Source organism: Pelophylax lessonae, assembly GCF_965119305.1.
Source record: "Pelophylax lessonae genome assembly, chromosome: 11".
NCBI classification, from domain to species: Eukaryota; Metazoa; Chordata; class Amphibia; order Anura; family Ranidae; genus Pelophylax; species Pelophylax lessonae.
In genome coordinates this window covers 7,778,421-7,842,963 of record NC_138778.1, presented here as the reverse complement: position 1 = coordinate 7,842,963, position 64,543 = coordinate 7,778,421, and the positions used below count along the sequence as shown (strand labels likewise).

The following is a 64,543-nucleotide window of genomic DNA, read 5'->3' as shown; positions in this document are numbered from 1 at the left end:
TCAGAAAGGAGTTTCTCAGAGAAAAAATGCAAAGAGTTTGGAGTTCATCATCTACAGTGCATAATATCATCCAAAGATTCAGAGAATCTGGAACAATCTCTGTGTGTAAGGGTCAAGGCTGGAAAACCATACTGGATGGCGGTGATCTTCGGCCCTTAGACGGCACTGCATCACATACAGGAATGCTACTGTAATGGAAATCACAACATGGGCTCAGGAATACTTCCAGAAAACATTGTCGGTGAACACAATCCACCGTGCCATTCGCTGTTGCCGACTAAAACTCTATAGGCCAAAAAAGAAGCCAAATCTAAACATGATCCAGAAGCGCAGGCGTTTTCTCTGGGCCAAGGCTCCTTTATAATGGTCTGTGGCAAAGTGGAGAACTGCTCTGTGGTCAGACGAATCAAAATTTTAAGTTCTTTTTGGAAAACTGGGACACCATGTCATCCGGACTAAAGAGGTCAAGGACAACCCAAGTTTTTTCTCAGCGCTCAGTTCAGAAGCCTGCATCTCTGATGGTATGGGGGTTGCATGAGTGCGTGTGGCATGGGCAGCTTACACATCTGGAAAGGCACCATCAATGCTGAAAGGTATATCCAAGTTCTAGAACAACATATGACCCAATCCAGACGTCGTCTCTTTCAGGGAAGACCTTGCATTTTCCAACATGACAATGCCAGACCACATACTGCATCAATTACAACATCATGGCTGTGTAGAAGAAGGATCCGGGGACTGAAATGGCCAGCCTGCAGTCCAGACCTTTCACCCATAGAAAACATTTGGCGCATCATAAAGAGGAAGATGTGACAAAGAAGACCTAAGAGAGTTGAGCAACTAGAAGCCTGTATTAGACAAGAATGGGACAACATTCCTATTCCTAAACTTCAGCAACTTCTCCTCAGTCCCCAGACGTTTGCAGACTGTTATAAAAAGAAGAGGGGAGGCCACACAGTGGTAAACATGGCCTTGTCTCAACTTTTTGGAGATGTGTTGATGTCATGAAATTAAAAATCAATTTATTTTTCCCTTAAAGTGATACATTTTCTCAGTTTAAACATTTGATTTGTCATCTATGTTGTATTCTGAATAAAATATTGAAATTTGAAACTTCCACATCTTTGTGTTCTGTTTTTATTCACAATTTGTCCCAACTTTTTTGGAATCGGTTTGTACATCCAGGTTCTGGTAAGAGGCTTATTGATTTATCTCACATGGTGGCACTGCGTTTGTGGGGGTGAAGATCGGCCCTTAGACCCTCCTTCCATCAGTTGGAGTTTATATGCTGCTAGATGGGGGAAGGCGGGTAAGGAGCCATCTTACACGGTTGTGGTTTCACGGTTTCTTTACCATCTGGAATCATCAGAATTCCTGGACTTGTGTGAACGGGGACAGTCTCTAAAATTCGGAGTATTAAAGAAATAATTTAAGGTCACAATACACAAAGTTTTTTTGGACTTATTTATTGCACATTTATTGAGTCTAAGTTGTCACTTTTCACTTGGTGGGGATTGGCACTTTATTCACAGCTTATACATCTCTTCTGATGGTTCTTATTGGAGTTTATTGATTTGGGAGCATGAATGCTTATATATGGTATTTGGAAACCCATGAGACTGTTTTGATGTTTAATTTTTAAAGCCTGCAGTTAGAAGGTGGCGACGGCCATCTTGGTACACCCCTCACTGCTCAGCGCCAAACTTATAGGCTTTCAAAATTATACATCAAAACAGTCTCATGGGTTTCCAAATTCTGTATATAAGCATACATGAGCACTTTATTGCTATAATGAGTCTGAAATGCAAGACTTGGCTGGGTGTAGCAAGATGTCCGCTGCCGCCTTCTGACTGCAGGTGTTCTATCAGATTAGCAAACCTGCAAGCGGTGGAATGCATGCGCAGTAAGAATGTTTGGTAAATCAGCTGACAGAAGGTCACTTATGTTAGCTGATCTGACAGGTTTGCTAATCTGACAGAACAACCACAACAAACATGGCCACCGTAGCAACTATTCCACCAATGGCTAGAACACTCTGCCCATAACAAACATGGCTGCTGCAGCACACATTACAACTTTAGTAATGCACATTGCCCATAACAAACATGGCCACTGCAGCACACATCACAACTTTAGTAATGCGCATTGCCCATGACAAACATGGCCACCGTAGCAACTATTCCACCAATGGCTAGAACACTCTGCCCATAACAAACATGGCCACTGCAGCACACATCACAACTTTAGTAATGCACATTGCCCATAACAAACATGGCCACTGCAGCACACATCACAACTTTAGTAATGCGCATTGCCCATGACAAACATGGCCACTGTAGCACCTGTTACATCAATGGCTATAGAACACACTGCCCATAACAAACATGGCTGCTGCAGCACCTAATACACCAGTAGCCAGGTACCATGCACATTGTCCATAACAAACATGGCCACTGCAGCACACATTACAACTTTAGTAATACACATTGCCCATAACAAACATGGCCACTGTAGCACCTGTTACACCAATGGCTATAGAACACTCTGCCCAAACCGCACACCGCCGCTGTTAGGTTGTTACGACCACTCCGCCCTTAACCAACATGGACTCTGCAAATTCTGCTACGCTATTAGTCATACACATGCAACCCACACCAAAAATAGCCGCCTGATACCCCAGTAGCCTACGCAACCCGCCCATAACAAATATGGCCGCCGCAGCGTCTGCTATACAGCTCATACCGTCGCTGCCCTAAATACGTTCTCCTCAGTGGTCGCACGGCGCGTCCTCGGACCAACTACACCCAGTCAGACGGAAGCAGCCGAGTGCTGAGCGCCACCGAGAAGCTGTGTGAGGGGGAGGTAATGGCTGTGTTGTCAGGGTTGGAAAGGGGGGGGCTGTGTTGTCAGGGTTGGAAAGGGGGGGGGGGGTGGCTGTGTTGTCAGGGTTGGAAAGGAGGGGGGGGGTGGCTGTGTTGTCAGGGTTGGAAAGGGGGGGGGGTGGCTGGCTGTGTTGGAAGGGTTAGAAAGGGGGGGGGGGTGTCTGGCTGTGTTGTCAGGGTTGGAAAGGGGGGGGGGGGGTGGCTGTGTTGTCAGGGTTGGAAAGGGGGGGGGGGTGGCTGTGTTGTCAGGGTTGGAAAGGGGGGGGGTGGCTGGCTGTGTTGGAAGGGTTAGAAAGGGGGGGGGGGGTGTCTGGCTGTGTTGTCAGGGTTGGAAAGGGGGGGGGGGTGGCTGTGTTGTCAGGTTTGGAAGGGGGGGGGGGGTGGCTGTGTTGTCAGGTTTGGAAAGGGGGGGGTGGCTGTGTTGGAAAGGGGGGGGGGTGGCTGTGTTGGAAAGGGGGGGGGGTGGCTGTGTTGTCAGGGTTGGAAAGGAGGGGGGGGTGGCTGTGTTGTCAGGGTTGGAAAGGAGGGGGGGGGTGGCTGTGTTGTCAGGGTTGGAAAGGGGGGGGGGGTGGCTGTGTTGTCAGGGTTGGAAGGGGGGGGGGTGGCTGTGTTGTCAGGTTTGGAAGGGGGGGGGGTGGCTGTGTTGTCAGGGTTGGAAAGGGGGGGGGGGTGGCTGTGTTGTCAGGGTTGGAAAGGGGGGGGGGGTGGCTGTGTTGTCAGGGTTGGAAAGGGGGGGGGGGGTGGCTGTGTTGTCAGGGTTGGAAAGGGGGGGCTGGCTGTGTTGTCAGGGTTGGAAAGGGGGGGGGGGTGGCTGTGTTGTCAGGGTTGGAAAGGGGGGGGGTGGCTGTGTTGTCAGGGTTGGAAAGGGAGGGGGGGTGGCTGTGTTGTCAGGGTTGGAAAGGGAGGGGGGGTGGCTGTGTTGTCAGGGTTGGAAGGGGGGGGGTGGCTGTGTTGTCAGGGTTGGAAGGGGGGGGGGTGGCTGTGTTGGAAGGGGGGGGGGGGGTGGCTGTGTTGTCAGGGTTGGAAAGGGGGGGGTGGCTGGCTGTGTTGTCAGGTTTGGAAAGGGGGGGGGTGGCTGTGTTGTCAGGTTTGGAAAGGGGGGGGGGGGGGTGGCTGTGTTGTCAGGGTTGGAAAGGAGGGGGGGTGGCTGTGTTGTCAGGGTTGGAAAGGAGGGGGGGTGGCTGTGTTGTCAGGGTTGGAAAGGGGGGGGTGGCTGTGTTGTCAGGGTTGGAAAGGGGGGGGGTGGCTGTGTTGTCCGGGTGGGGGGGGGGGAGTTTGGACGGCTGTGTTGTAGGGGTTGGAGGGGGGGGGGGTGGCTATGTTGTCAGGGGGGAGGGGGATATGAGCTGTCGGGGGGGGGAGGGGGATATGAGCTGTCGGGGGGGGAGGGGGATATGAGCTGTCGGTGTGATTATAGTGAATGTCTCTCATTCTCTTCCAGCAGAGGAGTAATGAAGGTTCATATAAAGTCGTGGAATGGGGTGGCCTCCTGGCTCTGGGTGGCCAATGATGACAACTGCGGCATCTGCCGGATGGCCTTCAATGGCTGCTGTCCAGACTGTGAGTATTGGGGGGGGGGGGGGGGGACAGTACCACATGTGGGTCGGATTTACTATTCTGTCCGATGTTTTATTCCCGGGGCGTTTTCTTCCCCCATCTTCCTTCCGGGTCCCGTGCCTTCAGCCACTTGATAGGCGAGGCCACGTAGACGCCACTCCCACGCATGCTCATAGGAGTCACATCACTGCGGCACGGATCGGGGGTGTAATTGTTCTCTGAGCTGCGCATGCGTGGCTCATTATACATGACCGGTGACCGGTAGAAGGATGTATTTATAGCAGAAGAGACCAAAAGGGTCTCCTCAGTCGGAAATCTTCTACCTATTTGATTACACATCAACTTTACTTCCATATTAAATAATCCCCGCCCCCCCTGTGTAAGGTCGGTGTCAGAGCTTACACAAGGTTCATGATGTCTGCCCCTTCCCCCACAGTACAGTGTCTAGGGCCTGTGATTGGCTGCTCATGCCAAATCACTGCATCCTGGGAGGAGGTCACATTCTGCTCTGTACCCAGGAGCACCCTGTGATTCCCGAGGACTTGCGGGCGGAGCCGGTGACTACCAACAGGAAGGGGGTCATTCTGACCAGAGTGTCTCTTCACCCTGAAAGGGCGGCTGAGTCAGAAAACTTTATTAATCCTAAAAGGAAATCATTTGCAGGTTCTCTTTTATCCTAGTTGCCTTATCCACTTGCCGACCGCGCACTAGAGATTTACTGCTATAGTGTGGGCCGGCCGTGCAGAATCGCGTGTGTGTATATATGTATATATAGTGTATGTATGTATGTATAGCCTTCTGTGTGAAGCAGCTCCCCCAGCAACCCTGAATACTTACTTGAGCCCCATCTCTATCCAGCAATATCCACGAGTCCCTTGGCCATTGCTCCTGAATGGCTGAGACACAGCAGTGACGCCATTGGCTCCCGCTGCTGTCAAAGTCAGCTAGCTAATCAGGGGAGCGAGGGGACGTGGCCGAACAGCAGCTCCATGTCTGAATGGATACACAGAGCTGCAGTTTGGCTCAGGTGCCCCCATAGCAATCTGCAAGGGACTAAGGATAATTTTAGGGCACACAAATGCAATATATTGTGCAGTGTTCAGGAAAGTTATAAAAGAAGTCGTTGCGTCGAGTAAATTGATACCCAACTAGACATATGCCGGTTTTCGGTAATTCGATATATCGCGGTATTGCATAGCCACGGTATTGTTATTGTGGCATTTTTAAAATACCGAGTTTCTCTGCTCCTGGGTCTGACTTGTGAATTGATACATTTTAGTGAGCTGGATGACTCATTCACTCACACAGCTAAGCCTTTCAGCATTAAGTCTCCTAACTATAAACAAAAATGATTACATTGTATCTTTTCCTTCCCTCTGCCAGGGAGAAAGGAAGTTTAACCTCTTAAAGACTGGACCTTTTTCTGACACTTGTTGCTTGCTAGAAAAGTACTTAGAACCCCCAAACATTTTATATATTTTTTTAGCAGAGACCCTACAGAAAAAAATGGCGATTGTTGTAATATTTTATGTCACACTGTATTTGCGCAGCAGTCTTTCAAACGCAATTAATAGACTTTAATGAATAAAAAAAAAAACGTAACAGTAAAGTTATCCCAATTTTTTTTTTTGTTACACAGAGAATCGTGATCTTTATTCCAAGCTAAAAAATCGTGATTCTCATTTTGGCCAGAATCGTGCAGCTCATATACATACACACACACACACACACATAGCAGCCCACATTACATTATTATATAGCCATCAAGCAGTGTCTGGCCTACCTGGTGATGACTGGTCCTGGCGCTCTGATCCGATGGCCTGGTCTTTAAAGGGGCAAATCCTTGCGATCCATAAGTGGTTAAACCTGCAGGAGGAGCGGTGTTTTTATCTATTAATGACTTTACTATTGCTTTAGGCCTGGTTCACATGTATGCAGGTTGGTGGTTCACATGTATGCGGGTTGGCGGTTCACATGTATGCGGGTTGGGGCACCACATTTGCACAGGCATAGCAGCCCATTGATGTGAATGGGCTTGAGCTGCTATGCCTGCGTTTTCAGCTGAAAAAAGGTGCATGCAGAATTTAAAAAAATGCAGTGGCCATGAAATCCATCCTTCTTTTGCACCATGCGACTTACCTGCCGTTGCTGCACACGCAAACTGTTTTTAAATGCCGTGCCCACGTATACAAAAAATGCAGAAAGCTTGCCAGAGCAGGAACTGCAGGTTAGTCGCATGGTGCAAAAGCAGGATGGATTTCAAGGCCACTGAATTTTAAAAAAATGCTGCATGCACCTTTTTTCTGCGGAAAATGAAGGCATAGCAGCCCGTTCAAATCAATGGGCTGCTATGCCTGTGCAAATGTGGGCCGCCAACCCGCATACATGTGAACCGCCAACCCGCATACATGTGAACCGCCAACCCGCATACATGTGAACCGCCAACCCGCATACATGTGAACCACCAACCCGCATACATGTGAACCACCAACCCGCATACATGTGAACCACCAACCCGCATACATGTGAACCACCAACCCGCATACATGTGAACCAGGCCTAAAGCAATAGTAAAGTAATTTATAAACAACACCTCCTTCAGGTTTAACCACTTCTTGACCACAAGGATTTGCCCTCTTAATGACCAGGCCATCGGATCAGAGCCGAGCGCCAGGACCAGTTATCACCAGTTAGGCCAGACACTGCTTGATGACCTATTTTAGGCCTGGTTCACAGAGTCTGTACTGACTGACTATATAATAATGTGCATAAGTGAACCAAAGCCCCTAAATTCAGCAATGAAATTGAAGTGAGGTGGAAATTTAATAATTTAAATTTAATAATAGAATACCGTGATAATACCGTATACCGTGGCAAAACCTTAATCAATTAATCGCAGCATGAAAATCTGATACCGTCACAAGCCTATACCCAACATGTCAAGACGTGAAATGATAACAAACTTCAGTACCTAAAATGTTTTATAGGTGACGCTTTAAAGGCCCTGCAGATCATCAGTTAACTGTGAATAATGGCCCTAGAACAGGTGCCAAACACAAGGCCCACAAGCCGAATCCTGCCCACCCGGCCATTTCATGTGAGCCCTTGCCCCTCTCCTGCAGCTGCAGTACCACCCTCATTTCTGCCCCCACTCTGTCTCAACAATCGGCAGCAGAGAGGAGGACAGACCTCCTCCTACAGATTCTTCACCTCTCTGTGCAGCTGCAGCATCTCCTCGTCTCCGTCTCCTCTGGTCTCAGCATTCAGTCTCCGGCCCCTGAGTCAATCCCTCCTCTGGTCCTCCTCCAGACCCTGTTTTTTCTGCTCCCCAGCTCCACCCCCAACTTCTTCCCGTCAGCAGCACAAGATAGGGGGGTGCACTGTAATGTAGGGAGGGTGGGGGACTCGACTTCTGATGCTGGGGGGACTCTTGATCTGATGTAAGGGGGGGTTGGGGTGCTCTGGTCCTTTGAGGGCAACGATGATGCTGATGCGGCCCACAATGACATTGAGTTTGACACCCCTGCACTAGAATGTTTGCTCCCACTCAGGCCTGCGCAGCAATATGTAACTTAGTAGTGCAATCCTCATATGAAGCCGCCACAACACGTGTGTGTGTGTATGATTCCCTGTGTGTGTGAATACCTCTAATGCTTCACCTGCCTTCCACTGGATCATCACAATAGATCCACTGGGCTTTATAGTATATCATTACAGTATAAGGACAATACCAAAGGTAAGTGGCAAATATAAGACCATTAAATTGAAAGGATGACATTTTTTGTTAACCCCCCCCCCCCCCCCCCCTAGCGGTATTCCCGAGTGTGGCTCGGGGTTAATTTTCAGTACCAAAAGTGGTAATCCTGAGCCACACTCGGGATTACCCCAGAATCACACTCACCTTCCCTGCGATTCCCCGGCGTCCTCACACTCTCTCCCCGTTCTGTGCTCGGCCGATGCCGGCACCTGTCTTCCAGTTCCCTTCCCTGCGAGCGTTGCGACGCAGGGGGGGGGGGGGGGGAACCGGCAGCAATTTCAAAAATGTAAATAAACCAAATGAGATGATACAAAGCTGTGATCGGTAACGGATTACATTGTATCATCCCATCTCACCACAGGATTTCCCCTGGTGACTTTTCCAGTGCCCTGCCTGTGCTTTTCCAGTTCTTTGTGCCTGGAAAATAGAGAACAACCATGGCGTCCAAAAAGCGTTCTTTTTGCGCAAAAGCGCTTTTAGACGAACTGGAAAACAGCGACAGCGAAATGGAGTTACTTGAAGAACTGAGCGATAGCGATTGGTGGGAAAATTGGTCATCAGGTACGGAAAATGACGACAGCGACGATTCTGAGGTCTCTTTCTGGCACATCGCTTGTGGAATTTGGGAAATTTATCAAATGATTCTTCAGAATTTCCAACGGAACGATGTGCCAGAAAGAGACATCAGAATCATCGCTGTCCTCACTTTCCGTACCTGATGACCAATTTTCCCACCAATCGCTATCGCTCAGTTCTTCAAGTAACTCAGTTTCGCTGTCGCTGTTTTCCAGTTCGTCTAAAATTGCTTTTGCGCAAAAAGAACGCTTTTTGGACGCCATGGTCGTTCTCTATTTTCCAGGCACAAAGAACTGGAGAAGTCACCAGGTGAAATCCTGTGGTGAGATGGGATGATACAGTGTAATCCGTTAGGATCACAGCTTTCTATCATCTCATTTGGTGTATTTACATTTTTGAAATTGCCGCCGGTTCCTCCCCCCCTGCGTCGCAACGCTCGCAGGGAAGGGAACCGTAAGACAGGTGCCGGCATCGGCCGAGCACACAGCGAGAGGATAGCGGGGATGGCAGGGGAAGAGGAGTTTTAAAATATAAAAACAAATTTCCATGCAAAATAATGTACCGCTTTTAGCACAGAAATCCGGACATAATCCGACCACCAGGGAGGTTAATACATGTAAGATGTAGTGCATGCGTTGTTTTTGTAGCACACTTTAAGCGTTGTGTTGTGCTGTCTTGGGTTGTGGAGGGGCGTTGAGTTGTCATTCAACACACGCATTGCCATGCTTTGCAGTGATGTGCGTCTTACCACTACCCGCTGGTGTGAAGAGGCCCTCAGTCTCTTACTTGCCCAGCGACTGCTTCACATTTCACTGATTGCCACAGGTGATCAAAGTGCCTCTGTGTACAGAGCACTGAATTCAGCCTAATCACATGTAAAGACATTTCTTACTACAGAATGCTGATAAATGGATAAGGCCACGGGGAATTCCATGCATGCCACCGCTGCCATTGATGCAGATTTACATCCCATGGCCTCCGCACACAGCTGTTCCACACTTCTATAATACCGCCACATGGTAATATGCGTTAAATAATTAGTTTTATATTCTCTGTCCCCCCTGACTTATAATCTCTCGGCTTCTGCATCCATAAAGGGAATTTCTCCTCCCACACCTAATAAGATTTCATACGTTCTGTCGGGTTGTAGTTATGCCAGGAGGAACAACAACAAATTGTAACAAAATGGATGTAGTGTATTAGCATATTTTTATTGAACATGTATTTTAGTTATTGCATGGTTTGCCTTAAATTAATCATGTGTCTTTAAGATTATTACATGCTTCATCTTCCATATTTGATATTGTACAACATATCTATGTAGAGATGTGTAGATTAGCTACTAGAGATAGGGTAAGGGCAGAGTAGGGATAAAGGTGTGGGGTAGACAGATTAGAGGAGGATTAAAGGTGGGGTTGGGGGTAAATGTTGGTGAGTGTAGTGGTAGACATCGGGTAAAGGGGTAGAAGTAGGGGTAGAAGAGAGATAGAGGTGCAGAGGGTTGGGTAGGAGGGATGGAGTTGGGGTAGGGGTGGAGGAAGGAAGGAAGGAGGTGGAGGTGGGGGGTAGGGGTGGAGGAAGGAAGGAGGTGGGGGGTAGGGATGGAGGAAGGAAGGAGGTGGAGGTGGGGGGGGTAGGGATGGAGGAAGGAAGGAGGTGGAGGTGGGGGGGGTAGGGATGGAGGAAGGAAGGAGGTGGAGGTGGGGGGGGGTAGGGATGGAGGAAGGAAGGAGGTGGAGGTGGGGGGTAGGGGTGGAGGAAGGAAGGAGGTGGAGGTGGGGGGGTAGGGGTGGAGGAAGGAAGGAGGTGGGGGGGGGGGGTAGGGATGGAGGAAGGAAAGAGGTGGGGGGGTAGGGATGGAGGAAGGAAGGAGGTGGAGGTGGGGGGGTAGGGATGGAGGAAGGAAGGAGGTGGGGGGGTAGGGATGGAGGAAGGGTGGAGGTGGGGGGGGTAGGGATGGAGGAAGGGTGGAGGTGGAGGTGGGGGGTAGGGTTGGAGGAAGGAAGGAGGTGGAGGTGGGGGGTAGGGTTGGAGGAAGGAAGGAGGTGGAGGTGGGGGGTAGGGTTGGAGGAAGGAAGGAGGTGGAGGTGGGGGTAGGGGTGGAGGAAGGAAGGAGGTGGAGGTGGGGGGTAGGGGTGGAGGAAGGAGGTGGGGGGTAGGGATGGAGGAAGGAAGGAGGTGGAGGTGGGGGGTAGGGGTGGAGGAAGGAGGGAGGTGGGGGGTAGGGATGGATGGAGGAAGGAAGGAGGTGGAGGTGGGGGGTAGGGGTGGAGGAAGGAAGGAAGGAGGTGGAGGTGGGGGGTAGGGGTGGAGGAAGGAAGGAGGTGGGGGGTAGGGATGGATGGAGGAAGGAAGGAGGTGGAGGTGGGGGGGGTAGGGATGGAGGAAGGAAGAAGGTGGGGGGGTAGGGATGGAGGAAGGAAAGAGGTGGGGGGGTAGGGATGGAGGAAGGAAGGAGGTGGAGGTGGGGGGGTAGGGATGGAGGAAGGAAGGCGGTGGAGGTGGGGGGGGTAGGGATGAAGGAAGGAGGTGGAGGTGGGGGGGTAGGGATGGAGGAAGGAAGGAGGTGGAGGTGGGGGGGTAGGGATGGAGGAAGGAAGGAGGTGGGGGGGTAGGGATGGAGGAAGGAAGGAGGTGGAGGTGGGGGGGTAGGGATGGAGGAAGGAAGGAGGTGGAGGTGGGGGGTAGGGTTGGAGGAAGGAAGGAGGTGGAGGTGGGGGGTAGGGGGTGGAGGAAGGAAGGATGGAGGTGGGGGGTAGGGGTGGAGGATGGAAGGAGGTGGAGGTGGAGGTGGGGGGTAGGGGTGGAGGAAGGGTGGAGGTGGAGGTGGGGGGGTAGGGTTGGAGGAAGGAGGTGGAGGTGGGGGGTAGGGGTGGAGGAAGGGTGGAGGTGGAGGTGGGGGGTAGGGTTGGAGGAAGGAAGGAGGTGGAGGTGGGGGGGTAGGGGTGGAGGAAGGAAGGTGGTGGAGGTGGGGGGTAGGGTTGGAGGAAGGAAGGAGGTGGAGGTGGGGGGTAGGGTTGGAGGAAGGAAGGAGGTGGAGGTGGGGGGGTAGGGGTGGGGAAGGAAGGAGGTGGAGGTGGGGGGTAGGGGTGGAGGAAGGAAGGAGGTGGGGGGTAGGGGGTGGAGGATGGAAGGAGGTGGAGGTGGGGGGTAGGGATGGAGGAGGAAGGAGGTGGAGGTGGGGGTAGGGTTGGAGGAAGGAAGGAGGTGGGAGGTGGGGGGTAGGGGTGGAGGAAGGAAGGGGGTGGGGGGGGTAGGGGTGGAGGAAGGAAGGAGGTGGAGGTGGGGGGTAGGGATGGAGGAAGGAAGGAGGTGGAGGTGGGGGGTAGGGTTGGAGGAAGGAAGGAGGTGGAGGTAGGGGTGGAGGAAGGAAGGAGGTGGAGGTGGGGGGTAGGGGTGGAGGAAGGAAGGAGGTGGAGGTGGGGGGTAGGGGTGGAGGAAGGAAGGAGGTGGAGGTGGGGGTAGGGTTGGAGGAAGGAAGGAGGTGGAGGTGGGGGGTAGGGGTGGAGGAAGGAAGGGGGTGGGGGGGGTAGGGGTGGAGGAAGGAGGTGGAGGTGGGGGGTAGGGATGAAGGAAGGAAGGAGGTGGAGGTGGGGGGTAGGGTTGGAGGAAGGAAGGAGGTGGAGGTGGGGGTAGGGGTGGAGGAAGGAAGGAGGTGGGGGTAGGGGTGGAGGAAGGAAGGAGGTGGTGGTGGAGGAGGGATGGTAGGGCTGTAGGTGGCATAGGGGTGGAGGAGGGTTTGAGGTGGGATAGGAGTAGAGGATGCATGGAGGTGGGGTAGTGGTGGGGTAAGGGTGCAGGAGGGATGGAGGTGGGTAGGAGTGGAAGAAGAATGGCAGGATGGTAGGGGTGGAGGAGGAATGGAGGTGGGGTAGGGGTGGAGGAGGGATAAAGGTGGGGTATAGAAGTAGGGGTGGAGGAAGGATAGAGGTAGGTTAGGGGTGGAGGAGAGATAGAGGTAGTGTAGAGGTGGGGTAAGGGGGGTGGAGGGATTGAGGTAGGGAAAGGGGGAGGAGGGATAGAAGTAGTGTAAGGTGGTGGAGGAGGGATGGAGGTGGGGTAAGGGGGTGGAGGAGCTGTAGAGGTGGTATATAGGTGGGGTAGAGGTGGAGGAGCGGTAGAGGTGGGATGGAGGAGGGATGGAGGTGGAGGAGCTGTAGAGGTGGGGTGAAGGAGGGATGGAGGTGGAGGAGCTGTAGAGGTGGGGTGAAGGAGGGATGGAGGTGGTATATAGGTGGGGTAGAGGTGGAGGTGGTGTAGAGGTGGGGTGGGAGGAGGGATAGAGTTTGAGATGGGGAAGGGGTTGAACCATGTGTGTGTGTTGATGCAGTGGTCTGTCTCTATATCAGCAGTACAGAAGCATGTAAGAATTGTCATTTACTAAACATCCATGTGGTGAATATTTCAGACCTGGAAAGGATTTTTTATGTTTATTGCACTTTTTTTATTTAACCCTTTCCAGGTAAGGTTCCAGGAGACGACTGCCCGTTGGTGTGGGGTCACTGCTCACACTGCTTCCACATGCACTGCATCCTCAAGTGGCTGAACTCCCAGCAAGTACAGCAGCACTGCCCTATGTGCCGCCAGGAGTGGAAGTTCAAGGAGTAATTCCCGCTTTCCCTTCCTTGCCTGTGTAGACGATGTCAGAGGACTCTTCTTGGCTTGTCTTGGATTTTGGGACGGGACGGGTAATCTGTGAACCTATAAGATCCTGAACACTTTCACAGCATTACAATGTCGGTGTTTTTAGGATCCACGTTGACCAATTTGCAATTCATTTCCAGTATAAACCTGGACTAACTGGGACTGTAAAGTGTGGTTTCTGCAGTGCCACCTGCAGGTGAGCGTTTGTATTGTCATGTGACCACCTATATAACACACATGTGGTCCTCTCTATGTAATTGGACAGATCTGAGCATGTTTGTGACAATAAAGCCACATGGAAGTTTTTTTAAAGCGTAAGTTTTACCTTTACAGAAAATTTGTATTGTGACCTTATACGGGACCGCCTCCCCCTCCCCCGGTCTCGCTGTAAAGGAGTCCCACAATCCTCCGCTGTCAGACGCCGGCATGCCGCTTCACCGATCCGGAGATTAGAAATGACCATGGTTTTATCTCCTATCCATACTGCTTAGCCAGTACTGATTCTGATTGGTCAGCACTGTCACATGGATGGCGTGACCAATCAGAATCCGTCTAGCCCCTCCTTTTAGCACAGAGAGGAGAGAAAGCCGCAGAGATTTCTGCTACCCCAGACAGGTGAAGCTGCATGGCGGCGTCTGACAGCGGAGGGTGGTGGGACTTCAGTACATCGGGACCGGGGGGATGGGGGAGGCGGTCCCGTGTACGGTCATCTTCAACTTTACAGAAAATCTGGAACTTTACACTTTAAGGTTTTCGAAGTATTCGTTTCCAATATAAATTAAAAAACTTTAACTAAAACTTTTTTTTTTTTTCATTTTATTTAGAGTATAAAGTTTCATAATTTCTGTCATTTTCGCCATCTGTGTCCCATTGGGAGATTTCCCTGTCTCATGGCAACCACAGGGATTTGTCTCCTAAGTGAGGGGAATCCCCTGGTAGACCGTTGTCCCCAGAACTAGTGTCCCCCATTGAAAGATTTACTCACTATTCCTGTTCTGGTGACAACTCTAATGCTGTGTGGTTTATTTTATTTATTTTTTTACCTTTTGGATAGTCAGGATGGGGAAAAACCTTGCCAAGTTTTTGCTGTTTTGTTTCCATTCCAGAGACACAACAGGAAGTGAGAGGAACAAAGTGAGGGGAATTGGTTGAGTGGCAGTTAAAACGTGAGGTTGAGGCGTGTTTTTACTGCTCCCCCTAGAGCTGCAAAGGCGGGGGGGGGGGGGGGTGTGTACAAATTTCACGGCCATTATGCAATGTGGTGTAGAAAAAACTATCCCTAGTATTGTGTTCTGGTGACAGTACCGCCTGCTGAGCATGGCCTGTTCACCTTAAAGGGGGGGGGGGGGGGGCTGCAAATGTGTACAGGGCTAAAACAGGCGATAACACCCCTTTATCAAATGCCTTCTGAAGAGTGATCCGAATGAAGATCTCAGTGGGCATCACATGTGTAAATGAGGCCTTAGATCAGGGGTCTCCAAACTATGGCCCTCCAGTTGTTCAGGAACTACAATTCCCATCATGCCTAGTCATGTCTGTGAATGTCAGAGTTTTACAATGCCTCATGGGATGTGTAGTTCTGCAACAGCTGGAGGGCCGTAGTTTGAGGATCCCAGCCATAGATCCTCTATGGAAAATTTACCCTCGCCTCTTGCTCTTAGGATGACTCGGATCTCTCATCGCTTTCTGTTTCCGGTGACACATTAGGTGGGCGGATCTTCCTTTGGCACAAAAGCCTGACGGGTTCTAACTCCTCCCCCCCACTCTATCCAAAGCAAACAAAAGTTTGGCTTCACTTGTCATTGGTTTGAATAAATGCAAAAATGTATCCATTAAAGAATCATAAAAATGTTTTAAATCCTACAAGTGTGTGTACTTTTATCTTCTGTACAGCAGCACTCAGACTGGGAGAGGCAGTCCTAGGGGCCAATCAGGGCTGCTGCCTGTAGGAAACCTGCTGAGAGGAGGAGGGAGCAGAGTGATGATTCATTGGTGTGCTGCTTTTTTATTTTCTACTATACAATCTAGGGCTGGGCGATTTTTGCCTAAAAAAAAAATTCTACCCTCAGAAAATCTATACCAAGTATTTGTAATGTGTGTGAAAAAGTCCCCCCGGACAGCAAGTGGTTAAACAGTGAGGGAGGCGGGCTGGTAGGTAGGTTTAGCTCTCTCTACCCATAGGGGGCGGAGCTTTTTATGTAAGGCTGAGCTTACACTTTATATAAATCTGGACACCGGGGTTTATTTTTGACAACCGCTCATCCATTGCTCATTGCCGGCCTATGCTTGTGCATTGCTCATCATTGATTATTGCCGGCTAATGCTCGTGCATTGCTCATCATTGATTATTGCCGGCTAATGCTCGTGCATTGCTCATCATTGATTATTGCCGGCCTATGCTTGTGCATTGCTCATCATTGATTATTTCCAGCCTATGCTCGTGCATTGCTCATCATTGATTATTGCCGGCCTATGCTCGTGTTTTGCTCATCATTGATTATTGCCGGCCTATGCTTGTGCATTGCTCATCATTGATTATTGCCGGCTAATGCTCGTGCATTGCTCATCATTGATTATTGCCGGCTAATGCTCGTGCATTGCTCATCATTGATTATTGCCGGCCTATGCTTGTGCATTGCTCATCATTGATTATTTCCAGCCTATGCTCGTGCATTGCTCATCATTGATTATTGCCGGCCTATGCTCGTGTTTTGCTCATCATTGATTATTGCCGGCCTATGCTCGTGCATTGCTCATTTCCGGCCGTTTCTCAGCCATTCCTTATCAGTGCTCACCCATTGATCATTTCCAACCATTGCTTATCATTTGATCATTGCTGGCTTTTGCTCATCCATTAATCATTGCCAGCCATTGATCATTGCTGGCCAATGCTTATCCATTGCTTATCATTGATCATCCATTGATCCATTGCTGGCCAATGCTCCTCATTGATTATTGCTAGCCAATGCTCATCCATTCATCATTACCGGCCGTTGATCATTGCTCATCCATTGCTGATCATTGCTGGCCATTGCTCATTATTGATCATTGCTGGCCATTGCTCATTATTGATCATTGCTGGCCAATGCTCATACATTGCTCATTTCAGGCCGTTGCTCATCATTGTTCATTTATCATCCATTGACCATTGCTGACTGTTGCTTATCATTTGATCATTGTTGGCTAGGGCTCATCCATTAATCATTGCGGGCCAATGCTCATCCATTGCTTATCATTCATCATCCATTGATTATTGTCGGCCAGTGTTCATCCATTGGTCATCCATTGCTGGCCAGTGCTCATCATTGATTATTGCCGGCCAGTGCTCATCCATTGGTCATCTATTGCTGGCCAGTGCTGGGCGATTTTTGCCTAAAAAAAAAAAAATCTTCGATTTTTTTTTTTTTAAAGAAAAATTTGAGTTTCGATTCGATTTTTTTTTTTTTTTTTTTTTTTTTTTTTTTCAATGCACTTAAAAAATGACTGCAGACATCAGATATAGTGTCAAAAGTGCAACTTTATTGCTATGCTTGTCCTCAAGAGTTAAAATGCGTAGAATCCCAAAACAAAAAGTAAATGAGGCTCTGGTTATGCGGGGCGGGGGCTGGCTCATATCGCGCTATGGTAACGCACAAGGACTGTGTGGAATGAGGGGTGCTGAGCGGGGAGGGAAGGCTCACAGGAGGAGAGCTCACACCTGTGTGGAGGACTGAGGAGAAGCGCTGTACAGGTGTGGCTAGTCTCTGTACCTATCACAGCCCCTGTACAGGTATAAGCCCCGCCTCCCCTCAGACGCACCGCCCGCTTCCTCTCCCGGCAGCTGACGTCACATCCAGGCCTGGTGGTGGCCGCTGATTGGCTCGTTCCTCGTAGACTCTGAGCAGAGATGGCAGTGGCAGCAGCGGTGGTCCGGTTACTGGGGAGTTCTCGGTGTGTTGTGACCGGTTCCCGGGCCTGGCTGTGCGGTGTGCAGCAGACTAGGAGCTGGCTGGAGCCCAGGGTGGCCCGCCTATACAGGTAAGTGTCCCGCATGGGGGCCCCTGAGTGACCTCTAGTGTGTGTGTACTGTCGGTTACGCAGGACGGGGGCTGGCTCATATCGCGCTATGGTAACACACAAGGACGAAACGTGGAAAAGTCCGAAAAAACTATTGTGGCAAAAAAATCGAGTTTGCAAAATAAAAATCGTTTTACACTACAAAATCGATAAATCGATTTTTTGCCCAGCCCTAATACAATCACATGAAGAAGGCAGGCATGGTGTTGATAAGTGAGTTTCTTCAGCATGTGGCCAGCAAAGGAACTAATTCTATGAGAGAAAGTGGCACTGATGGCACGGTATGGAATGTCGCTTTTACTAAAACTAGCACAAGGCCCACACTGCTGTTTGTGTTTCGGCTGTCCCAGGGGGGAGGGGGGGGGTGATACTACTCCTTTATTTGGCCAGACCCCCTTCATTTTTACTTCCTTATATATATGACCATTTGATTTACACCTTTTAGTAATTGGAGTCAATTGAAGAAACCTGGAGAATGATGAGGTCTGAGAATGCTAGTTGCCTGGCTGCCATGCTGATCTATCCTGGCTCCAGCACTTTGAAGTCACTGCCCCCTCGAAACAACAAGTATGCAGGCAAGAAATTGTGATTTTTCTGATCCGTGTGCGTCTTCTGAATCTACAACTCAATAGTATTGAAGCCAGGTGCAGCCAGGAAATCAGCATTTTCATGAAAACATCAGCCCCAGAATATTAATCTTGAGATACAAATTTTAGCCAATCAGTGGGTAGTTAAAATGCAGTTTTCTATAGATGATCATTGCTGGCCGTTGCTCGCCCATTTATTATTTATTTCAGGTTCTATTATAGCGCTGTCCATTTACTCAGCGCTTTACATATACATTCCCATCAGTCCCTGCCCTCATACAGCTTACAATCGAACGTCCCCAACTCACATCCATACATACACATAGTGGAGCCAATTAACCTCCCAGCATGTCTTTGTGTGTCATCCATCCATTGCTGGCCAGTGCTCATCCATTGGTCATCCATTGCTGGCCAGTGCTCATCATTGATTATTTCCGGCCAGTGCTCATCCATTGGTCATCCATTGCTGGCCAGTGCTCATCCATTGGTCATCTATTGCTGGCCAGTGCTCATCCATTGGTTATCCATTGCTGGCTAGTGCTAATCCATTGGTCATCCATTGCTGGGCAATGCTTATCCATTGATCATCCATTGCCGGCCAATGCTCATCCATCCATTGATCATGGCCGGGCATTTCAAAAATGCAACTGTAGCCATTTTATTATACTAGGCTTCTGCTTTCAGAAAATGTATACTGTAATGTACTGAAAATCTATACTAAATAATTGTAATGTGTGTGAAAAAGGTGCCCTGGACAGCAAGTGGTTAAACAGTGAGGGAGCCGGGCTGGTAGGTAGGTTTAGCTCTCTCTACCCATATGGGGGCGGAGCTTTTTATGAAAGGCTGAGCTTACACTTTAAATAAATCTGGACACCGGGGTTTATTTTTGACAACCGCTCATCCATTGCTCATTGCCGGCCTATGCTTGTGCATTGCTCATCATTGATTATTGCCGGCCTATGCTCGTGCATTGCTCATCATTGATTATTGTGTGGGAGGAAACCGGAGTGCCTGGAGGAAACCCACGCAGGCACAGGGAGAACATGCAAACTCCAGGCAGGTAGTGTCAGGGTTGGGATTCAAATCAACGACCCTAGTGCGGCTAGGCGGAAGTGCTGACCACTTAACCCACTGTGCTCACCCATTGATCATCACCCGCTGTTTAAAAAAAATGCACCCATCACCATTTTATTCTACTGGGCCTCTGCTTTCAGAAAATCTATACGGTGATCTTCTGAAAATCTATACCAAGTATTTGTAATGTGTGTGAAAAAGTCCCCCCGGACAGCAAGTGGTTAAAAAAGTGAGGGAGCCGGGCTGGTAGGTAGGTTTAGCTCTCTCTACCCATATGGGGGCGGAGCTTTTTATGTAAGGCTGAGCTTACACTTTATATAAATCTGGACACCGGGGTTTATTTTTGACAACCGCTCATCCATTGCTCATTGCCGGCCTATGCTCGTGCATTGCTCATCATTGATTATTGCCGGCCTATGCTCGTGCATTGCTCATCATTGATTATTGCCGGCCTATGCTCGTGCATTGCTCATTTCCGGCCGTTTCTCAGCCATTCCTTATCAGTGCTCACCCATTGATCATTTCCAACCATTGCTTATCATTTGATCATTGCTGGCTTTTGCTCATCCATTAATCATTGCCAGCCATTGATCATTGCTGGCCAATGCTTATCCATTGCTTATCATTGATCATCCATTGATCCATTGCTGGCCAATGCTCCTCATTGATTATTGCTAGCCAATGCTCATCCATTCATCATTACCGGCCGTTGATCATTGCTCATCCATTGCTGATCATTGCTGGCCATTGCTCATTATTGATCATTGCTGGCCATTGCTCATTATTGATCATTGCTGGCCAATGCTCATACATTGCTCATTTCAGGCCGTTGCTCATCATTGTTCATTTATCATCCATTGACCATTGCTGACTGTTGCTTATCATTTGATCATTGTTGGCTAGGGCTCATCCATTAATCATTGCCGGCCAATGCTCATCCATTGCTTATCATTCATCATTCATCATCCATTGATTATTGCCGGCCAGTGCTCATCCATTGGTCATCCATTGCTGGCCAGTGCTCATCATTGATTATTGCCGGCCAGTGCTCATCCATTGGTTATCCATTGCTGGCCAGTGCTCATCCATTGGTCATCCATTGCTGGCCAGTGCTCATCCATTGGTCATCCATTGCTGGCCAGTGCTCATCCATTGGTCATCCATTTCTGGCTAATGCTCATCCATTGGTCATCCATTGCTGGCCAGTGCTCATCCATTGGTCATCCATTGCTGGCCAGTGCTCATCATTGATTATTGCCGGCCAGTGCTCATCCATTGGTCATCTATTGCTGGCCAGTGCTCATCCATTGGTCATCCATTGCTGGCCAGTGCTAATCCATTGGTCATCCATTGCTGGCCAGTGCTTATCCATTGGTCATCCATTGCTGGGCAATGCTTATCCATTGATCATCCATTGCCGGTCAATGCTCATCCATCCATTGATCATGGCCGGGCATTTCAAAAATGCAACTGTAGCCATTTTATTATACTAGGCTTCTGCTTTCAGAAAATGTATACTGTAATGTACTGAAAATCTATACTAAATAATTGTAATGTGTGTGAAAAAGGTGCCCTGGACAGCAAGTGGTTAAACAGTGAGGGAGCCGGGCTGGTAGGTAGGTTTAGCTCTCTCTACCCATATGGGGGCGGAGCTTTTTATGAAAGGCTGAGCTTACACTTTAAATAAATCTGAACACCGGGGTTTATTTGTGACCACTACAGAAAAGTAGGGTTCCAGCCTTCCAGGCCAGGTTCCAGATGAACGCGTTTCTCTTGCGATGGACAATATCCATACGTATCCCAAAGCTCCGATTTCTAGAAATAATCCCTCCAGTTCCTCTCATTTCATTTTCCTGAGGCTTCTCCAATCTATTCTCCTTGTATCCCCTCTTCCCATCTCTGTATCAGATTTGTTTTTAAATTACAATTATTTTCTTGCAGAACAGAAGAACAATTCTCAGCTGTAAATTCAATAAATCACGCCGGCATATTCCGCTTACATGGACGGGGAGACAAAATGTGTCAGGATTACATTGTTTTCATTGATCCGCAAAGAGCTGTTCATAAAGTAAACCGCTTAATTGAACCCATAGTCTATTAACCCCTTACTGACCATGTATGGGCCTCGTTCACCTGGGTGTACTACAGGATACGCCCATGTGAGGGCTGTGTTTACCCACATGGGAGCGCACCGGTGTTCAATGCATCCCCCTGCAGACAGTCCCATTCATTTCAATTGGGACTCAGTTGCTGATCCTAATTTGACTTCAGAGTGCATGCACAGCCCCAATCGCAGACAGTGTGCATTTGGGGCCGTGCACCTGCACAGTTGTAGAACGCGTGTGTCCCCATGTAGGTAAACATGGCCTTGCACAGGTATACCCCGTTGTATGTTCCAGAAAAAGATTAGTGCTGCTCAGCACCCTACTCCTGCGCTCAGAACCTGGTCCTCAGCCTACCTCGAACTTGGAACTTGTACTCCTACTTGGCATCCACTATGGCTGGGCTTTGCTGCCCCCTACGACCGGGGCGGTCGACCAAACGCTGTAGATACAAAACAAGGAAAGGGCGCACCAGCCTAGCGCATTATCCTCAGCGAGTTTATTAATAATAAAAGGATAAAAATCAGCTACTCACAAACATGTGTGAAAGTCAAGCATTTCAATTCCATAAAGCAGCATCTTTACAGGAGTCCAATATCTCCTAAAAGCAGAGGGCTGACGTGTTTCGAGGCCATGCCTCTTCCTCAGAGTATGCTCGTGAACAAGCCTAAGGGATATATGCATTATCCATGGGGCTCCAAGTTTGAGTTCTGAGCGCTTCCTCAGAATACTGACCAAGCTGTCGCTGACATCTCCCAGCTGCTTTTTGCGATCTGACAGGTTTCTGAACCACCTGACAGGCAAGTGTGATCTGGAAGCCGCCTATCGGCAATTTTTTTCAACCGACTTACAGTGGCTGTAAATCTCAGACATGAAATATGAACAAAGCATATCCCTTTTATAATGTGTACGTGTCTCAATCCTGAGCATTAAGTCATTTCTGTCTTCTGCTTTGTTCCTTTGCTATCAGCTTGAATAATTTTTCCAGAAACCAAGAGAAAAAATGTGACGGCACAGACCTCCAGCACCTGTGATTGACAGCCTCAGCGCTGTTCCTGTGTGTGAAAAGGGAGTGAGTCCCTTCCCTCCAATCAGTTCTCTGAGCTCTACGGAGTCTCAGTTCAGCTCTCCGTCCCCTTTTTTGTGACAGTTTAGACAAGCTTTATAAATTCTGGGCTTTAAATGGCTGTAGAGAAGAGAAGACTGCAGAGAGACCGGTACAACTTATGTAGGAGGAATGGTTTAAACTTTGTATCACCTGAGGCCAGTCCCTTCACTGAGTATATGTAAGGGTTTACAACCACCTGAACACTGAAGCTTAGGTATGGCAATTTTTACATAGTTACTTGGCCCAATGTAAGCATGTACAGTATGTGCCATACCTGTGGGATATCTTCTAGATCAGCCTTTCTCAACCTTTTCCATTCAGAGGAACCCTTAAAATCCATTTCTGGTCTTGGGAAACCCCTGCTAAAAATTAACCACTTAAGCCCCGGAAGATTTTACCCCCTTCCTGACCAGGGGGTATTTTGCGATTCGGCACTGCGCGACTTTAACGGACAATTGCGCGGTCGTGCGACGCTGTACCTAAACAAATTTGACGTCTTTTTTTTCCCACAAACAGAGCTTTCTTTTGGTGGTATTTGATCACCTGTGCGATTTTTACTTTTTGCGCTATAAACAAAAAAAGAGCGACAATTTTGCAAAAATAACAATATTTTTCACATTTTTTTTTTTTTATATGAAATTCCCCAAAAAAAAAAAAAATGTAAAAATCAAAATTTAACATTTTAGGCCAATTTGTTTTCTGCTACATATGTTTGGTGAAAAAAATTGCAAAAAGCGTATTTTGATTGGTTTGCGCAAAAGTTATCGCGTTTACTAACCAAGGGAAAGATTTTTGTCATTTTTGGTGGTTTTTTTTTTTTTTTAACGCGTAATGGCGATCTGCGGTTTTTTTTTTTTTTGCGGTACTGCGACATTGCGGCGGACAGATCGGACCCTTGACTGACATTTTTGACACTTTTGGGGGTACCAGTGACATTTCTACAGTAATCAGTGCTATATATATATATATATATATATATATATATATATATATATATATATATATATATATACATACACTGTTACTGCAAAATGACACTGGCAGGGAAGGGGTTAACTTTATTGGGGAAGGAGGGGTTAAGTGTGTCCCTAGGGGTGTGTTTCTAACTGTGATTGGACATGGCTACTTAGTAGAACCGCATGATCACTATTCCTACACAGTGGAGAATGACAGGCGGCTTGTTTACGTTAGCCGCCTGCCTTTCTCCCTCTCCACCGACGATCGCCGAGTGAGCAGCGGACATCGTGTCCGCCAGTCACATGCGCGGATTTCCTAGGTAACGAGCCGGGGCGCGCGCGTGCCCGCTATTGGCTCACAAACTAGTGACAGGCAAGTGACGTACCGGTACGTCACTTTGCCTGGCCGCGGCTAACCGCCGCAGTATATGTACTTGCGGTGGTCGGCAACCAGTTAAAAATCTATGACTCATGGTACATTAGTGTGGCAGTCAGTGGGAAGAATGATCCTTACTCTTGTCATCATTGGGAAGAATTACCCCCCTTACAGATAGCTAAAAGGAACAATGGTGTCATGAACTTATCTGAGAGGCAGAAATTGCTCATTGCTCAGGGAACCCCTAGCAACCTCAGGAGGAACCCTCGTTGAGAAACCCTGGACTAGATGCTGGGTATCCTGCATTGTGAAGACAGAAGGTCGCTCTCTTGGCACAGGCGCAATTTGCAGAACCATTTGCATCTGCATCTTCTCAATGAATGCAAAGCATTCTCTGATTGGATAAGGTGGAGAAGCAGGGTGCAGACGACATGATCTCCACCTTGTCCAATCAGAGAATGGCTTATATTTAAACTGAGGACTAAGATAAGTCCTACCACATAGTGGTTGGTTAGAGCAGTGGTCCTCAAGTCCGGGCCTCGGGGCCCACTAACAGGCCAGATTTTAGGTATTACCTTGGGGAGATGCGACTAGAATACTGCAATCACTGAGCAGCAAATGATATCACCTGTAATGTAATTTCGTTATCTTGCAAACCTGGCCTGTTAGTGTGACCTGAGGACCGGAGTTGAAGACCACTGGATTAGAGGGCTTGTTTTGGGGGGGGGGGGGGGACATATTAACCAATAAAACAACAAATACTTAAAAAGTTATAAACTTTATTACAATGCTTAACATACACACAAGTGGAAAAATAAAATTACAAGATATACAGACTACACGTAAAAACACAAACATGACATATGAAAACTTTGTCTGGAAAACACAGTGCTCATATACTAGTATTACTCCTTGCCAAAAATGGCTGTATTGGTCAACAATAGCCCGACATGTTTCGCTGTGGCTTCCTCAGGGGCATATAAAGGAATTGTAGTAATAACTAGAACGCTATATAAGTAGACAAATGCATAAGATCATTAAAGAGGAAGTAAACCCTCCTCAGGAAGTTGTACCTATAGGTGATCCTATGATAAGTCTTACCTATAGGTACTGTAAATATCTCCTAAACATGTACCGTTTAGGAGATATTTACCTTGCATGCAGCCAGTGACGTCACTGGCGCATGCGCTCTGAAGGAACGGCCCCTGGTGCCGTTCCTTCAGAGCCCCGTGCCATGATCGTCGGCTCCCGCGCGCAGGCGCGGGAGTGACCTAATCGCGGGTCCTGCCAATCAGATGGCCGGATGCCGCGATCCTGGAAGACGGGCGACTGAACATGTTGCCCGTCATACAGGTAAGCGGGCGGCACGGCGGGGGCTCGTTCTAAGGTATTTCATAATGAGCTACTATGCGATGCCCTAGTTCCCTCTGTGCTGTTGTGACTCCCCCCCCCCCCCCTTAGGGTTCTTTCACACGGGCGGTCCGATCAGATCCGCCTGTCAGTTTTTTAGGCGGATCTGATCGGATGCCCCATTCAGCCCTATGGAGCAGCGGATGTCAGCAGTGACATGTCCGCTGCCATCCGCATCCGATCCTGTCCGTGAAATCCGGACGGATGGAAACCCTATTTTCCATCTGTCCTGGGGATCAGATGAGAGCGGACAGGCGGTCATCCGATTCCCCATAGAGAGCAGCGGGAGCTGTGACAACTCCCTCTCCGCACTGCAAGCGGAGACGGAGCTGTCATCCGCCGGCTCAGCGGGGATCGCGGATCGATCCCCACTGAGCAGCACGGATCCGCCTACGGAGGCGGACCGTGTGAAAGAGCCCTTACTGATATGATTCAGAGAGAACTGCATCCGTCAATGAACTTAAGAGAAAAGGATTTTACGGTAAGTCAAAAATCCAGTTTTCCCATGATGCTCATGTACTCTACAGTGTAGTTGGAAATCATCGTCATGCAATACAGCATCATGGGAAATGTAGTTCCAAAACATCTGGGGTGCCAAGGTTCACCATCACTGATCTAGTCTCACATTTAACCCTTTGATCGCCCCTGGTGTTAACCCCTTCCCTGCCAAAGTCGTTATTACAGTGACAGTGCATATTTTTAGCACTGATTACTGTAGTAATGTCACTGGTCCCCCCAAAAGTGTCAAAAATATCAGTTAGGGGTCCAATCTGTCCGCCTCAATGTCGCAGTCCTGCTAAAAATCGCAGATCGCCGCCATTACTAGTAAAAAAATAAATAAAAATGACATCTTTTCCCTAGTTTGGTTTGCGCAAAAGTTATCGCATCTACAATCAATATACGATTATTGGAATTTTTTTTACCAAAAATATGTAGCATATTTCATATAAAAAAAAATTTGAAAAATATTATTTTTTCAAAATTGGCGCTCTTTTTTTTTGTTTATAGTGCAAAAAATAAAAAATCGCACAGGTGATCAAATACCACCAAAAGAAAGCTCTGTTTGTGGGGGAAAAAAGGATGTCCATTTCATTTGGATGCAGCATCACACGACCGCGCAATTGTCCGTTAAAGTCACACAGTGCCGAATCGCAAAATAGGGCCTTGTCTTTGAGCAGCCAAATCCTCCGGGGCTTAAGTGGTTAAATACCACCAAAAGAAAGCTCTATCTGTCTAAAAAAAAAAAAAAAAAAAAAGATAAAAACGTCATGTGTACAGTGTTGCATTACCGCGCAATTGTCATTCAAAGTGCGACAGTGCTGAAAGCTAAAAATTGTCCTGGGCAAGAAGGGGGGTATAAGTGCCTGGTAGGCAAGAGGTTAATACTGCTGTGAAAGCACAAGCATCTTTTTAAAGACTACTACTCCCATCAACCCACCATGTACTGGAGATGAACAAAGGCAGAGATGGTTGAAGTCCAGTCTTTGGGGGATTTTTAGACACATTTCCATAGTTCAGTATATTATGATGTCATAGCGCACAGGAACTTTATCAGCCTTTTAGCGCCTCTCTTGGAACGTAGGGCGGCTGCGAGCGTTCCCATCACGCCAATCGGTGATCAAACCTCTGCTCACCGTCTTTGTGTGTCCCTCGGTATGAGACAAGACAGTTCTGTGCTCGTCCTCTGATCGTTATGTGTAAGGATGGATTATAAACACATGCTGATCGAAGCGTTCCTGGCGGTGTCATAAAGCGGCGCGTTTTCCGAGCAGCGCAGATGAGATCAACGCTGCTCATTACTTGAAATGTTCATGAGACACAGCTGTGGTCCCAGCTTACCCCAAGGAGGGAGGGGGGCACAGCGCCATCTGTATAAACCTCTGTGTGCCAGGAACTCATTAATATTTTAGGTGTAGATGTGCAGTTATTTGGCGCTGTGATGGAACTGCTGGGTTTAGTGGTGAATACCAGGCTGTGGGTACAAATCTTCGGCATATTGGTTACATGATTACTGGGGATGATAGCTGTGGTTCGGCAGATCTCCAGAAATAAGGGGTACCCGTAGAGGAGGGAGGGTGACCCAGAATTGCAATATCTACCTGTGTATAGTCAAACCTCAAATAAATGACCAAGAGTCCGAAATCTTTTCATGATAAAAATTGTCTCACAGCAGGAAAGCATGAAACATCCAACGCGTTTCACGGGTCAAACTCCCTCTTCTTCAGGGCTTAAAAGCTGACATACGTAAACCATAAATGAATGACCATTAGTTTGCTAAAGCACTGCGTTAATTTTAAAAATGTCCGTTTCTCTTTTGTTTATTGACGGACACAGCTCCTTCTTGACCATTGGGTTATACTGCCCCCTACAGGAGTAGGACACTAGGCAGAAAAGAAATCTGGCTACGCCTATGAGTGGTCCCAGGGGGTATACTCCCCCTCACTGCTGTAGGTACTCAGTTATTTTCTGACTAGTCAGGAGTAAGGACCTAGTTCCTTTCTGGGATCTCTGGTCCTGGCAATTTTTTTCTTTTTAGATATAAATGTTTCTCTTCTTTCCTGTGAGATCTATAATGAACTGCCGGCCTGGGCGAAGGGCTGGATAATCTAGATCCAGGGGTCACCCCAATCTGGCCAGTGAGTACATGCAGACCTCAGTTCCACGCTTGGTTGGCCGCAACATAGCCCCACTGGATGGGGGGCTGGCCTGCCAGTTAAACGCCTCGCAAGGTCGCATATGACTGTGCACCGGCCCGAGTCGCAGAATTCCACCTAGCTGACAGCCCACATTTGTCTCATCAGATCCTGAATCTGATTTGGCCGCTGCGGGCGTGGGTCACCCTGCTTGGACTGCAACCATGCACCCGGAACCGGGCCGGGACAAGGGGTGGGCAGGAGGGGCGGCTGCCCTGGGTACAATGGGTTATTGCAGGGATGGGGGCACCCTGACCCTAACTCTAAGGTAAGGGGAACACAATTTGGCATATTTGCCCTGGGCGCTGGATGACCTTGTCCTGGCACTGGCCCGGAATCCTTTGATGGTGAGGATGATTCCTCCACATCTGCAACCGCGCACAAAAAGGCGCTGGTGAATGCACTGATTGTATCTATGCATGAGATCTTAAAGATGGAGGGACACAGTTGCAGCTGCGACGGAGGCACAGGTTCCCTTTGGGACTCACAAGCCATCCAGTTTCCTTTCCCCGCCTATTTTGACAAAATTGTAGCTAAAGTGGGGACGACCAAAGTGTCCCCTTGGGTCCCTAAGCGATTTTCTAGGCGTTACCCCCTATGAGGACTCCGTTATTAAGAAGTGGACTGTTCCACCAGTGGTGGACCCTCTGGTTTCCAAACTGAACAAGGCAACCATGATTCCGGTTGAAGAGTCCCCGGCCTTTAAATATCCCGCTGACAGGAAGGCGGAGGCTGTGGCCCGCAATATGTACACTCTGGCTGGTTCTGCACTGAGGACAGCATTCACCGTTGCCCTGGTGTCGCAAACTCTGCCCTGGGCTACGCTCCTACGCCTTGACCTGGAGGGGGAGAACAGCTCCCCCCTGCCTTTGCTGAGCTGGTCCAGGGGCTGCAGTTTATCTGTGATGCCTCTTTGGATGCGGCTTCCCTAGTGGCTCGACAAAACTTTGGGTAAGCTCAGACCATGACTTAGACCAGGGGTCTCAAAACCTTCTGAACAAAGAATCAGTTTACTGTGACATCAGACTTTAGGGGGGCTGAAATGTGGCCAGTGAGGGTAGAAAATGTCCTGGCGTCAGTGGGAATAGACAATGTTTCAGGCTTCGTGGTCAGTGAGAAAAAAAATGACGTCAGTATGAGAAGTGCCCCATCATTGGTGTTGGTATTAGTGGGAGGAATAGTGCCCCATCATGGGTGTCAGTGGGAGGAATAGTGCCCCATCAGTGGTGTCAGCTGGACGAATAGTGCCCCATCATTGGTGTCAATGGGAGGAATAGTGTCCCATCATTGGTGTCAGTGGGAGCTATAGTGCCCCATCATTGGTATCAGTGGGAGGTATAGTGCCCCATCATTGGTGTCAATGGGAGGAATAGTTTCCCCCTCATTGGTGTCAGTGGGAGGTATAGTGCCCCATCATTGGTATCAGTGGGAGGTATAGTGCCCCATCATTGGTGTCAGTGGGAGGTATAGTGCCCCATCATTGGTGTCAGTGGGAGGAATAGTGCCCCATCATTGGTGTCAATGGGAGGAATAGTGCCCCATCATTGGTGTCAATGAGAGGAATAGTGCCCCATCATTGGTGTCAGTGGGAGGAATAGTGCCCCATCATTGGTGTCAGTGGGAGGTATAGTGCCCCATCCTTGGTATCAGTGGGAGGAATAGTGCCCCATCATTGGTGTCAGTGGGAGGAATAGTGCCCCATCATTGGTGTCAGTGGGAGGAATAGTGCCCCATCATTGGTGTCAGTGGGAGGAATAGTGCCCCATCATTGGTGTCAGTGGGAGGTATAGTGCCCCATCATTGGTATCAGTGGGAGGTATAGTGCCCCATCATTGGTGTCAGTGGGAGGAATAGCGCCCCATCATTGGTGTCAGTGGGAGGAATAGCGCCCCATCATTGGTGTCAGTGGGAGGAATAGCGCCCCATCATTGGTGTCAGTGGAAGGAATAGCGCCCCATCATTGGTGTCAGTTGGAGGAATAGCGCCCCATCATTGGTGTCAATGGGAGGAATGGCGTCCCATCATTGGTGTCAGTGGGAGGAATGGCGCCCCATCATTGGTGTCAGTGGGAGGAATAGTGCACCATCATTGGTGTCAGTGGGAGGAATAGTGCCCCATCATTGGTGTCAGTGGGAGGAATAGTGCACCATCATTGGTATCAGTGGGAGGAATAGTGCCCCATCATTGGTGTCAGTGGGAGGAATAGCGTCCCATCATTGGTGTCAGTGGTAGGAATAGCGCCCCATAATTGGTATCAGTTTGAGGAATAGCGCCCCATCATTGGTGTCAATGGGAGGAATAGTGTCCCATCATTGGTATCAGTGGGAGGAATAGTGTCCCATCATTGGTGTCAGTAGGAGGAATGGTGCCCCATCATAGGTATCAGATAAAGGCAAGCAAAGGGCTGCATCTGGCCCACGGGCCACAGTTTGGGGACTGTTTTTCCCACCCTAGTTTCAAACCCCAGTGCCTGAGTGACCCATCACCAAGCGCCAGCACTGTGCCGTGGCAGAAAGGGGAGTGAATCACATGATCAAGGAAACGCCTTTGCTCCTGGCAGTAAAAGTTCGCTATAGCCCTTTTTTTTTTTTAAACAGTTAAAACTGGAGTTTCCCTTTAAAGCTAAGCCACTATTTTTCCCTACATCTGCAAAGCACAGATACCCCTTAGTAAAAACCAGTCAAGGGAGATATGGGGGGGCTCCTGATTACTGAGACCACTCCAATCAGTGTCAGGATAATGGCTCCCTGGCTACTTGTATTCTGAGCCTTGTAGTTCTCCACATCGGATGAGCCACTGGCTCCCTATGTATGTAGGTGGCACAAAGACTTGTGAGTCACCCCAATGCTGACAGCCCTCCGCAGCACGCTCACTGAGATAAGAGACAATCGATGAATTAGATGTCGGCTTAACTGGAAGTGTGACAGCTTGGCCACCAGATATTGGAAATGATAAGAGGTGAAATGTTCCCTGGGATGTTCCCACGCATGACAGTTGAGGTGACTGACAGCACCGGACCCCCCGAGCATAAATATTTACAAGTCCTGAAAGTGACTCGTGTAGCTGAGCTAGGTGCGTATACACCACTGTCAACAGGAGAAAAAGGGACGGGAAATCCAAAATGTATTAGTTGTCACCAGGACAGGAATAGGGGGGAGATCTTCTAATGGGGACACTTGATCCTGTGACTGAGAGGATTTCCCTGTTTATTAGAGAGATTTTCTCTCACTTATTGTTGTGTCTTTGGGATGAAAAAGAAAAGCCTGTGAAGAGTTCTAACCCCTTCCTGCTTTATTCAAACCATCTGAGATTTACAGGGAGTGCAGAATTATTAGGCAAATTAGTATTTTGACCACATCATCCTCTTTATGCATGTTGTCTTACTCCAAGCTGTATAGGCTCGAAAGCCTACTACCAATTAAGCATATTAGGTGATGTGCATCTCTGTAATGAGAAGGGGTGTGGTCTAATGACATCAACACCCTCTATCAGGTGTGCATAATTATTAGGCAACTTCCTTTCCTTGGGCAAAATGGGTCAAAAGAAGGACTTGACGGGCTCAGAAAAGTCAAAAATAGTGAGATATCTTGCAGAGGGATGCAGCACTCTTAAAATTGCAAAGCTTCTGAAGCGTGATCATCGAACAATCAAGCATTTCATTCAAAATAGTCAACAGGGTCACAAGAAGCGTGTGGAAAAACCAAGGCCCAAAATAACAGCCCATGAACTGAGAAAAGTCAAGCGTGCAGCTGCCAAGATGCCACTTGCCACCAGTTTGGCCATATTTCAGAGCTGCAACATCACTGCAGTGCCCAAAAGCACAAGGTGTGCAATACTCAGAGACATTGCCAAGGTAAGAAAGGCTGAAAGACGACCACCACTGAACAAGACACACAAGCTGAAACGTCAAGACTGGGCCAAGAAATATCTCAAGACTGATTTTTCAAAGGTTTTATGGACTGATGAAATGAGAGTGAGTCTTGATGGGCCAGATGGATGGGCCCGTGGCTGGATTGGTAAAGGGCAGAGAGCTCCAGTCCGACTCAGACGCCAGCAAGGTGGAGGTGGAGTACTGGTTTGGGCTGGTATCATCAAAGATGAGCTTGTGGGGCCTTTTCGGGTTGAGGATGGAGTCAAGCTCAACTCCCAGTCCTACTGCCAGTTTCTGGAAGACACCTTCTTCAAGCAGTGGTACAGGAAGAAGTCTGCATCCTTCAAGAAAAACATGATTTTCATGCAGGACAATGCTCCATCACACGCGTCCAAGTACTCCACAGCGTGGCTGGCAAGAAAGGGTATAAAAGAAGAAAAGCTAATGACATGGCCTCCTTGTTCACCTGATCTGAACCCCATTGAGAACCTGTGGTCCATCATCAAATGTGAGATTTACAAGGAGGGAAAACAGTACACCTCTCTGAACAGTGTCTGGGAGGCTGTGGTTGCTGCTGCACGCAATGTTGATGGTGAACAGATCAAAACACTGACAGAATCCATGGATGGCAGGCTTTTGAGTGTCCTTGCAAAGAAAGGTGGCTATATTGGTCACTGATTTGTTTTTGTTTTGTTTTTGAATGTCAGAAATGTATATTTGTGAATGTTGAGATGTTATATTGGTTTCACTGGTAAAATAAATAATTGAAATGGGTATACTGTATATTTGATTTTTGTTAAATTGCCTAATAATTATGCACAGTAATAGTCACCTGCACACACAGATATCCCCCTAAAATAGCTAAAACTAAAAACAAACTAAAAACTACTTCCAAAAATAGTCAGCTTTGATATTAATGAGTTTTTTGGGTTAATCGAGAACATGGTTGTTGTTCAATAATAAAATTAATCCTCAAAAATACTCATTTGCCTAATAATTTTGCACTCCCTGTATATACACTTTAATACCAGCCACACATGCACCCGATTGCAAGCAATTCACTTTTTTTAAATTGAACAGGTGTGGTTGTAATTGAAGGTGTCGTTATTAGTTATTTTTTGTTTAGTCTTCAAGATCACAGAGCTCTCCATGGTAAGTGCATATCATCTATTGTAGACCCAACACCCTATAAAATTGTTCAAAATCTGGAGGCACCCCTGTCAAAGATGTAAAAAATGTCAATTCTGCTTATCAATTAAAACTTGCACACAACTGCTTTGGTGAAATGAACTTCGCACCAGAAGCCTCTAATCACATCAGAGGTCCCCCGCCCCACTACATTAGAGGTCTTTCCATCACATCAGATGTCCACCACCACATCAGAGGTCCCCCATCACATCAGAGGTCTTCCCGTCACATCAGAGGTCCTCCCATCACATCAGAGGTCCTCCCATCACATCAGAGGTCCTCCCATCACATCAGAGGTCTTCCCGTCACATCAGAGGTCTTCCCATCACATCAGAGGTCCCCCATCACATCAGATGTCCACCACCACATCAGAGGTCCCCCATCACATCAGAGGTCCTCCCATCACATCAGAGGTCCCCCATCACATCAGAGGTCCTCCCATCACATCAGAGGTCCCCCATCACATCAGAGGTCCTCCCATCACATCAGAGGTCCCCCATCACATCAGAGGTCCCCCATCACATCAGAGGTCCCCCATCACATCAGAGGTCCTCCCATCACATCAGAGGTCCTCCCATCACATCAGAGGTCCCCCATCACATCAGAGGTCCTCCCATCACATCAGAGGTCCTCCCATCACATCAGAGGTCCCCCATCACATCAGAGGTCCCCCATCACATCAGAGGTCCTCCCATCACATCAGAGGTCTTCCCATCACAGCAGAAGTCCACCTTTTTATTCGAGGTCCTTCCATCACATAAGAGGTCTTCCCATTACATTAGAGGTCCCCATATCACATCAGAAGTTCTCCATCGCATTAGAGGTCCTTGGTTCTCCCATCACATCAGAGGTCTTCCCATCACATCAGAGGTCTTCCCATCACATCAGAGGCCTTCCATCACATCAGAGGTCTTCCTATCACATCAGAGGTTCCCCCATCACTTTAGATGTCCTTTTATCACATCAGAGGCTCCCCATCACATGAGAGTTTCCCCATCACATCAGAAGTCCACCTTTACATTAGAGGTCCCTCCATCACCTTAGAGGTGCCTCCACCACCATAGAGGTCCCTCCACCTCCATAGAGGTTCCCCCATCACATCAGAGGCCCTCCCATCACATAAGATGTCATCCCATTACAGTAGAGGTCCCCATATCACATCACAGAAGTTCTCCATCGCATTAGAGGTCCATGTTTCTCCCATCATATCAGAAGTTCCCCATCACATTAGCGGTCCCTCCTCACATCAGAGGTCCCCATATCACATCAGAGGTTCCCCATCACCTTAAAGGTCCTCGGTCCTCCCATCACATCAGAGGTTCCCCATCACATCAGAGGTCTTCACATCAGAGATCCTCTTATCACATCAGAGGTTCCCCCATCACATCAGAGATGGTCCCATCACTTCAGAGGTCTCCCCATCACATCAGAGATCCTTTAATCGCATCAGAGGTCTTTCATCAGATCAGAAGTTCCCCTTAATATCAGAGGTTCCTCATCACATAAGAGGTCCCTCCATCAAATCAAAGGTTCCCCATCACATCAGATACATTGCAGTACCAGTTATTTGGAATGTCCAGGTTAAAAATCATGTAAAGAAAACAGTTAGACTTGGGTCCATTCTTACTGTACATTGCGGTAACACGCAGACTGCTGTGGATTTCCTACAATGCATGGCAATGAATGTTAAGGGCTTCAAGGGTTGGTGAAGTGCTGACCTAAGCATTCTAAATGGCACCCCGCTGAGGGACCTGCATTGACCCCCTCGTATCACACTCTTCACTGCTACATTCTCAATCTTATCAATTTAAAAAATACAACAGGGTTGGCCCCCCAAGTGGGGTGGGGGGGGGGGGGGGGGGATTACAAGCAAAGACTCGCCAACAGTCTTTGAGAATTTGACTTTTGGGTGGACTTCTCCCGAGACCTCCAGTTTTGGGTGGATAAAACCTTGACAGTGGTTTTAATGATTTCCCATTTTATCCTAACAAAAAAAAAAGTTTTGGCCCCTCCCAACAGCAATGATTTGCCCCCCCCCACCAGCCATGATCTGGCCCCTCCCACCAGCCATGATTTGGTCCCTCCCACCAGCCATGAGACAGCACCTCCCACCAGCCATGATCTGGCCCCTCCCACCAGACATGATTTGGCCGCTCCCACCAGACATGATTTGGGCCATCCCACCAGCCATGAGACAGCACCTCCCACCAGACATGATCTGGCCCCTCCCACCGGCCATGAGACATCCCATCCCACCAGCCATGAGACGGCCCAACCCACCAGCCATGAGACGGCCCCTCCCACCAGCCATGAGACGGCCCCTCCCACAAGCCATGAGACAGCACCTTCCATTAGCCACGATCTGGCCCGTCCCACCAGCCATGAGATGGCCCATCCACGAGCCATGAGACGGCACCTCCCACCAGCCATGATCTGGCCCCTCCCACCAGCCATGATCTGGCCCCTCCCACCAGCCATGAGACAGCCCAGCCATGAGACAGCACCTCCCACCAGCCATGAGACAGCCCATCCCCCCAGTAATGAGACAGCACCTCCCACCAGCCATGAGACAGCACCTCCCACCAGCCATGATCTACTTGCACTGCATAGAGAAGCACAGAGACCCAGTGACTGGTTTTAAAATAAGGTAAGTAACAGGGAAATGTTATTATGTAACAATTTTTTAGAATTATTATGGGGGGGGGAGGGGGTAAAGGAAGAATCAGGGAAAGCAAATTATAAGCAGATTAAACTTCCGCTCATAACTTCAGCTGTGGGTGGACTCCCCCTTTAAGTGACTCTGATTTTTTTTTTTTTTCTCCCCTCCAGTTTTTATAAAATTTCACAGATTTGGATATGAAAGTGTGTGAGATGAAAACACAGAGATCGGGGGTGGGTAGCTGGGAGCGGCGATGGGGGACACCTCTGCGGTTTTGGGGTCAGTTGTCACCGTGAAATCACAATTTCCCATTCTTTATCACTCGCTAAGCAGTCAATTTATCTGTCAGATTTCTCCATATACTTCGCTGCGGGGCTCGGCGCTGATTGGGGAGCTGTCATTGGTTTAATATGAGATATAACATCAAAACATCCCCCCCCCCCACCCCCACCATCACCCACCCACCCTCAGCCCCTCTCCGTCCTCCCCCCCCCCCTCTCTCTTCTCTTTATAAAGCCAGCCTGCCGTTCTCTCCTCCAGATCTCATTAAGAAGAGCCGTGTGTCAGTACATCGCCATGGCGTGTGTGAGCCCCCGCTCCTCCCTACGACTCACCCTGCTGTGCAGCGCCCTCGCTCTCCTGCTCTCCTGCCAGCGCACCGCCGCCTGGTACAAGCAGTCCAACGGCCCCAGCTACTACTCCGTGGGCAGGGCGTCCGGGCTGCTCTCCGGCATCCGACGGTCGCCCGACATACGCCGCTCCGAGCCCGACAACGCTGTGGAGGGTCCCGACGGCGCCGACGACACTTTCCTGAGCGGCTTCGGGGGTCAGCGGCAGGGAGCCGTGCTCAAGAACATGGTGAGTATGAAACGGGGGGGCTGGGAACTTAACGTGTGTGTGTGCGTGTTCATGTGTGGAAGGATTAGAACCCCTGTCAGGTTTTTACTGCTCTGTTGGCCATACAGCTATTGATAAATTATCAATTTCCTTCTTTATTGTCTTCCAACATAATCAATTTATCAACTGTTTGTTCAATCGATATGCCATACACAAGGAATTCGATCAATAGTTAGGATACGACTGTAATTAACGACTGCAAATTATCGACCTTTCATTCTCATATTCTAATCAATCGAAATACAATCGTATTGATGAACAAAGTGCTGACAATCGATGCAAAATGATTGATAAATGATTGAACAAAGTTTGCTGAATTAAAAAAAAAAAAACGAAAGTTAGTCCAATTTTTTTTCTATATTGTGAAAGATGTCACGCCGAGTAAATATATACCCAACATGTTACGCTTTAAAATTGCGCACACCCGTTGAATGGCGACAAACCACGGTACCTAAAAATCTCCATAGGCAACTATTTAAATTTTTTTAATGGTTGCCAGTTTAGAGTTACAGAGGAGGTCTTTTCCTAGAATTATTGCTCTCACTCTAATGATCGCGGCGATACCTCACATGTGTGGTTTGAACGCCGTTTACATTTGCGGGCGCAACTTACGTATGCGTTTTCTTTGGTGTGCGAGCTCACAGCGACGGGGGTGCTTTAAATTTTTTTTTCCCTATTTTTTTTATTTTATTTTTACACTGTTCCTTTTAAAAAAAAATAAAAAATAAATCTGATCACTTTTTCATTCAATTATTGCTGTTGCGATCGCGGCGATACCTCACATGTGTGGTCTGAACACTGTTTACATTTCCAGGCGCAACTTACGTATGCGTTTTCTTTAGAGTGCGAGCACGCCGGGATGGGGGCGCTTTAAAAAAATATTTTTCATATTTATTTTATATTTTATTTTTACATTGTTCCTTTTAAAAAAAATAAAAAATAAATCTGATCACTTTGTGATTCTATTATTGCTCTTGCGATCGCGGCGATACCCCACATGTGTGGTTTGAACACCGTTTACATTTGAAGGCGCAATTTACGCATGCATTTTCTTTGGTGCGCGAGCTCACGGCGACAGGGGCACATTAAAAAAAACATTTTTTTCCTATTTATTTTATATTTTATTTTTACACTGTTCCTTTTAAAACTTTTTTACATTTGCGGGCGCAATTTACGTATGCATTTTCTTCGGTGCGTGAGCTCACGGCGATGGGGGCACTTTAAAAAAAATATTTTTTTTCTATTTATTTTATATTTTATTTTTACACTGTTCCTTTTAAAAAATAAATAAATAAATAAATCTGATCACTTTTTGATTCAATTATTGCTGTTGCGATCGCGGCGATACCTCACATGTGTGGTTTGAACACTGTTTACATTTCCAGGCACAACTTACGTATGCGTTTTCTTTAGTGTGCGAGCACGCCAGGATGGGGGCGCTTTAAAAAAATGTTTTTCATATTTATTTTATATTTTATTTTTACACTGTTCCTTTTAAAAAAAAAATAAATAAATAAATCTGATCACTTTGTGATTCTATTATTGCTCTTGCGATCGCGGCGATACCTCACATGTGTGGTTTGAACGCTGTTTACATTTTCAGGCGCAATTTACGCATGCATTTTCGTTGGTGCGCGAGCTCACGGCGACGGGGGCGTTTTAAAAAATGTATTTTTTGCTATTTATTTTATATTTTATTTTTACGCTGTTCCTTTTTAAAAAAAAAATAAATAAATCTGATCACTTTTTGATTCAATTATTGCTCTTGCGATCGCGGCGATACCTCACATGTGTGGTTTGAACACTCTTTACATTTGCAGGCGCAACTTATGTATGCGTTTTCTTTGGTGTGCGAGCACGCCGGGACGGGGGCGCTTTAAAAATATTTTTTTCCTATTTATTTTATATTTTATTTTTACACTGTTCCTTTTAAAAAAAAAATAAATAAATAAATCTGATCACTTTTTGATTCAATTATTGCTCTTGCGATCTCGGCGATACCTTAAATGTGTGGTTTGAACAGCGCTTTCATTTGCAGGCGTGACTTCTGTATGAGTTTTCTTTCGTGCACAAGATCACGGGGGGGGGGGGGGGTCGCTTTAAAAGATAAATTTTATCCTATTTATTTTTTTTAATTTTAGCACAAGTTTAAAAAAAAAAAAAAAATCTGATCACTTTTATTGATGTGAGAAGGAATGTAAACATCCCTAGTGACAGTAATAGCAGTGACAGGTACTCTTTATGGAGGGATCGGGGGGGAATGTGACAGTAATAGGCAGTGACAGGTACTCTTTATGGAGGGATCGGGGGGGGGGGAATGTGACAGTAATAGGCAGTGACAGGTACTCTTTATGGAGGGATCGGGGGAAATGTGACAGTAATAGGCAGTGACAGGTACTCTTTATGGAGGGATCGGGGGGGAGGGGGGGAATGTGACAGTAATAGGAGTGACAGGTACTCTTTATGGGGGGATCGGGGGAATGTGACAGTAATAGGAGTGACAGGTACTCTTTATGGGGGGGATCGGGGGAATGTGACAGTAATAGGAGTGACAGGTACTCTTTATGGAGGGATCGGGGAGGAATGTGACAGTAATAGGCAGTGACAGGTACTCTTTATGGAGGGATCGGGGGGAATGTGACAGTAATAGGAGTGACAGGTACTCTTTATGGAGGGATCGGGGGAAATGTGACAGTAATAGGCAGTGACAGGTACTCTTTATGGAGGGATCGGGGGGGAGGGGGGGAATGTGACAGTAATAGGAGTGACAGGTACTCTTTATGGGGGGATCGGGGGAATGTGACAGTAATAGGAGTGACAGGTACTCTTTATGGGGGGGATCGGGGGAATGTGACAGTAATAGGAGTGACAGGTACTCTTTATGGAGGGATCGGGGAGGAATGTGACAGTAATAGGCAGTGACAGGTACTCTTTATGGAGGGATCGGGGGGAATGTGACAGTAATAGGAGTGACAGGTACTCTTTATGGAGGGATCGGGGGAAATGTGACAGTAATAGGCAGTGACAGGTACTCTTTATGGAGGGATCGGGGGGAATGTGACAGTAATATGCAGTGACAGGTACTCTTTATGGAGGGATCGAGAGGAATGTGACAGTAATAGCAGTGACAGGTACTCTTTATGGAGGGATCGGGGGGAATGTGACAGTAATAGGAGTGACAGGTACTCTTTATGGAGGGATCGCGAGGAATGTGACAGTAATAGCAGTGACAGGTACTCTTTATGGAGGGATCGGGGGGAATGTGACAGTAATAGGAGTGACAGGTACTCTTTATGGAGGGATCGGGGGGAATGTGACAGTAATAGGCAGTGACAGGTACTCTTTATGGAGGGATCGGGGGGGAGGGGGGGAATGTGACAGTAATAGGCAGTGACAGGTACTCTTTATGGGGGGATCGGGGGGGAGGGGGGGGATGTGACAGTAATAGGCAGTGACAGGTACTCTTTATGGGGGGATCGGGGGGGAGGGGGGGAATGTGACAGTAATAGGAGTGACAGGTACTCTTTATAGAGGGATCGGGGGGGAGGGGGGGAATGTGACAGTAATAGGCAGTGACAGGTACTCTTTATGGAGGGATCGGGGGGAATGTGACAGTAATAGGAGTGACAGGTACTCTTTATGGAGGGATCGGGGGGAATGTGACAGTAATATGCAGTGACAGGTACTCTTTATAGAGGGATCGGGGGGGAGGGGGGGAATGTGACAGTAATAGGCAGTGACAGGTACTCTTTATGGGGGGATCGGGGGGGAGGGGGGGGATGTGACAGTAATAGGCAGTGACAGGTACTCTTTATGGGGGGATCGGGGGGGAGGGGGGGAATGTGACAGTAATAGGAGTGACAGGTACTCTTTATGGGGGGATCGGGGGAATGTGACAGTAATAGCAGTGACAGGTACTCTTTATGGGGGGATCGGGGGGAATGTGACAGTAATAGCAGTGACAGGTACTCTTTATGGAGGGATCGGGGGGAATGTGACAGTAATAGGAGTGACAGGTACTCTTTATGGAGGGATCGGGGAGGAATGTGACAATAATAGGCAGTGACAGGTACTCTTTATGGAGGGATCGGGGAGGAATGTGACAGTAATAGGCAGTGACAGGTACTCTTTATGGAGGGATCGGGGGGAATGTGACAGTAATAGCAGTGACAGGTACTCTTTATGGAGGGATCGGGGGGAATGTGACAGTAATAGGAGTGACAGGTACTCTTTATGGAGGGATCGGGGGAATGTGACAGTAATAGCAGTGACAGGTACTCTTTATGGAGGGATCGGGGGGAATGTGACAGTAATAGGAGTGACAGGTACTCTTTATGGAGGGATCGGGGGGAATGTGACAGTAATAGGCAGTGACAGGTACTCTTTATGGAGGGATCGGGGGTCTAAAAGACACCAACCCCCTCCACTGCACTTCAATGTATTCAAAACGCCGAAAACTGCATTTTTGAATACTGACAGTTTTTATAAATTGGCGCCTTTAGCAGCCGAGTAACCTAGAAGTAACGCCGCTTCCGGGTTACTCATTTGGAGACCCAATGAAAGCCAAATCCGGCATCATTCGGGGCTCCAATCAGCCAGTGGATGTGCCGGCTGGTTTCTCCGGTCTCCTGGTGGGACAGGGGACTCTGCGGCGGGGGGGGGGGGGGTTACATCCCCTCCCACTCACTGAGATAACAGCTGAGCGACTGCTGAGCCGCATCGGTTGTTATCTCCTGAAAGCCGACCGCCGGCTCTAAGGAACGGTACCGGGGGATTCCTGCAGCTGCAGATCATCCCGCTACAACCACTTCTCCGAGCCGATGTCCAGGGATGGGGACAGGGACAGGGATGGGTACAGGTACGGGGACAGGGATAGGGACGGGTACAGGGACAGGGATAGGTACGGGGACAGGGATAAGTACAGGGATGGGGACAGGTGCGGGGAGGGGGACATGGACGGGTATGGGGACTGGGATAGGTACGGGGACAGGGATAGGTACGGGGACAGGTAAAGGGACAGGAGTAGGTACGGGGACAGGTACGGGGACGGGTACAGGGACAGGTACGGCAAGAGGTACAGGGGACAGGTACAGGGGACTGGGATAGGTATGGGGACGGGTACAGGCATGGGGACAGGGACAGGTACAGGGACAGGGATAGGTATGGGGACGGGTACAGGCATGGGGACAGGGATAGGTACAGGGACGGGTACAGGGACAGGGATAGGTATGGGGATGGGTACAGGGATAGGTACAGGGATAGGGATAGGTACAGGGACAGGGGACTGGGATAGGGACGGGGATAGGGACAGGGACGGGGATAGGGACAGGTACAGGGGGCGGGTACGGGGACAGGTACAGGGACGGGTATGGGGACGGGTACAGGGATAGGGATATGTACAGGCATGGGGACAGGGATAGGTACGGGGACGGGTACAGGGATAGGTACGGGGACGGGTACAGGGATAGGTATGGGGATAGGTACAGGGATAGGGATAGGGACAGGGGACAGGGACAGGGGACTGAGATAGGGACAGGGACGGGGATAGGGACAGGGACAGGGATAGGTACAGGGACAGGGGTGGGGACGGGGACAGGGATGGGTACGGCGAGAGGTACAGGGGACAGGTACAGAGGACTGGGATAGGTACGGGGACGGGTACAGGCATTGGGACAGGTACAGGGATGGGTACAGGGACAGGGATAGGTATGGGGACGGGTACAGGCATGGGGACAGGTATGGGGATGGGTACAGGGACAGGGATAGGTATGGGGATGGGGACAGGGACAGGGATAGGTATGGGGATGGGGACAGGGATAGGTACGGGGACAGGGATAGGGATAGGTACAGGGACAGGGGACTGGGATAGGTACGGGGACGGGGACAGGAAGGGGACAGGGACGGGAATAGGGACAGGTACAGGGACAGGGATAGGTATGGGGATGGGTACAGGGACAGGGATAGGTATGGGGATGGGGACAGGGATAGGTACGGGGACAGGGATAGGAATAGGTACAGGGACAGGGGACTGGGATAGGTACGGGGACAGGGACAGGTACGGGGACAGGGGACAGGTACAGGGACAGGTACAGGGACAGGTACGGGGACAGGGGACAGGTACAGGGACAGGTACAGGGACAGGTACGGGGACAGGGGACAGGTACAGGGACGGGAACAGGTACAGGGACGTCGGTTTGCGCGAAGTAGTTTTAAATTAATCAAATCTCACATAGATCGGATAATACATAATACAATCAAAGTGTATATGCTACCAGAGAGCTTCATTCACACCTAGGAGATATAAATCGCAGGCGGAATAGCCGCAATTCTGCCCACAATTCAAAATCGCAGAAAAACGCAGGACGCCTTTGTGGTGCCACTACTTCTTAATGGCAATTCAAACACAGTGCGATTTTGCCACAATTGTCGTGCCATAAATCACACTGCAATCGTGGCAAATCGCAATGTGTGAAGCTTGTCGCTCAAAAAGGAGCAGCAGCTTCTTTTGGCAAACAGCGCAGCATATTGCAATTTGCTGCGATTGCATTGTGATATTGAATTGCGGGTAAAATCGCAGCAAGGTGTGATTGGAGCCTAATGTCCCCTTTCACACAGGCTTTCATGATCCGGTCCCTGTCAGTTTTTTCAGGCGGACCAGATCGGATACACCATGTACCTCTATGGAGCAGCGGATGTCAGCAGAGATATCTCCACTGACACCCTCTGCTATCCGATCCGATCCGGTCCGTGAAATCCAGACAGATGGAAACCCTACAAATGGAATCCGCTGGGCGCACCGCCCATATGAAAGGGCCCAAAATGGCAACAAACGATCGACTGAATGATCATATCGATAACGTGTATCACTGGGACAGAAGGGGGAACTCTTTCTAATGGTGGTCATACACACTTTGATTTTATCACCTGATTGATATGCAATTCGATTAAATGGATAGAATCTGCAAACAATCAAATAATCAATCACCAATCAATTCATGGCGGCCATACATGCATTGATTTTAATTTTTTTTTATATCTGATTGATGTGCAATTTGATTAACCACTTCAGCACAGGAAGATTTACCTCCTTAATGACCAGGCCATTTTTTGCGGTTCGGCACTGCGTTACTTTAACTGACAATTGCGCGGTTGTGCGACGCTGTACTCTTAATAACATTTATATAATTTTTTTCACACCATTAGAGCTTTTTTTTGGCAGAATTTGATCACCTGTGTGATTTTTATTTTTTTCAAAATAAATGAAAAAAGACCCCAAATTTTGAAAAAAAAAAATAACAATATTTTTTGCTTTCTTCTGTAAAACATATGCAATAAAAAAGTGTAATAAATCAAATTTCTTTATCGATTTAGGCCAAAATGTATTCTGCTTCATTCTTTTGGAAGAAAAAAATTCCAATAAGTCCCTCACACATATGAAATGTCAGACATCGCATGTGATTCGCACCACACTGCTCTGCAAATCACATGCGATGTCTGTGCGATGCAAATTCAGCCATGCAGATTGTACAGATTGTATGGCTGAATTTGCATCGCATTCAGACCAAAGTCGCACAGGACCCTTTTTTTGGTCCTCACCAGAATCGGATCGCATGGGTGTTCACAGTTATGCAATCTGATTCCTGTCTGAAATGACAGTTGGCACTGCGATATGCGAACTGATCTGGGGGTGTCGTTACCTTTGTATTGACACCCCCCATCGATTCGCATATGGCAGTATGAACTGCCTGCAAGTCGAGTGCGATGCAGGAATCTGCAGTGGATTCGCAGGGTTCTCGCATCGCAACAATGTGAACCCGACACTGAGTGTATATGGATTGGTTTTTGTGAAAGTTATTGCATCTACAAACTATGGGATATATATTGGAATTTTTATTTATTTTATGAGATATATACTGGAATTTTTATTTATTTTATAGGATATATACTGGAATTTTTATTTATTTTATGGGATATATACTGGAATTTTTATTTATTTTATAGGATATATACTGAAATTTTTATTTATTTTATAAGATATATACTGGAATGTTTATTTATTTTATGGGATATATACTGAAATTTTTATTTATTTTATAGGATATATACTGGAATTTTTATTTATTTTATAGGATATATACTGGAATGTTTATTTATTTTATGGGATATATACTGGAATTTTTATTTAATTTATGGGATATATACTGGAATTTTTATTTAATTTATGGGATATATACTGGAATTGTTATTTAATTTATGGGATATATACTGGAATTTTTATTTATTTTATGGGATATATACTGGAATTTTTATTTAATTTGTGGGATATATACAGGAATTTTTATTTATTTTATGAGATATATACTGGAATTGTTATTTAATTTATGGGATATATACGGGAATTTTTATTTATTTAATGGGATATATACTGGAATTTTTATTTATTTTATGGGATATATACTGGAATTTTTATTTAATTTATGGGATATATACGGGAATTTTTATTTATTTTATGGGATATATACTGGAATTTTTATTTATTTTATAGGATATATACTGGAATGTTTATTTATTTTATGGGATATATACTGGAATTTTTATTTATTTTATGGGATATATACTGGAATTTTTATTTAATTTATGGGATATATACTGGAATTTTTATTTAATTTATAAGATATATACTGGAATTTTTATTTATTTTATGGGATATATACTGGAATTTTTATTTAATTTATGGGATATATACTGGAATTTTTATTTATTTTATGGGCTATATACTGGAATTTTTATTTATTTTATGGGATATATACTGGAATTTTTATTTAATTTGTGGGATATATACAGGAATTTTTATTTATTTTATGAGATATATACTGGAATTGTTATTTAATTTATGGGATATATACGGGAATTTTTATTTATTTTATGGGATATATACTGGAATTTTTATTTATTTTAAGGGATATATACTGGAATTTTTATTTAATTTATGGGATATATACGGGAATTTTTATTTATTTCATGGGATATATACTGGAATTGTTATTTAATTGATGTGATATATACGGAATTTTTATTTATTTTATGGGATATATACTGGAATATTTGTTTTATGGGATATATACTGGAATTTTTATTTAATTTATGGAATATATACGGGAATTTTTATTTATTTTATGGGATATATACTGGAATTGTTATTTAATTGATGGGATATATACGGGAATTTTTATTTATTTTATGGGATATATACTGGAATTTTTATTTATTTTATGGGATATATACGGGAATTTTTATTTATTTCATGGGATATATACTGGAATTGTTATTTAATTGATGTGATATATACGGAATTTTTATTTATTTTATGGGATATATACTGGAATTTTTATTTATTTTATGGGATATATACTGGAATTTTTATTTAATTTATGGAATATATACGGGAATTTTTATTTATTTTATGGGATATATACTGGAATTTTTATTTATTTTATGGGATATATACTGGAATATTTGTTTTATGGGATATATACTGGAATGTTTATTTATTTGATAGGATATAGACTGGAATGTTTATTTATTTTATGGGATATATACTGGAAATGTAATTTATTTTATTTTTTTACACTAGTAATGGTGACGATTAGCGACTTATAATGGGAGTGCGGCGGGCAATCTGACACTAACTGACGTTGGGGGGAGGAACTGACTAACTGCTGCTGACTGCTCCAGTGATACTACTATGCACTGTTACTGTACTCATGACACTGTCAGGGAAGGGGTTAACATCAGGGGCGATCTAAGGGTTAAATGTGTTTAGTGTGTATCATGTGAGGTGTATTTGGGGGTAAAACAAACGGCACATCTCTGCTGTATATAGAGAGCTCTGTGTTGTTTGCTGACACAGAGCTCTCTTCTGTCATTCCCTGAGGGGGTGCTGGACATAAATCATTGGTCAGGACCCGTTGGCCAGCCTGTGGTGCAGCGAATGGCAGCGCATGTACGAGCGTTCCCGGAAGTGCGCAGTGTCGTACTGTCAATGTCTTTTCTCATTGTTCTTGTGTCATCTACTCTTGCATTCTTTATGGTTGCAAACTGTCAACGGCTTTGTTTTTAACTGTACAGTATCTCACAAAAGTAAGTACACCCCTCACATTTTTGTAAATATTTTATTCTATCTTTTCATGTGACAACACTGAAGAAATGACACTTTGCTACAATGTAAAGTAGTGAGTGTACAGCTTGTATAACAGTGTAAATTTGCTGTCCCCTCAAAATAACTCAACACACAGCCATTAATGTCTAAACCGCTGGCAACAAAAGTGAGTACACCCCTAAGTGACAATGTCCAAATTGGGTCCAATTAGCCATTTTTCCTCCCCGTGTCATGTGACTCGTTAGTGTTACAAGGTCTCAGGTGTGAATGGGGATCAGGTGTGTTACATTTGGTGGTGTTATCGCTCTCACTCTGTCATACTGGTCACTGGAAGTTCAACATGGCACCTCATGGCAAAGAACTCTCTGAGGATCTGAAAAAAAAGAATTGTTACTCTACATAAAGATGGCCTAGGCTATAAGAAGATTGCCAAGACCCTGAAACTGAGCTGCAGCACGGTGGCCAAGACCATGCAGCGGTTTAACAGGACAGGTTCCACTCAGAACAGGCCTCCCCATGGTCCACCAAAGAAGTTGGATTCACGTGCTCAGCGTCATATCCAGAGGTTGTCTTTAGGAAATAGACGTATGAGTGCTGCCAGCGTTGCTGCAGAGGTTGAAGGGGTGGGGGGGTCAGCCTGTCAGTGCTCAGACCATACGCCGCACACTGCATCAAATTGGTCTGCATGGCTGTCATCCCAGAAGGAAGCCTCTTCTAAAGATGATGCACAAGAAATCCCGCAAACAGTTTGCTGAAGACAAGCAGACTAAGGACATGGATTACTGGAACCGTCTCCTGTGCTCTGATGAGACCAAGATAAACTTATTTGGTGTCAGATGGTGTCAATCGTGTGTGACGACAACCAGGTGAGGAGTACAAAGACAAGTGTGTCTTCCTACAGTCAAGCATGGTGGTGGGAGTGTCATGGTCTGGGGCTGCATGAGTGCTGCCGGCACTGGGGAGCTACAGATCATTGAGGGAACCATGAATGCCAACATGTACTGTGACATACTGAAGCAGAGCATGATCCCCTCCCTTCAGAGACTGGGCCACAGGGCAATATTCCAACATAACGACCCCAAACACCTCCAAGATGACCACTGCCTTGCTAAAGAAGCTGAGGGTAAAGGTGATGGACTGGCCAAGCATGTCTCCAGACCTAAACCCTATTGAGAATCTGTGGGGATCCTCAAACAGAAGGTGGAGGAGCACAAGGTCTCTAACATCCACCAGCTCTGTGATGTCATCATGGGGGAGGGGAAGAGGACTCCAGTGACAACCTGTGAAGCTCTGGGGAACTCCATGCCCAAGAGGGTTAAGGCAGTGCTGGAAAATAATGGAGGCCACACAAAATATTGTCACTTTGGGCCCAATTTGGACATTTTCACTTAGGGGTGTACTCACTTTTGTTGCCAGCGGTTAGACATTAATGGCTGTGTGTTGAGTTATTTTGAGGGGACAGCAAATTTACACTGTTATACAAGCTGTACACTCACTACTTTACATTGTAGCAAAGTGTCATTTCTTCAGTGTTGTCACATGAAAAGATAGAATAAAATATTTACTAGAATGTGAGGGGTGTACTTACTTTTGTGAGATACTGTATGTTACACCGTTCGTTTAGACAAAACTTTTTTGTATATTTTATATACAAAATTTTCATTCTCTTTGTGTTGGGGTGTCACTTGGGCAATAATTCTTTTTTGTGTTCCTTTTTTTTAACCAAAAACTCAATCCTCAGGAGAAAAGCTGTTTCCAGTAAAATCCAAGGTTAAGTTTTTAATCCTAACTGGAGCCTACTGGAGCTTAATCATAGAATCTACAATTAAGCTCTAGTTAGGAGTGAAATGCGTCAGTGTTGGTTGCACCTGGCGGTAACCCACTCTTACGCGTATCACTCCTAACTGGAGCCTAGTTGTAGACGCTTTGATGAAGTGCCAATTAGGAATGAATCGCGTTAGGTTGGTTGCAACTGGTGGACTCGTCTGTGCAACCAGCCATGTAATTCCACTCCTAACTGGAGCTTATTCATAGACTCTACAATTAAGCTCCAGTTAGGAGTGAAACAGGTTGGTTGCTCCTGGTGGACTTGTCTGTACAACCAAAAGTCCAACTAACTACAACGTGTTTCATTACTAACTGGAGCCTAGTCTAAGAAGCTAAGATTAAGCCCTGATTCAGAATGAAACACGTTGGGTCTCAGTGCTCCAGTTCCAGAGCTTCAATCAGGAGTGAAATGTGTTAAGGTTAGTTGCAAAGACAAGCCTCCCCCAGGTGCAACCAACCCTAACACATTTCACTCCTAACTGGAGCCTAATTGTAGAGTCTACATTTAAGCTTCAGTTGGAAGTGAAATGCATTGGAGTTGGTTGCACCTGGTGGACTTGTCTGTGCAACCAGCTTCCACACTGTATCTCCTATCTGGAGCCCAATCGTTGATGCTACATACAATTAAGCTCCAGTTAGGAGTGAAACGTGTTGGGGTTGGTTGCAGCTGGTGGACTTGTCTGTGCAACCAACTGTGTAAACAACTCCAATGTGTTTCAATCCCAAATTTTACCTACTGGAGCCTAGTTGTAGATGCTACAATCAAGCGCCGGCTAGGAGTGAAACGAATTAGTGTTGGTTGCCCCTGGCAGACTTGTCTGTGCAACCAACTCAAAGGCCTTTCACTCCTAACTGGAGCCTACTGGAGCTTAGTCATAGACGCTACAATTAAGCACCAATTAGGAAGGAAACACGATAGATTGGTTGCACCTGGTGGAGGTCTCTGTGCAACCAACCCTAACACATTTCACTCCTAACTGGAGTTTAATCGAAGACTCTACAATAAGCTAAAGTTAGGAGTGAAACGCAATAGAGTTGGTTGCACCTGGTGGACTTTTCTGTGCTTCAATAATCTTAAACTCAGCTTTCACGGTGAGCAGCTTCTTCCCCCTTTCTTCTGAATGCCGAGGTGTTGGATGTGATGTGGGGGGGGGGGGCTTTCTCCTGGAGAAGATGAAGCCTGCAGTGGGACACGACTCTCTTTACACATTGATGGTTTGCAGTTTTTACCAAAATGCATGAAAGTTGCAGCAAGCGGGGCTTTTCATAAACACAATGCACTTGCCCTCTAACGTAGCGATGTGAGAAGGACGGAGCGTTGTCACCCGAGAGCAGGAAATGCCTCAATAAGGAACCTCATGGGAGGATCACCAGGAAAAGTTTTATTGAAAGCTGTAGATTAAAAATACTAAAAAAAATACTTAATTCTGTATATATTTAGCTGCGTCGTTCAACAGAGACCTCCTATTACTGGAGTCGGTGTTCTGCCGAAAACTCCAAGTGGTCAAAATCTCCAATTATTCCTGGTGTAGAGTCGCCGGAAGTGACGTGGTTCGAGTTCTCGGCCAGTTGGAGTTTTCGGCAAAACGCCCCCAAAGGATAAAGATAAGGGAGGCACTGGGGTGGCTGGGGCCGGTGTTCTGCCGAAAACTCCAACTTGCCGAGAACTCCAACCACTTCACCTTCGGTGAGCGTACATCAGGAATAATTGGAGATTTCGACCACTTGGTGTTTTTTACAGAACACCGACAGCTTTTACACTCCGGTACATGCTATGAGTGGACATTGTTAGTCCGCCCACTAGTTGTCACTGCCTGGGAGGTGGCCATGTTGTTGGTTACTAGCGGGCAGACTAACAATGTCCACTCATTTTAGTGTGTACCGGAGTGTATACGCTGCCGGTTTTCTGTGAGAACACCAAGTGGTCAAAATCTTCCTGGTGTAGAGTCAGCAGAAGTGACGGGTTGGAGTTCTCGGCAAGTTGGAGTTTTCGGCAAAACACCCCCAAAGGATAAAGGAAGGGGAGGCACTGGGGTGCCTGGAGCCGGTGTGCTGCCCCCAACTTGCCTAGAACTCCAACCACTTCAGTTCTGGTGACTCTACACCAGGAATAGTTGGAGACTTCAGCCATTTGGTGTTTTCACAGAACCCCGGCAGCCTTTACACTCCATTACACGCTATAATAAGTAGACATTGTTAGTCCACCAGCTAGTTGTCACTGCCTGTGAGGTGGCCATGTTGTTGGTTACTAGCGGGCAGACTACCAATGTCCACTCATTATAGCGTGTACTGGAGTGTAAAGGCTGCCGGTGTTCTGCGAAAACACCAAGTGGTCGAAATCTCCAATTATTCCTGGTGTAGAGTCACCAGAAGTGACGGGGTTGGAGTTCTCGGCAAGTTGGAGTTTTTTGCAAAACACCCCCAAAGGATAAAGGAAGGGGAGGCACTGGTTTGGGCTGATGCTTCCATCCATCTTTGTATGTCTTCTCATCTTCTCTTTGTCTCCCCCTGCAGGCGCTGTGTGTGAAAGACGTCTCTCCGAACCTGCACAGCTGTGAGCTCATCCCGGACACATCCAGCACCTTCCAGTGCAAAGCTCAGATCTATCTATCACTGGACAGCACGGAATGTCTCAACCCGTAACCCCCGACACAGAGACACTGCCCCCTCCCCCCTCTTACCCCACGCTCCCAAAAATCACAGATCCACCAACGTTTACTCCAGACACTTGTGTAGATTTGAACTCGATTCTGTATCTGCTGCTTTAGAACACATATTTGTTCGTTTAATAAAACTAAACAACCGATTGACTTGCTTTTCTGTGTTTGTGTGCTTCAATGTGCAGGGGGGGTGTACTAAACTGAAACTGGCCACACACCATACAATCAGTGTTGCCAACCTCCTGAAGTCAAATTTACTGACATGACACAAAAAAATTACTGACAGTGCCAATATTTTTACTGACAGTTAAACAATTAGCCATAATGACCATTATCAATATATAGGCTACAAGCATGTAACTAGTGTGATTAGCAATGTTCTTAAGACATAACAAAAGGCAAAAAACATACAGTATTTCTCCTTTTGCAATGCAAGGGGGAACTCTGTGGACCCTGATGTAAGGGGGGGAACTCTGTGGACCCTGATGTAACAAGGAACACTACAGACTCTGAAGTAATGGAGGAACTCTGTGGGCTTTGATGTAAGGGAGAACTCTGTAGATCCTGATGTAACAGGGAACACTGTGGATTCTGATGTAATGGAGAAATCTGTGGAGTCTGATGTAAGGAGGAATGCTGCAGACTCTGGTGTAAAGGGAGACTCTGATGTAAAGGGGTCTCTGGTCATCAGAGGGCCCCCCCCCATTACATAAGAGTCTACAGGGCTCTCCTTTACTTCACAGTCCACAGATTTCCCCCTTACATAAGACTGCAGAGTAGATGTTCTCTGCTCGGACCTCCTTTATGCTTAAAGTATGAAAATGTTTTTGTTACAGCTGTTGTTGTATTCTGTGTAATGTCTGATAAATTTTCAATAAAAAAAAAAAAAAAAAAAAAAAAGACTGCAGAGTTCCCCTTTCCAGTTTCTGCAGACTCTGATGTAAAGGGAAACACTGTGGATCCTGATATAAAGAGGAATGTTGCAGACTGTCCAGGATGTAAAGAAAAACTCTGATATAAGGGGGTCTCAGGTAACCAGAGCCTTCCCCCTCCTGCTTTACACAAGAGTCCACAGAGTTCCCCCTTCATTCACAGTCTGCAGTATCCTCCCTTACAGTGCAAGGGGGAACTCTGTGGATCCTGATGCAAAGGGGAACTCTTATCTAAAAAGGATTGCTGCGGATCATAATGAAGGGGAGAATGCTGCAGGCTCTGGTTTAAAGGTAACTCTGATGTACGATGGTCTTTAGACATCAGAACCCCCCTCCCCCTTTACATCAGAGTCTGCAGTGTTTCCCTTTATATCAGAGTCCACAGCATTTCCCTTTACATCAGAGTCCACAGCGTTTCCCTTTACATCAGGGTCCGCAGAGTTCCCCCTTGCAATGTAAGGTGGAATCCTGCAAACTCTGATGTAAAGGGGAACTTTGAGGATTTAAGGGGGAATGTCGGAATGTGGAAACAGTCATTATAGATGATGGCGGTATCTCCCCTATAAAAGGTTGTGAACCAGCAAAACACATACAAAAAAATGTTGCAGTCACAAGATATTAGATAGGGATCAGCTTATCTGCGGGGATGTTTTAGGATGGAGAGTGGGGGAAGGGGCTAATCATTATGTCATTTGCCTTCCTTTTCTAAATGAACACAGGGAACACCCTCAATCAGCTGTGTTTACTATGCTTCAGCACAGAGCACTTCCCGTTCATTCACTGTGCGGTGCAGCGGAGGCTGCAGAGAAAGAAGCGCGTGTTTGAGCTTTGGGGGGGCACCCTAATACAAGAGGCTGCGCACACCTATTACTGCTAATAAAGTGTGAGCTGGAGTTTGGCTTCAATATTTTAGTGTATTTAAATCTGCTAGTCCATCTATCACTCCCCCCACCCCTAGACTGACAATGCTGCTGTCTACTGTGCCCACTGTGCTCCTTCATGCAGAGTGGAGGAATTCTAATACAGGAGGTGTATTTTTGGCCAGATCACCAGGTGAAAACAGAGGGGGATAAAGCCTAAAAAAAAAGAAAAACGAATGCAGCCACCACATCGAATGACTGTTAACCTGCAATACATTACATTTATTGTTGTGGGTTAAGGCCCCTTTCACACTTGTGCGACTTGGGATTGCAAAGTCGCATGATAAGTCGTACTCCATGATTTCCAATGAGTAACGTTCATATTTTTGCAACTTCAAGTCACAACGATTATAAAGTAGTCCCTGTGCTACTTTGGTCCGACTTTGATGCGTTTTGGGATCCATTAGACAGGCATTGCTTAAAGTCCAGTCAAACTGGAGGCCAAAAAAAAATTGCAGAAAAGTCAAGCGACTTTTAGGTCGCACAAGTTGGAAAGGGGCCTTAATACGCTTTTGTCACACTTGTGCAACTTGTCATGCCACTTTGGGCATCAGAGTTGCACGATTTTCCAATGATACCAGTTCATAGAAGCACAACAGAAGCTCCGTTTGCATTTGGCGTCTCGGATCGCGGGCAGAATCACCGAGGTTCTGCCTGCGATCCCAAATCATTACATATCGCGGGATGCCCGTGCGATTAAGGTGACTTGCAATGGCACCCCAAACGCGGTGTGATTTTGTCGCGATTGTCGCCCGACGAATCATGGTAAAATCGCGCACACAGAATCACGGGACGCCTGTCACCCAAAAGAAGTTCTTGTACGTTTTTTGGGCGACAGGCATCCCTTGATTCCGTTTGCCCGACTTTACCGCGGTTTGTCGGGCGACGATTGTGGCAAAAATTGCGCTGCGTTTAGGGGGGCCATTGCAAGTCACGAGGATCGCACGGGAGTCTTGCGATTTGCAATGATTCAGGATCGCGGGCAGAATTGCATCTGAGACGCCAATATGTGAACAGAGCCTTAAAGTTGCAGCAACTTCAAAGTAGTTCATGTACTTTAGTCCGACTTTCATGCAACTTGAGGGCCATAGACTTCAATGTAATCCCCTCAGAAGATGCATGAAAGTCTCACCTGAATGTTATACAATGCAACCTATGTGCAACAGTTGTCCATTATCACCGGTCAAAGCCAAGGTCTTATCCAAGTTGCACCCATCCAAAGTTGCGTCAAAGTTGCACTCCATAGTCAGTGAGAAAGTCATATTCAGAGAAAGGGAATACAATAAGATACGTTGCCACTCACTAAAACTAGAGGAAAGGCGGTTTAACCTTAAAGTACGCAGGGGGTTCTTCACTGTCAGAGCAGTAAGGATGTGGAATTCTCTTCCGCAAGCAGTCGTATCAGCAGGGAGCATTGATAGTTTCAAAAAACCATTAGATGGGCACCTTAAGGACCACAACATACAGGGGTATACAATGTACAACATACAGGGGTATACAATGTACAACATACAGGGGGTATACAATGTACAACATACAGGGGGTATACAATGTACAACATAGAGGGGTATGCAATGTACAACATACAGGGGTATACAATGTACAACATACAGGGGGTATACAATGTACAACATACAGGGGTATACAATGTACAACATACAGGGGTATACAATGTACAACATACAGGGGTATACAATGTACAACATACAGGGGTATACAATGTACAACATACAGGGGTATGCAATGTACACCATACAGGGGTATACAATGTACAACATACAGGGGTATACAATGTACAACATACAGGGGGTATACAATATACAACATACAGGGGTATACAATGTACAACATACAGGGGGTATACAATGTACAACATACAGGGGTATGCAATGTACAACATACACGGGTATGCAATGTACAACATACAGGGGTATACAATGTACAACATACAGGGGGTATACAATGTACAACATACAGGGGGTATACAATGTACAACATACAGGGGGTATACAATGTACAACATACAGGGGTGTACAATGTACAACATACAGGGGGTATACAATGTACAACATACAGGGGTATACAATGTACAACATACAGGGGGTATACAATGTACAACATACGGGGGTATACAATGTACAACATACAGGGGGTATACAATGTACAACATACAGGGGGTATACAATGTACAACATACAGGGGTATACAATGTACAACATACAGGGGTATACAATGTACAACATACAGGGGGTATACAATGTACAACATACAGGGGTGTACAATGTACAACATACAGGGGTATACAATGTACAACATACAGGGGGTATACAATGTACAACATACAGGGGTGTACAATGTACAACATACAGGGGTATACAATGTACAACATACAGGGGGTATACAATGTACAACATACAGGGGTGTACAATGTACAACATACAGGGGTGTACAATGTACAACATACAGGGGTATACAATGTACAACATACAGGGGGTATACAATGTACAACATACAGGGGGTATACAATGTACAACATAGAGGGGTATACAATGTACAACATACAGGGGTATACAATGTACAACATACAGGGGTGTACAATGTACAACATACAGGGGGTATACAATGTACAACATACAGGGGTGTACAATGTACAACATACAGGGGTGTACAATGTACAACATACAGGGGTATACAATGTACAACATACAGGGGGTATACAATGTACAACATACAGGGGTATACAATGTACAACATACAGGGGTATACAATGTACAACATAGAGGGGTATACAATGTACAACATACAGGGGTATACAATGTACAACATACAGGGGTATACAATGTACGGTTAACAGCAAACACACACACACATCATAGGTTGAACTGGATGGACTGTTGTCTTTTTTCAACCTCACTAACTATGTAACTATGTAACTATGTAACTTTGGAGTCGTACAAGTGTGAAAGGGACCATAATCTTGAAGTGGGCAAAAAGCATTGAAAACTGGTTGATATAAAAGATTTTAGAGCTTACAATGAACACAGCAATCTGATTGGACCATCACTTTATCCTGTTGCTGCCTGCATAACACGGTAAAGGGGAGGGGCTTTATCACTCACCGAACGGCCAATGAAAACCTGTCGCCCCCAAAAGAAGTTCTTGTACTTTTTTCGGGGGGGCGACAGGCGTCCCGCGATTCTGTTTGCGTGATTCTACCGCGATTCATCGGGCAACAATCGTGGCAAAATCGCGCCGCGTTGGGGTACCATTGCAAGTCACGGGAATCGCGCGGGTGTCCCGCAGCAGTTAGGGATCACAGGCAGAATTGCGGCAATTCTGCCTGTGATCCGAGACGCCTATATGTGAATGGAGCCTTATATCCCAGAAACTGCTTGTGTAACTTCCAATCACGATCAGCCAAACCGCTATAATTGCCCCCTAGGCCCTGGGCCTAATATCAGGAGGATTGGATATCAGATCCACAGCACGGCGGTGAATTTCAGAAGTTTCCCAAAATACAAAATGTGAAGCAAATGATCATGCGGTAACGTTTTTAATTATAAAAGGGTGTAAAAACAGGGAGGTGTCACCCACATTTGTTTGTGCCTATAAATGGCACCCACTCAGGCCTGGGTCTTTAGAAACGCCGCTCCCCATCAGCGTGCGTTCCTCTTGCCTTCCATTGGGCCGGACGTGACGAAACCGGAAGTGATGTCACTATACTGGACCTCAATGCATTCGCCATAACGTCACGACTTCCCTACTTTGCTAAAAAATCCCATTAAATCAGCGTGGACAATTATAATAATCAATGTATTTATTCGGTTTGTATTTTGCATTTCCTCGTTTGTCATCTTTAACCACTTGGTGACCAGTTATACGGCGGCAGGTTCCCACGAATCGCCGTACCTGCAAGGCGGTTTGTGGGAGTGATCCTGTGCCTGCGCCCACTTGCCAGCGGGAAAGCCGAGGCGTGGGGGCCGGCGGGCGCGATTGCCCCCAGGCCCCTGCGATCGCTCCCCCCTTGAAGAGAGAACGGCAGTCGGCTGTTGTAAACACAGCAGACCATTCTTTCTGCAGACTGTTCTCTCTGCTATCAGTACACAACTCCTGTGTTCCTCCTATTTAGGATCACAAGTCTCTGTGTTGATAATACAAGCCCCCCCCCCCCCGCAGTTAGAAAACACCCCCTAGGACCCTAGGGAGTGTTTTCTAACTGTTGGGGGGATGGGCTTGTGAAATCAATACAGAGACTTGTGATCCTAAATAGGAGGAACACAGGAGTTGTGTGTTTATAGCGAATGGTCTGCTGTGTTCCATCACAGATGAACACAGGGATCCTGTGCTCCTCCTAGTTAGGAACACAGATCTCTGTTTTCATTTAGTAAGTCCATTCCCCACACAGTTAGAAAGCACTCCCTAAGAGCACACTTAACGCTTTGATCACCCCTGGTGTTAACCCCTTCCTTGCCAGTGTCATTAGTACAATAACAGAGCATATTTTCAGCACTGATTACTGTAGTAATGTCACTGGTCCCCCCAAAAGTGAACACCGTCACAGATGAACACAGGGATCCTGTGCTCCTCCTATTTAGGAACAGGAATCTCTGCGTTAATTTAGTGAGTCCATCCCCCACACAGTTAGAAAGCACTCCCTAGGGACACACTTAACCCTTTGATCACCCCTGGGTTAACCCCTTCCCTGCCAGTGTCATTTGTACAGTGACAGCACATATTTTTAGCACTGATTACTGTATAAATGTCACTGGTCCCCCCAAAAGTATCAATAAAGTCTGTTGGGGGTCCAATCTGTCCGCCGCAATGTTGCAGTCCCGCTAAAAATCGCAGATCGCCGCCATTACTAGTAAAAAAAAAAGAATAAAAAAAGAAGACAAATTTTCCCCTAGTTTGTAGATGCGATAACTTTTGCGCAAACTGATCAGAATACGCTTTTTAGGATTTTTTTTTTAACCAAAAATATTTGGTAGAACGAATTTGCCCTAAAATGATGAAAAAATTCGATTTTTATTTTTTTTAATTGGGAATTTTATATAGCAGAAAGTGAAAAATATATATTTTTTTTTTTTTCAGAACTGTCCCTTTTTTGGTTTATAGCGCAAAAAAAAAAAAAAGATCGTAGAGGTGATCAAATACCACCAAAAGAAAGCTCTATTTGTGGGAAAAAAGAGGACATCAATTTTATTTGGGTACAGCGTCGCACGACCGCGCAATTGTGCGTTAAAGTAATGCAGTGCCGAGTCGCAACAAAATGGCCTGGTCGTGATTGGGGGTAAATCTTCCGGAGGTCAGGTGGTTAAACCCTTCTCCCTACTTTGCAACAAATTCCCATTAAATCAGCGTGGACAATTATAATAATTTATGTATTTAATCCGTTTGTATTTTGCGTTTCCTCGTTTCTTCTTGTCATCTTCGAGTATTTCAATAAACACAGAAGCCAAGTTGTGATTGGTTCTCCTGAACGTTGTTGATGTTGCAAAGTACAATCGAGGACTTCCATATGTAAATCTGGCAATAATGTAAAAATTTCAATCACTTGCCCATGGGCTAAAAACGCATAAAGAAATAGAGTGCAGATAATTCCGGATGGGGAGATGTAACTCGTATTGATGTATCCCAGACCTGGGAAGTGGAAGTGACAGCAGCGCACAATCCTCTCCGGTACATCATGTAAATCGCCCCCCTCCCCCAGCGCTCCCCGCTGCAGGGACACCACTAGACATAATCATGTCTCCCCCCGTGCCGCTTATTTCCTATTGTTTGATATGATTTGATTTACATCAAGGACGATATCATTTGTTTGTCTCCGAGCTGCTTTAACTTGGATAATGAATAAATAAAAGATTCTTCCTCAACGCCTTTTTAATAAGAAATATTCTTTCATAAAAAAAGACACCTGCCAAGAACTGTACGCCGGAGACCTCCATAGAGACAAATCACAACTCCATTCCAGGGGAGAGACTGCAGGGACGGGGGTGAGAGACAGGCTAGTCTTTTTAAACCTCAACCTCAACCTCCAGCCCCCTGCATTGGTGGTGAGGGGGAAGATTGCTCCTTACATTGGGGGTGAGTGGGAAGAATGGCCCCTACACCGGGGGTCAGTGGGAAGAATGCCCCCTAGATTGGTGAGAAGTGGGCAGAATGCCCCCTATATTGGTGGGGAGTGGGAAGAATGCCCCCTACACTGGTATTGAGTGGGAAGAATGCTCCTTACATTGGGGGTGAGTGGGAAGAATGGCCCCTACACCGGGGGTCAGTGCGAAGAATTCCCCCTAGATTGGTGAGAAGTGGGCAAAATGCCCCCCTATACTGGTGGTGAGTAGGAAGAATGCCCCTTATATTGGGGGCGCACTGGAAAAAATGTCCCTTACATTGGTGGTCAGTGGGAAGAATGTTCCTTACATTGGGGTAGGTGGGAAGAATCGGGGTTCAGTGGGAAGATAGCACCCCTACAGTGGTGGTTAGCAGGAAGAATGCCCCCTACATTGGGGAGGCAGTGGAAAAAATGCCCCCCACATTGGTGGTGTGAAGAATGCCCCTTACATTGGGGATCAGTAGGAAGAATGCTCCTTACTTTTGAGTCAGTGGGAAGAATGTTCCTTACATTGGTGGTTAGGAGGATGAATGCTCCTTACATTGGGGGTCAGTGGGAAGAATGTTCCTTACTTTTGAGTCAGTGGGAAGAATGCCCCCTACATTGGTGTTACTGGGAAGAATGCTGCTATTGGTGGTGAGGAGGAAGAATGCCCCTACATTGGGGGTCAGTGGGAAGAATGCCCCTACATTGGGGGTCAGTGGGAAGAATGTTCCTTACATTGGTGGTCAGTGGGAAGAATGTTCCTTACATTGGGAATCAGTGGGAAGAATGTCCCTTACATTGGGGTTACTGTGAAGAATGCTGCTTACATTGGTGGTGAGTAGGAAGAATGCCCCTTACATTGGGGTTACTGGGAAGACTGCTGTCTACATTCAGTGGGAAGAATGCCCCCCTACATTGGGGGTCAGTGGGAAGAATGCCCCCTACATTGGTGGTGAGTGGGAAGAATGCCCCTATATTGGGGGGCAGTGGAAAAAATGCCCCTACATTGGTGGGGAATGTGAAGAATGCCCCTACATTGGGGATCAGTCGGAAGAATGCTCCTTTGGGGTCAGTGGGAAGAATGCCCCTTACATTGGGGTTACTGGGAAGAATGCCCCTTACATTGGGGTTACTGGGAAGAATGCTGCCTACAATGGTGGTAAGTAGGAAGAATGCCCCTACATTGGGGGTCAGTGGGAAGAATGCCCCCTACATTGGGGGTCAGTGGGAAGAATGTCCCCCACATTGGTGGTGAGTAGGAAGAATGCCCCTTGAATTGGTGGTGAGTAGGAAGAATGCTCCTTATATTCGGGGGCAGTGGAAAACATGCCCCCTACATTGGTGGTGAGTGGGAAGAATGCCCCTACATGGGGGGCAGTGGAAAACATGCCGCTACATTGGTGGGGAGTGTGAAGAATGCCCCTACATTGGGGATCAGTGGGAAGAATGCTTTTTTGGGGTCAGTGGGAAGAATGCCCCTTACATTGTGGTTACTGGGAAGAATGCTGCCTACATTGGTGGCGAGTAGGAAGAATGACCCTACATTGGGGGTCAGTGGGAAGAATGCCCCCTACATTGGGGGTACTGGGAAGAATGTCCCCCACATTGGTGGTGAGTAGGAAGAATGCCCCCTACATTGGGGTCAGTGGGAATAATGCCCCCTACATTGGGGGTCAGTAGGAAGAATGCCGTCTACATTTTTGGTGAGTGGGAAGACTGTCCCTTACATTGGTGGGGAGTAGGAAGAATGCCCCTTACATTGGGGTCACTGGGAAGAATGCCCCCTACATTGGTAGTGAGTAGGAAGGATACCCCCAACATTGGAGGTCAGTGGGAAAAATGCCCCCTACATTGGTGGTCAGTGGGAGGTGGTCAGTGGGAGGAATGCCCCTTACATCGGAGGTTAGTGGGAAGAATTCCTCCTACATTGGTGGTGAATTGGAAGAATGCCCTCCTTACAGTGGTAATTAGAATACCACCCTTATGGACAGCTAAAAAGATCATTAGTGTCCAGTGCTGCTGGCTCTGCCAAGTGGCGTTGGCCCTAGAACTACGAAGACGCCATCAGATAGAAGGTCAATCAGCCACAGCTGGAGGAACCCCAAACAAACTCTTGAGGTCCAGGAACCCCCACAGAACTATCTAACCTTTTGGATCATTGAATGCTGGTTGATTTTACACGTTATGGAGAACGCAGCTGCATTTTTGTTCCCTTTTAGGGATCTTTCTGACATTTTGGGTACCCCAGGCTAGAAAACGAGGGTTGTCGCTCCTAAACGTCACACCAATACCGCAATGGGTTGGGAGAAGCACCAGAAGTGGTTTTGAGTAACCATCAAACAAATGAAAGAAATTTACAGGTCATCAGAAATAAAGTCTGAGGTTTTTTTTGCGCAAAACCTCTCTTTAATTAGATCTCTGCATCCAGCAGTTGTCAGACAATCATTATTTCTGGTTCGTGCAGAAGCCCACCCTGCACCTTGGGGACACTCGGTGACATTATCAGTTAGTCCCCGGCACAGTGATTAGCAGACGGATCACGAGGGTCACGGTACATCTGATGTGTCACTTTAATCATTAGATCAATTCTGAGGCAATTTTACACTTTCTGATTGGAATAATGGAGAAAACAGAATATTAATACATCCAGATTGCTGTCACCTTGACTGGGGCGGGGGCGGAGGGCGTAGGAATGAAATCCTCAGACCACCGAAGGCATTTTCTGCTGCCTTCCCAAGAGATAATCATTTCTTAATTAGTCAAGAAAGCGAGAAAAAAAAAAAAGTCAGAGATGAAGACTTGAAGGGAGTTTGTACTTCGAAAATAGTTTTTTTTTTCCACCTTGCAAAAGTTCTTAGAAAAGAACAAACGTATTCAGTACAGAGCCATTCCACCCAAAGTAGATACATTATACGTAGGACCGGCCCTACCATGGGTCCCACTGGGTCCATTGGACCCAGGCAAGACTTCGAGAGGGGCGGAAAATTGGTGCCCAAGATTTTTTTTCCAGCAGTTTTGTGTGTCATCACTTTGTGGCGCGTTGTGGGCGGCATTTCCCCATCTCATACTGCCGCCCATAGTGCAAACTGATGAGTATGAGGAGGCGGAGCGTTTCTCCTCCGAAGAACGTCCCGTGCACAATGACGTCAGATCAGCGCACTCCAATTTCATGCAGGGCAGGCTGGATCTTCTAGGGCGGTGCCCACGGAAGACACAGGAGTGATAGGAGGACTGACAGCGGGTGTTTGGTGGACCGGTCCGGTGGGGAGTTATGGGAGCAAATAACAGTGTGCATAATATTTTCTACATTTTAAATTCATATAAAATAATGGATGTGGGGGCCTTTTGGCGGGCATGATTTTTTTTTTTTATTTTTTTTTTTTTGAGGGGGTGGTGCTTATGCGTGTTTCCTCCCACACTCCAAACTCCTGCTGCTAGGTTTACTAGCTCCTGCCAAATGGGTATGTGTATGTGAGATAGAGACCTTAGATTGTAAGCTCCTATGAGGGGAGGGCTTGATGTGAATGTACAGAATGTAAAAATTAAGGTACGTTAGGTATGGACCATAGGGTGAGTACCTGGATTGAAAACTGGCTTCAGGGGTGAGTCCAGAGGGTAGTGATTAATGGGGAGTACCCGGGATGGTCTGGTGTGGAAAGTGGGGTCCACAGGGATCTGTCCTGGGGCCAATCCTGTTTAGTTTATTTATAAATGATCTTGCAGGGATGGTGAACCTTGGCACCACAGATGTTTTGGAACTACATTTCCTATGATGCTCAACTATACTGCAGAGTGCATGAGCATCATGGGAAATGTAGTTCCAAAACATCTGGAGTGCCAAGGTTCCCCATCACTGATCTAGAGGATGGGATATCCAGCACAATCTCAGTATTTGTGGATCATACTAAGCTAAGCAGGGCAATAACTTCCACGCAGGATGTGGAAACCTTACAAGGAGACCTGAACAAAATAATGGGGTGGGCAACTACATGGCAAATGAGATTTAATGTTGAAAAATGTAAGGTAATGCATTTGGGTGCCAAAAATACAAACACAAGCTACTCACTAGGGGGGAACCTCTGGGGTAATCTAAGATGGAAAAGGACCTGGGGGTCCTAGTAGATGACAGGCTCAGCAAGCTGCTGCAAGCAAGGCCAACAGAATACTGGCATGTATTAAACAGGGGATTTACTCAAGAGATAAAACGATAATTCTCCCACTCTACAAGACTCTGGTCCGGCCACATCTGGAGTATGCCGTCCAGTTCTGGGCACCGGTCCTCAGGAAGGATGTGCTGGAACTGGAGAGAGTCCAGAGAAGTGAAACAAAGCCAATAAAGGGACTGGAGGATTTCAGCTATGAGGAAAGACTACAAGCATTGAACTTATTCTCTCTGGAGAAGAGACGCTCGAGAGTGGATATGATATCAATGTACAAATACTGTAAAAAGATACGCGGCCATACACTAAAATTAGAAGAGAAGCAGTTTAACCTTAAACTGCATAAAGGGTTCTTTACGGTCAGAGCGGTAAGGATGTGGAATTCTCTTCCACAAACAGTGGTATCAGCAGGGAGCGTCGATAGTTTTAAGAAAAACTATTAGATGGGCACCTTTAAGACCACAACATACAGGGGTATACAATGTACTATTGACAGCAAACACACACACTCATCATAGGTTTAACCTGGATGGACTACTACCTCACCAACTGTGTAACTATGTAAGAATGTAAAGTACTGCATAAATTGTTGACCCTATATAAATAAATATATATATATATATATATATATATATATATATATTTATTTATTTATTAGGGATCGACCGATTATCAGCTAAGCTGATATATCGAGGGCCGATATGCACTTTCCCCGATATATCAGAATCGGCCCCTGAGGTTACCGATATTGCCAATATTTCGGGAAAGTGCTTGTACTGGAGCGATGCCTGCAGCTAGAGGCATCACCCCGGTACCGGCGTCCATAGCCAACGGTCGGCTGTCTTGTAATGACAACCGATGTGGCTGAGAAGCCGCTCGGCTGTCATTACAAGGAGCGGGAGGGGACGTTACCCCCCCCCTCCCGTCGCCTTCCGTGGCTCGCCCAGGCCTCTCGTCTCACCGGGAGACCCGGGCAACCAGCCTGCACGGCCGCTGAAAACCCGATCAAAGCCGCATTCGGCTCTGATCGGGTCTCCATGCAAAAACCCGAAAGTGACGTCATGACACAACTTCCGGGTACTCGGCGCCAGTTTCAAAAAGAATGACAGCATTCAAAACAGCCAAACTTGGCGTTTTGAATGCTTTTAAGTGCAGAGGAGGGGCTTGGGGTCTTTTAGACCCCCAGATCCCTCCACAACAGTACCTGTCATACATATATATTTTTTTAAATATACTAAAATATCGGCCGATACCGATATGCATTGGCCAAAATATCGGTATCGGCAACGAAAAACCGATATCAGTCGATCACTATATATATATATATATATATATATATATATATATATAAAACAAATCCCCATATGTCAACTTTTCTGGATTTGCTCCCTCGAA

General features: G+C 46.8%; 2 protein-coding genes across 2 annotated transcripts; both read left to right on the top strand.

Moving 5' to 3' along the window:
• The first annotated feature begins 4,293 nt into the window (after positions 1-4,293).
• ANAPC11 (anaphase promoting complex subunit 11) lies at positions 4,294-13,452 on the top strand. Its single transcript, XM_082272911.1, has 2 exons — positions 4,294-4,442; positions 13,235-13,452. The coding sequence occupies exons 1-2, from the start codon at positions 4,334-4,336 to the stop codon at positions 13,378-13,380; spliced, it is 255 nt and encodes an 84-aa protein (XP_082129037.1). The 5' UTR covers positions 4,294-4,333; the 3' UTR covers positions 13,381-13,452.
• Positions 13,453-36,020: 22,568 nt separating this feature from the next.
• NPB (neuropeptide B) lies at positions 36,021-51,194 on the top strand. Its single transcript, XM_082272711.1, has 2 exons — positions 36,021-36,354; positions 50,894-51,194. The coding sequence occupies exons 1-2, from the start codon at positions 36,073-36,075 to the stop codon at positions 51,020-51,022; spliced, it is 411 nt and encodes a 136-aa protein (XP_082128837.1). The 5' UTR covers positions 36,021-36,072; the 3' UTR covers positions 51,023-51,194.
• Positions 51,195-64,543: the final 13,349 nt, after the last annotated feature.

Coding starts and splice junctions, on each gene's coding strand:
- ANAPC11 (XM_082272911.1), top strand. CDS start 4,334: ATGAAGGTTCATATAAAGTCGTGGAATGGGGTGGCCTCCTGGCTCTGG. Junction 4,443..13,234: donor CAATGGCTGCTGTCCAGACT/GTGAGTATTGGG, acceptor AACCCTTTCCAG/GTAAGGTTCCAGGAGACGAC.
- NPB (XM_082272711.1), top strand. CDS start 36,073: ATGGCGTGTGTGAGCCCCCGCTCCTCCCTACGACTCACCCTGCTGTGC. Junction 36,355..50,893: donor GAGCCGTGCTCAAGAACATG/GTGAGTATGAAA, acceptor CTCCCCCTGCAG/GCGCTGTGTGTGAAAGACGT.